This window comes from Panulirus ornatus, chromosome 53, assembly GCF_036320965.1.
Source record: "Panulirus ornatus isolate Po-2019 chromosome 53, ASM3632096v1, whole genome shotgun sequence".
Taxonomy (NCBI): domain Eukaryota; kingdom Metazoa; phylum Arthropoda; class Malacostraca; order Decapoda; family Palinuridae; genus Panulirus; species Panulirus ornatus.
In genome coordinates this window covers 8,125,089-8,177,655 of record NC_092276.1, presented here as the reverse complement: position 1 = coordinate 8,177,655, position 52,567 = coordinate 8,125,089, and the positions used below count along the sequence as shown (strand labels likewise).

At 44.7% G+C, this 52,567-nt stretch overlaps 1 protein-coding gene across 2 annotated transcripts; it reads left to right on the top strand.

The window, feature by feature from the left end:
* Positions 1-8,908: 8,908 nt before the first annotated feature.
* On the top strand, positions 8,909-49,554 carry LOC139765217 (tektin-3-like). Of its 2 annotated transcripts, none has more exons than XM_071692532.1 (11): positions 8,909-9,143; positions 10,165-10,278; positions 20,329-21,189; positions 24,513-24,652; positions 26,537-26,618; positions 26,990-27,222; positions 27,926-28,035; positions 40,030-40,178; positions 44,807-45,029; positions 45,874-46,028; positions 47,678-49,554. In XM_071692532.1, the coding sequence occupies exons 3-11, from the start codon at positions 21,095-21,097 to the stop codon at positions 47,901-47,903; spliced, it is 1,413 nt and encodes a 470-aa protein (XP_071548633.1). In that variant the 5' UTR covers positions 8,909-9,143; positions 10,165-10,278; positions 20,329-21,094; the 3' UTR covers positions 47,904-49,554. The 2 variants fall into 2 exon arrangements, with proteins under 2 accessions (XP_071548633.1, XP_071548632.1); XM_071692531.1 differs by having other exon boundaries at positions 8,909-9,151.
* The last annotated feature ends 3,013 nt before the right edge of the window (positions 49,555-52,567 follow it).

The following is a 52,567-nucleotide window of genomic DNA, read 5'->3' as shown; positions in this document are numbered from 1 at the left end:
AAGTATACGTATGTAAGTAGGAGAGATGGCCAGGGAGCGTTATTGGATTACGTGTTAATTGACAGGCGCGCGAAAGAGAGACTTTTGGATGTTAATGTGCCGAGAGGTGCAACTGGAGGGTTGTCTGATCATTATCTTGTGGAGGCTAAGGTGAAGATTTGTATGGGTTTTCAGAAAAGAAGAGTGAATGTTGGGGTGAAGAGGGTGGTGATAGTAAGTGAGCTTGGGAAGGAGACTTGTGTGAGGAAGTACCAGGAAAGACTGAGTACAGAATTGAAAAAGGTGAGAACAATGGAAGTAAGGGGAGTGGGGGAGGAATGGGATGTATTTAGGGAATCAGTGATGGATTGCGCAAAAGATGCTTGTGGCATGAGAAGAGTGGGAGGTGGGTTGATTAGAAAGGGTAGTGAGTGGTGGGATGAAGAAGTAAGATTATTAGTGAAAGAGAAGAAAGAGGCATCTGGACGATTTTTGCAGGGAAAAAATGAAATTGAGAGGGAGATATATAAAAGAAAGAGACAGGAGGTCAAGAGAAAGGTGCAAGATATATATATATATATATATATATATATATATATATATATATATATATATATATATATATATATATATATATATATTTTTTTTTTTTTTTTTTTTTTTTGTCGCTGTCTCCCGCGTTTGCGAGGTAGCGCAAGGAAACAGACGAAAGAAATGGCCTAACCCACCCCCATACACATGTATATACATACTTCCACACACGCAAATATACATACCTACACAGCTTTCCATGGTTTACCCCAGACGCTTCACATGCCTTGATTCAATCCACTGACAGCACGTCAACCCCGGTATACCACATCGCTCCAATTCACTCTATTCCTTGCCCTCCTTTCACCCTCCTGCATGTTCAGGCCCCGATCACACAAAATCTTTTTCACTCCATCTTTCCACCTCCAATTTGGTCTCCCTCTTCTCCTCGTTCCCTCCACCTCCGACACATATATTCTCTTGGTCAATCTTTCCTCGCTCATTCTCTCCATGTGCCCGAACCACTTCAAAACACCCTCCTCTGCTCTCTCAACCACGCTCTTTTTATTTCCACACATCTCTCTTACCCTTACGTTACTTACTCAATCAAACCACCTCACACCACATATTGTCCTCAAACATCTCATTTCCAGCACATCCATCCTCCTGCGCACAACTCTATCCATAGCCCACGTCTCGCAACCATACAACATTGTTGGAACCACTATTCCTTCAAACATACCCATTTTTGCTCTCCGAGATAATGTTCTCGACTTCCACACATTCTTCAAGGCTCCCAGAATTTTCGCCCCCTCCCCCACCCTATGATCCACTTCCGCTTCCATGGTTCCATCCGCTGCCAGATCCACTCCCAGATATCTAAAACACTTCACTTCCTCCAGTTTTTCTCCATTCAAACTCACCTCCCAATTGACTTGACCCTCAACCCTACTGTACCTAATAACTTTGCTCTTATTCACATTTACTCTTAACTTTCTTCTTTCACACACTTTACCAAACTCAGTCACCAGCTTCTGCAGTTTCTCACATGAATCAGCCACCAGCGCTGTATCATCAGCGAACAACAACTGACTCACTTCCCAAGCTCTCTCATCCCCAACAGACTTCATACTTGCCCCTCTCTCCAAAACTCTTGCATTCACCTCCCTAACAACCCCATCCATAAACAAATTAAACAACCATGGAGACATCACACACCCCTGCCGCAAACCTACATTCACTGAGAACCAATCACTTTCCTCTCTTCCTACACGTACACATGCCTTACATCCTCGATAAAAACTTTTCACTGCTTCTAACAACTTGCCTCCCACACCATATATTCTTAATACCTTCCACAGAGCATCTCTATCAACTCTATCATATGCCTTCTCCAGATCCATAAATGCTACATACAAATCCATTTGCTTTTCTAAGTATTTCTCACATACATTCTTCAAAGCAAACACCTGATCCACACATCCTCTACCACTTCTGAAACCACACTGCTCTTCCCCAATCTATATATACATATATGGTTGAATGTGTGGGTCAGGCCGTGAAAGATTTTCAGGGATATATAATACAAACTGAAGGATAAGTATGTGGCACAATAAGGATATGGAGTAAGCGTAAAACAGGGTTGATGAGATACTTTAGTGGAAGGTGTTACAAATAATTGGTTTATGTTTGAAAAGCTACTTGGAGCAATTACGAGTTTTCATCAAGAGAGTTGGGTGTAAGCGAAGCAGGAAGAGTGGGTAAATGATTTTCAGGCGTCGAGTGCTCCACTATCGAACAAGTACATGAAATCTTCACTGCCAAATATCGGAAACATATTCAGACCAGTTTAAATACCCAGCTTCGATCGGCCTGAAATCACTTATATTTTTCTTGTGCCTATCTGGTACATTTTCTCTATCTATAGCAAACAAACATATACATACACAATCTATTTCATTAGCGTGGATGATGACAAGTTATTACGGGCCAATAGATTCCAACGAAGAAAAACCTCAGTGCCCATGTTGTCTTACCATAGCAACTCTCACGCTCCTTCCAACTTTTGTCTCGAAGTGTGCACGCAATGCGGTCCACAACATCTATGCAGCGCACATCTATAAATCATCATAATTATACTTACAAACGCCCAAATACGCCCTCGTAACCAGAATTATTTTAATAAACTTGACACACCCTTTACACGCACTCATTTCCTACGAGCCTTATTATTCTGCCGACAATGAGTGAGATGGCAGCTGGAGGTACACCACACGCACTTACCATACATTCACTGAAATAAAAGAAAAAAAATGGGAACCACTGACAGGTCACGAGATCTGTCACCAACATTTCTGTACAGTCTGACATACCACATTCATTTTTCAGACATTAAATTAATGTCTAAAATGCGTCTCTGTACGCCAGGGAAGCAACATGGAGCGTGAAATTAACCGTTTTGATCTCAAGGAAAATAAATACTATCAGGCAAATAGCTCCGGGGTTATATACCCCATATATATATATATTGATATATATATTCTTTTCTTTTTCTTTCATACTATTCGACATTTCCCGCGTTAGCGAGGTAGCGTTAAGAACAGAGGACTAGGCCTTTGAGGAAAATCCTCACCTGGCGCCCTTCTCTGTTCCTTCTTTTGGAAAATTAAAAAAAAAAAAAGAGGGGAGGATTTCCAGCCCCCCGCTCCCTCCCCTTTTAGTCGCCTTCTACGACACGCAGGGAATACGTGGGAAGTATTCTTTCTCCCCTATCCCCATACATATCTTTTTCTTTCATACTATTCGCCATTTCTCGCGTTAGCGAGATAGCGTTGAAAACAGAGGGCTAGGCCCTTAAGGGAATATCCTCCACCCAGCCCCCCTCTCTGTTCCTTCTTTTGAAAAATCAAAGAAAAAAAACGAGAGGGGAGGATTTCCAGCCCCCCGCTCCCATATATAATATATATATATATATATATATATATATATATATATATATATATATATATATATATATTTTTTTTTTTTTCTTTTTTTTTTTTCAAACTATTCGCCATTTCCCGCGTTAGCGAGGTAGCGTTAAGAACAGAGAACTGGGCCACTGAGGTAATATCCTCACCTGGCCCCCTTCTCTGTTCCTTCTTTTGGAAAATTAAAAAAAATTGAGAGGGGAGGATTTCCAGCCCCCCGCTCCCTCCCCTTTTAGTCGCCTTCTACGACACGCAGGGAATACGTGGGAAGTATTCTTTCTCCCCTATCCCCAGGGATTATATATATATATATATATATATATATATATATATATATAAACGTACGTTGACTAGTTGACTATAAAGGTCATAGCTACAGTTCGACTGTGCATGCACTATTTATGGCCTGGTTCACTTATCAAGCCCTCACAGCGATGGCACCAGTGAAGGTCCTTGTCTGCTATCATGTTCTTTTCTTATACTATAATACACATGAGAGTACTACATACTTTTATATAATTCATGAATAGAAAATGTACGAAATCTTCGAATAAACAAAAAGTATCAAATACATACACATATAAACACGTTCAAGCGACGGGGCCACGCGAGTGCAAAACTCAATTCCCCTTACCGTAAAAATAGGTAATTACAAATGGGCAATTACACAGACAGACAGAGGTCACGTAATGTTCCATTTGAAATTCCTTTCAACCATGAGTGACGTCACGCACAGAGATGACGACAAGCGCTTCAAGGCGGCCATATTTGTTTACCCTCACGAACTCTGGTGAATTGCTGATACCGAATTCTATATCCTACTGGCAATATGTCTGAATACCCATATTTCTTTTTTTTTTGGGGGGGGGATAGGGAGGGGTTAGGAATTTAAGTTAAATCATATGAACGCAAAACAGCTAGGATTTGACTTTGCGGTGTAATAACCGATTCTTTTTGATAGTCCGTTAAATCATCCAATATTTTTCACACCGATAACACTTCCCCAATATTCTTTCCATGATGTAGATGAGGTATGGTACGATCTTTTACTCAGCTAATCTATAAACTAAAGCTCATATCTGCCGTGTTCCCTACGTAGGCAAAGGTCAGTTTCTCAACCCAAACTTTTCTCAGCATTTAAAATGTCTTGAAGTAAACAAATGTACACATGGTTAACATCTCACAGATGACATAACCTATCACCATGGGATACAGCTAACCTAATATCCACTGCGTAATTATTTCTGCTGTGTGAGAGCATTGCTGTTAGAAAACCTTAATGTGGCAATTGATCATATCGTTCAGTCATATCCATGCGTCTTTGGAGAACGATGAAGTCTTTCTATCTTATTCTAGAGCGTTCACATTATATATATATATATATATATATATATATATATATATATATATATATATATATATATATATATATATATATATATAATGTCCAACTGCCTCTTCACCTGTTTTTGCCAATCCATCCAACCATCAACCACTCCCTGTCGTAGCCTCGACCCATAATACCATGCATTTGCCTTTCCTCAAGTCTACCTTCGACTCGAAAGGAGTTAAATGGATGTAATAAAGAAAACGACTGATTTCTGCGAAGTTGATCGTTTCATACCAGTGACGCGGCACGTCTGGCAACATCTGCTAAAATAGTGAATTTCCCGAATTTACCAAAATCTCGTATATCTACGTGAGTCTTCAATGGGCATGTTTCAACCAGTGGAAAATATTGACAAAAAAGAAATCAGAAATCATGCCAGTAAACATACTTTTTCAGAGAAGGCACTTGTGTGTGTGTGTGTGTGTGGGGGGGGGGGGGGGGGAGGAGAAAGGTTAAATTACCACCAACCCTGGCGCTTGTTTCGCTACGTATATGGTTAAGGCGAACCAGTCATTATCACCTTCGATAATGACTGCCGCTGCAGTTCCCTTGACGATCTGTAAACTCCCAGAGTTTATTTGAAGGTCAGCTATATTTATAACGCCTGACGCACACCTAGGCTACACACACACACACACACACACACAGACACACGGTGTAGTGGTTCGCGTTACTGACCTCCAACGCACGCACGGGCCGCCTGGGACCAAACCCGCACAAGTTCGAATCCTGGACGTGGCAGTCGGTCCACAATCCACCCAGCTGTTCATCCTCACCTAGGGACTGGTCGATAGAATGATGAGTACGTGACATAAGCTGAGGTGCGTGTGTGTGTGCGTGTGTGTGTGTGTGTGTGTGTGTGTGTGTGTGTGTGTGTGTGTATGTACGTGTGTGTGTGCATACAAAGAACTAAAAACACGATACAAACATGCAAGGTTAAGAGACGGGGCAACGCGAGTGTAAAACTCCCTCCCCGTGACACACAAATGGCAGCAACTTTAGAATGTTTCAACGCAATGTTTAAACTCCCCAAACCCATATGCCTAAGCTACCTAAATCTAACCTCCTAAGAACCTATCTAACTTAACATTAACCAGATAAATTAACCTCCCTGAACTAACTATATTACAGAAGGGATCCTATTGAGAGGAGGAAAGAGGGTGTGTGGGTTATCAGCATCGACCAGAGCCAGGGGTGTACAGCATTGGCATCGGGCGAAGTGAGAAGGTAAAAAGGTGTTTCAACATCGGAGACAGACAGACGGCCTGTAGTGTTAACATCGGAGGGAAAGACAATGAGGAGTGTTAACATCGGATGAAAGAGAGAGGATGAGGGATGCTAATTTCAAACAGACTGCGGCGGAGTGTTAAAATCAAAGCGAGCCTTTTAACATCACCTAAGAAAGGTGTGGGGTGCTAACATCTGCTAAAAAAAGAATTCTTGGGGGCGTTAACAACGGTGTTAACATCAAGCAGACACAGAAGGCGTGGGGTGTTAACATCAAGCAGACACAGAGGGCGTGGGGTGTTAACATCAAGCAGACACAGAAGGCGTGGGGTGTTAACATCAAGCAGACACAGAAGACGTGGGGTGTTAACATAAAGCAGACACAGAAGACGTGGGGTGTTAACATCAAGCAGACACAGAGGGCGTGGGGTGTTAACATCAAGCAGACACAGAAGGCGTGGGGTGTTAACATCAAGCAGACACAGAAGACGTGGGGTGTTAACATAAAGCAGACACAGAAGACGTGGGGTGTTAACATCAAGCAGACAGAGGGCGTGGGGTGTTAACATCAAGCAGACACAGAAGGCGTGGGGTGTTAACATCAAGCAGACACAGAGGGCGTGGGGTGTTAACATAAAGCAGACACAGGGCGTGGGGTGTTAACATCAAGCAGACACAGAAGGCGTGGGGTGTTAACATAAAGCAGACACAGAGGGCGTGGGGTGTTAACATAAAGCAGACACAGGGCGTGGGGTGTTAACATCAAGCAGACACAGAAGGCGTGGGGTGTTAACATCAAGCAGACACAGAAGGCGTGGGGTGTTAACATCAAGCAGACACAGAAGGCGTGGGGTGTTAACATCAAGCAGACACAGAGGGCGTGGGGTGTTAACATCAAGCAGACACAGAAGGCGTGGGGTGTTAACATCAAGCAGACACAGAGGGCGTGGGGTGTTAACATCAAGCAGACACAGAAGGCGTGGGGTGTTAACATCAAGCAGACACAGAAGACGTGGGGTGTTAACATAAAGCAGACACAGAAGACGTGGGGTGTTAACATCAAGCAGACACAGGGCGTGGGGTGTTAACATCAAGCAGACACAGAAGGCGTGGGGTGTTAACATCAAGCAGACACAGAGGGCGTGGGGTGTTAACATAAAGCAGACACAGGGCGTGGGGTGTTAACATCAAGCAGACACAGAAGGCGTGGGGTGTTAACATCAAGCAGACACAGAAGGCGTGGGGTGTTAACATCAAGCAGACACAGAAGGCGTGGGGTGTTAACATCAAGCAGACACAGAGGGCGTGGGGTGTTAACATCAAGCAGACACAGAGGGCGTGGGGTGTTAACATCAAGCAGACACAGAGGGCGTGGGGTATTAATATCAAGCAGACACAGAAGGCGTGGGGTGTTAAACTCAGACAAAGACAAAGAGCACAGTTAACATCAAATGAACGTGTTAACGTCGGCCAGAGAAAGAAGCAAGGGGTGTTAACATGGCATGGGGTGTTAACATCGGATGGAGACTAAAAGTGTGTGTTAACATCACACTGACAGAGAAGGCGTGGAGTGTTAATATCGGAGGCGTAGAGTTAACATAGGTCGGTTTTCTGTGCTTAAATTTAACATCGGAAGACATAGGACTGGAATGTTAGGGGTGTCAATACATGCATGAAACACAGGAGTGGGGAGTTTAACATAAGACGGAGAGTGCGGATGTTAATATTGGTGGGAAAGGCCGTAGTGTTAAAATCGAAGCGTGCATCGAAGAGAGGGTGTTGATTGTTAACATCGGTGCTAACATCTGGTGGATACAGAGGGCGTGGGGTGTTAAGATGGATCGGAGACTAGAGAGAGTGGGGTGTTAATATCGGATGGAGAGATAATGGGCGTGGGGTGTTAACATCGGATGGAGAGGGCGCGGGGTGTTACCACACGATGGAGAAAGAGAGGGTGGAGGTGTTAACATCACGTTGGACATAGATGGAATGGGATGTTAGCAGATGGAGACAAGAGAGCGTGGATGTTAAAATCGACAGAAGTGACAGACACCATGGGGTGTTAACATCAGTGGTAGACAGAGGAGTGGGGTGTTAACATCGGCCGGAGACAAGAGGCATGGTATGTTAACATCGAGTGGAAAGTGCGTGGGATGCTAAACACTGGAGGAGAACAGGAGGCATGGGGTGTTAACATCAGAACATGGGGTGTTCATATCGGATGAAAAGAGGGCGTGGTGTGTTAACAACGCTGTGTTAACATCCGATATGGGAGTGGGGTGATATCGGACGGATAAGACGTGGGATGTTAACAATGGTTACGGACGGCGTGGGAAGTTAATATCCCACGGCGATAGAAAGCGTGAGGCGTTAACATCAGACGAGGGGAGAGGCTAGGGTGTTAACACTGGACTAAGATAGAGGGCGTGGGGTGTTAACAGGGGATGGAAACAGATGGCGTGGGGTGTTAACATGGGATGGAAACAGAGGGCGTGGGGTGTTAACATGGGATAGAGATAAAGGGCGTGGGGTGTCAAAAAGGCGGGAGGCAGAGAACGTGGAGTGTTAACACAGGTCGGAGAAAGAGGGCGTGGGGTGTTAACACGGATCGGAGACAGAGGGCGTGGAGTGGTAACACGGGCCAGAGACAGAGGGCGTGGGGTGTTGACATGGGACGGAGACATGGGGCGTGGGGTGTAAACAGGGAATGGGGACAGACATGGTGTTAACACGGGTCGGAGACAGAGGGCGAGGGGTGGTTACACGGGCCGGAGACAGAGGGCGTGGGGTGGTTACATGGGCCGGAGACAGAGGGCGTGGGGAAAGAGGAGGAGGAGGAGGAAGGCGCAGGTCGTGGCTCGGCAGGCAGGTGGAGGAGGGATACCACACGTCAGTCAACACCACCTGGCCAGGCCGGCCTCACACCCGCACCTCCGCCTCCAGTAACCTCAGCACCGCCACAACCCCCCCACCCGCGCGCCCTCCTGCTCCTCTCCCCACGCCTCCGCTAACTACCGGTAGTTACGTCTTCCGAGCGACTAGTTCCGGTAACCAGGTGATCAGGACGTACATATGTGGCTTCTCAGCTCCCACGAGAGCTGACTACACACACACACACACACACACACACACCCGTCTTTGAGGTGGTACACGGGGAGAGTGCGTCAGGCAGGGGTCGAACCTGCTACCACAGTGCTTTGGGTAGCCACTCAGCCAACGACGTTCACACCCACAGCGCATGTCCCTTGGTACCACTGCTTGGCGGTGGCTGAGGACGGGAAGGAAAGGGGGATGTCATTGCCCTCGGTCCTCCTCGTCTGAAAATGGGGGGGTGATGTGTGAGGGGAAATGGGATGTGGGGTGATGGGTGGGTGTGAAATGATGGGTCAGAGGTGATGGGTGTTGGGTACATGTGCAGTGATGGGTCAGAGGTGATGTGTGTTGGGTACGTGTGCAGTGATGGGTCACAGGTGATGAGTGTTGGGTACGTGTGCAGTGATGAGTCAGAAGTGATGGGTGTTGGGCAGGTGTGTAGTGATGGGTCAGGATATGGAGAACGCAGAGTCATGGGTATTAGGAGATCAGCGATGGGTAGATTGTGAGGCGCGGTATAGCCTGGATGGTGGCAATAGCTCAGTATCAGGTGTTTGGGGAGGTGGTCGTTAGGTATAAGGTATCAGCTGGTGGTGTGTCGTGGGTGTTGTTAAGGCGTGGGTACTGTCTAGGGGTTGGGCTTAGGGTAGTGGGTGATGGGGAGAGTACTACGCTATGGGCGACATGATGCGTGATGGGGAATGGGAGTCTACAAATGATTATCATAAAAGAGGTACCGGGTAGAGGATAAGGGTGATGGAAATCGGGTTTGGATATCTCATCACAGTGATGGGTCATCCCCATCACGCTGGGTGTAGGAGCGAGGTGTAGTGAGTGTGGATGCTTAAATCTGGGGATGTGGTGTAAGACGGAGTGCAATAATACCGCATCCGGGGATTGGACACACACATGGTCATATAAACCAGTCGACCTCCTGTCCAGCCCTTCCCAGAAGGTGAAACCTTCCTCCTACAGTTCACTGAAGTGACTAAGAACCACCTGAAGGAGGCAGCTACATTCTACAAGCCACTTCCTTGTTGATTTACTCCAGTGCACTTTACATATTCTACGCTACCTCAAAATCGGCCGGTAAGTGTTATCAAAGTTCCTGTTAGATCTAAAGGATGAAATTTGATAAAGTAAATACTGAAAGCTACGAAGGCATGGGTGATAAAGAAGGAAGAATAATGGTGGAGAGGGATGGAAGAAGACAGTGGGTGAAGATCAATATCAACATGCAGTGTAGTGTCGTCCAAGACTGGAGCCACACGCACGGCTGAACGCCCGCCATCACACACACACACACACACACACACTACCACCCCTCACTACACATACCCTCTTATTGCATGCGTATTCTCACCAGTTCGTCACACAGACGGAAAATAGTAATGCTAATAATGTAAAATAAACAATATTAAACGTGACAACTACTGCTTTTACACATACCATTTATACGAAAAATACCGACAATTTAGAACATCATGGTAGACATACTAAAATTAAATCAAAATCAAGAACCTTACACGAATTTCACCTTGAAAACATTGCTATCTAATTTCCACATGAAGGCAGTGAGCAAGAGTGGGAAATTGGCAAAAATTTTAGGCTGTGTGAGAAAACGCTGACAAGATTTATAACAATCATCTGGTACATCTTTATACACATAGTTTATCTTCCGGCACTAGAAACCCCCAATTCTATGGGACTTTCGCAGTGCTCAGGCAGTTAACCAAGTCCACTGGGCATGACCAGAAGTAAAGAAAGATAAGCTGAGTGTAGGGCAATTGAGGAATAATGTCCAGCTCCTCGAATTATAAAAAAAAAAAAAAAGCGTCTGGATATGATGGGTTCTGATATGCCTCCCCCCCCCCCTCATGTGCGCGAGTTAGCGCTAGGAAAAGACAACAAAGGCCACATTCGCTCACACTCAGTCTCTAGCTGTCATGTAATAATGCACCGAAACCACAGCTCCCTTTCCACATGGAGATAATTGATATCCACGACGAAAACAATACAATGTATCTCAGTGCACAAACAACTCCGGGGAGTGAGCAGCCGGTTCAGTGGAGTGTATGGACGGGCAAAATGGAATTTAAGACTTGAGTTGTAGAGAGTGAGAGCGGCGTGAAAGGGAGAAGCAGTAGTCACCTCATACTGTCAGTAGAGTCATCATAGTGCGAATATTTTCCACCAATGATGCGTTTGTCGGTAAAGGTTACTTACGAGAGACGGGATGGGCCATAACTCACAAACAGCAATCACATATGCACCATATAACGAATATTAAATGGACTTCTACCTATTTTCTCTATCACAACTAACTTAATTTCTCAATCAAAACTAACCCTTGAAACGAGAACGGTCTAAAGTCACACTCAAATATGGGATTTGCTGTTTCGACATCCGTTCCCTTTAAATGAGCCTGTAATCTTGCCAACTGATGTAACTTCCTGTTTAATAGTGTTAACTAAGTTTTGCAAAAGCCTTTCGATTCTTTAAGAAACCCTGATAAAACCAGATACAGACAAAAAATTAAGGTAAATCAACCATAGCAGAATAATACTATGGGTAGGCCTACCGTACCACACTGTTGACAAAAGAAATTCATTCACAATTAAACTTTGAAAAAGTGTTTCACCACTTGTCACCACATGAGACTACAGAAGTAAATCATTTAAATGTCAAATACTACTTTGAAAAATGAACATCTGGCTACATAAACTTGAAATCTAATATTTCTTACGTTCTGAGGCAGCGCCTGGAACAGATGTCACGTTTGTACACAATGTCAGCTTTCGGAAGACTAAGTGAAGGTAGCGTTGCGCTCGGGAACTATATTTAACATTTATTCTCTTATCTAAGTCATCATTCTATGCATTGCATATTATAAATCATAAATGATCCCATAACAAATAAGCGTTCTCGACTACTTGATTGAGAGCTACGTACAGCACAAAATAGCAAATGATTTTAAAAAATCCTGTCACAATTATACACATCATATCTGAGTTAGTAATTTTGCCGACATAATATTTTGGATAATAGTGTCTGTTACTTCCTTGCGGGTCTGCGGCATAGTATGAACGAAATACGGAGTAATTACAATCTTAATTTTGACATTAGTTGTGGGCAGGGATCTACGGTTTCGGTGTATTACACATGACTGAGGATGTGAGCGGATACGCCTTTGTGCGTCTGTTCTTGGCGCTACCTCGCTAACACAGGAAACGGACTTGAAGTATAATATATATCTTTCTTTTCTTTCATACTATTCGCCATTTCCCACGTTAGCGAGGTAGCGTTAAGAACAGAAGACTGGGCCTTTGAGGAAATATCCTCAAATGGCCCCCTTCTCTGTTCCTTCTTTTGGAAAAGAAAAAAGAAAAAAAAAAAAAACGAGAGGGGATGATTTCCAGCCCCCCGCTCCCTCCCCTTTTAGTCGCCTTCTACGACACGCAGGGAATACGTGGGAAGTATTCTTTCTCTCCTATTCCCAGGGATATATATATATATATATATATATATGGTTGAGAGAGCAGAAGAGGGTGTTTTGAAATGGTTTGGTCACATGGAGAGAATGAGTGAGGAAAGATTGACCAAGAGGATATATGTGTCGGAGGTGGAGGGAACAAGGAGAAGAGGGAGACCAAACTGGAGGTGGAAAGATGGAGTGAAAAAGATTTTGTGTGATCGGGGCCTGAACATGCAGGAGGGTGAGAGGAGGGCAAGGAATAGAGTGAATTGGAGCGATGTGGTATACCGGGGTTGACGTGCTGTCAGTGGATTGAAGCAAGGCATGTGAAGCGTCTGGGGTAAACCATGGAAAGCTGTGTAGGTATGTATATTTGCGTGTGTGGACGTATGTATATACATGTGTATGGCGGGGGGGGTTGGGCCATTTCTTTCGTCTGTTTCCTTGCGCTACCTCGCAAACGCGGGAGACAGCGACAAAGTATAATAAAAAATAAATATAATAATATATATATATATATATATATATATATAAATATATATATATATATATATATATATATATATATATATATATATATATATATATATATATATATATGGATTTGTATGTAGCATTTATGGATCTGGAGAAGGCATATGATAGAGTTGATAGAGATGCTCTGTGGAAGGTATTAAGAATATATGGTGTGGGAGGCAAGTTGTTAGAAGCAGTGAAAAGTTTTTATCGAGGATGTAAGGCATGTGTACGTGTAGGAAGAGAGGAAAGTGATTGGTTCTCAGTGAATGTAGGTTTGCGGCAGGGGTGTGTGATGTCTCCATGGTTATTTAATTTGTTTATGGATGGGGTTGTTAGGGAGGTAAATGCAAGAGTTTTGGAAAGAGGGGCAAGTGTGAAGTCTGTTGGGGATGAGAGAGCTTGGGAAGTGAGTCAGTTGTTGTTCGCTGATGATACAGCGCTGGTGGCGGATTCATGTGAGAAACTGCAGAAGCTGGTGACGGAGTTTGGTAAAGTGTGTGGAAGAAGAAAGTTAAGAGTAAATGTGAATAAGAGCAAGGTTATTAGGTACAGTAGGGTTGAGGGTCAAGTCAATTGGGAGGTGAGTTTGAATGGAGAAAAACTGGAGGAAGTGAAGTGTTTTAGATATCTGGGAGTGGATCTGTCAGCGGATGGAACCATGGAAGCGGAAGTGGATCATAGGGTGGGGGAGGGGGCGAAAATTTTGGGAGCTTTGAAAAATGTGTGGAAGTCGAGAACATTATCCCGGAAAGCAAAAATGGGTATGTTTGAAGGAATAGTGGTTCCAACAATGTTGTATGGTTGCGAGGCGTGGGCTATGGATAGAGTTGTGCGCAGGAGGATGGATGTGCTGGAAATGAGATGTTTGAGGACAATGTGTGGTGTGAGGTGGTTTGATCGAGTAAGTAACGTAAGGGTAAGAGAGATGTGTGGAAATAAAAAGAGCGTGGTTGAGAGAGCAGAAGAGGGTGTTTTGAAATGGTTTGGGCACATGGAGAGAATGAGTGAGGAAAGATTGACCAAGAGGATATATGTGTCGGAGGTGGAGGGAACGAGGAGAAGAGGGAGACCAAATTGGAGGTGGAAAGATGGAGTGAAAAGGATTTTGTGTGATCGGGGCCTGAACATGCAGGAGGGTGAAAGGAGGGCAAGAAATAGAGTGAATTGGAGCGATGTGGTATACAGGGGTTGACGTGCTGTCAGTGGATTGAATCAAGGCATGTGAAGCGTCCGGGGTAAACCATGGAAAGCTGTGTAGGTATGTATATTTGCGTGTGTGGACGTGTGTATGTACATGTGTATGGGGGGGGGGGGGTTGGGCCATTTCTTTCGTCTGTTTCCTTGCGCTACCCCGCAAACGCGGGAGACAGCGATAAAAAAAAAAAAAAAAAAAAAAAAATATATATACATATATATATATATTTATTTATTTATTTATTTATTTATCTTGCTTTGTCGCTGTCTCCCGCGTTTGCGAGGTAGCGCAAGGAAACAGACGAAAGAAATGGCCCAACCCACCCACATACACATGTATATACATACACGTCCACACACGCAAATATACATACCTATACATCTCAATGTGCACACATATATACACACACAGACATATACATATATACACGTACATAATTCATACTGTCTGCCTTTATTTATTCCCATCGCCACCTCGCCACACATGGAATAACATCCCCCTCCCCCCTCATGTGTGCGAGGTAGCGCTAGGAAAAGACAACAAAGGCCCCATTCGTTCACACTCAGTCTCAGCTGTCATGTAATAATGCCCGAAACCACAGCTCCCTTTCCACATCCAGACCCCACATAACTTTCCATGGTTTACCCCAGACGTTTCACATGCCCTGATTCAATTCATTGACAGCACGTCGACCCCGGTATATCACATCGATCCAATTCACTCTATTCCTTGCCCGCCTTTCACCCTCCTGCATGTTCAGGCATGTATACATATGTATATATATATATATATATATATATATATATATATATATATATATATATACATGTGTGGCGGGGTGCCGATGGGAATGAATAAAGGCAGACAGTATGAATTATGTACACGTGTATATATGTATATGTCTGTGTGTGTGAATATACATGTATACGTTGAGATGTATAGGTATGTATATTTGCGTGTGTGGACGTGTATGTATATACATGTGTATGTGGGTGGGTTGGGCCATTCTTTCGTGTTTCCTTGCGCTACCTCGCTAACGCGGGAGACAGCGACAAAACAAAATAAATATGAATATAAATATAAACATAAATATATATATATATATATATATATATATATATATATATATATATATATATATATATATATATATATATATATATAAAGGTGAGTGTTCAAAATGCAGAGGTATAAGTTTGTTGAGTATTCCTGGGAAATTATATGGGAGGATATTGATAGAGAGGGTGATGGCATGTACAGCGTATCAGACTGGGAATGAGCAGTGTGCTTTCAGAAGTGGTAGAGGATGTGTGGATCAGGTGTTTGCTTTGAAAAATGTATGTGAGAAATACTTGGAAAAACAAATGGATTTGTATGTAGCATTTATGGATCTGGAGAAGGCATATGCTAGAGTTGATAGAGATGCTCTGTGGAAGATATTAAGAGTATATGGTGTGGAAGGCAAGTTGCTAGAAGCAAAGTTTTTCTCGAGGATGTAAGGCATGTGTACGTGTAGGAAGAGAGGAAAGTGACTGGTTCTCAGTGAATGTCGGTTTGCGACAGGGGTGAGTGATGTCTCCATGGTTGTTTAATTTGTTTCTGGATGGGGTTGTTAGGGAGGTAAATGTGAGAGTTTTGGAAAGAGGGGCAAGTATGAAGTCTGTTGTGGATGAGAGAGCTTGGGAAGTGAGTCAGTTGTTGTTCGCTGATGATACAGCGCTGGTGGCTGATTCATGTGAGAAACTGCAGAAGCTGGTGACTGAGTTTGGTAAAGTGTGTGAAAGAAGAAAGTTAAGAGTAAATGTGAATAAGAGCAAGGTTTTTAGGTACAGAAGGGTTGAGGGACAAGTCAGCTAGGAGGAAATTTTGAATGGAGAAAAACTGGAGGAAGTAAAGTCTTTTAGATGACTGGGAGTGGATTTGGCAGCGGATGGAACCACGGAAGCGGAAGTGAGTCACAGGGTGGGGGAAGGAGCGAAAATTCTGGGTGTTGAAGAATGTGTGGAAGGCGAGAACATTAACTCGGAAAGCAAAAATGGGTATGTTTGAAGGAATAGTGGTTCCAACAATGTTGTATGGTTGTGAGGCGTGGGTTATAGATAGGGTTGTGCGGAGGAGGGTGGATGTGCTGGAAATGAGATGTTTGAGGACAATATGTGCTTGATCGAGTAAGTAATGAAAGGGTAGGAGAGATGTGTGGTAATAAAAAGAGTGTGGTTGAGAGAGCAGAAAAGGGTGTATTAAAATGGTTTGGTCACATGGAGAGAATGAATGAGGAAAGATTGACAAAGAGGATATATGTGTCAGAGGTAGAGGGAACGAGGAGAAGTGGAAGACCAAATTGGAGGTGGAAAGATGGAGTGAAAAAGATTTTGAGTGATCGGGGCCTGAACATGCAGGAAGGAGAAAGGCGTGCAAGGAATAGAGTGAATTGGAACGATGCGGTATACCGGGGTCGACGTGCTGTCAATGGATTGAACCAGGGCATGTGAAGCGTCTGGGAAAGTTCTGTGGGGCCTGGATGTGGAAAAGGAGCTGTGGTTTCGGTGCACTATTACATGACAGCTAGAGACTGAGTGTGAACGAATGGGGCCTTTGTTCTTTTCCTAGCTCTACCCTGCACACATGAGGGGGGAGGGGGTTGTTATTCCATGTGTGGCGAGGTGGCGATGGGAATAAATAAAGGCAGACAGTATGAATTATGTACATGTGTATATATGTATATGTCTGTGTGTGTATATATATGTGGACATTGAGATGTATAGGTATGTATATTTGCGTGTGTGGACGTGTATGTATATACATGTGTATGTGGGTGGGTTGGGCCATTTCTTTCGTCTGTTTCCTTGCGCTACCTCGCTAACGCGGGAGACAGCGACAAAGCAAAATAAATAAAATAAATAAAATGAAATATATATATATATATATATATATATATATATATATATATATATATATATATATATATATATATATATATATATATACATATATATATATATATATATATATATATATATATATATATATATATATATATATATATATATATATATATATATATATATGCCGGCTTTCATCTTCCGCAAAGCTTTTACTACCTCTTCTCTGTTTACCAAATCATTTTCCCTAACCCTCTCACTTTGCACACCACCTCGACCAAAACACCCTATATCTGCCACTCTGTCATCAGACACATTCAACAAACCTTCAAAATACTCATTCCATCTCCTTCTCACATCACCGCTACTTGTTATCACCTCCCCATTTACGCCCTTCACTGAAGTTCCCATTTGCTCCCTTGTCTTACGCACCCTATTTACCTCCTTCCAGAACATCTTTTTATTCTCCCTAAAATTTACTGATAGTCTCTCACCCCAACTCTCATTTGCCCTTTTTTTCACCTCTTGCACCTTTCTCTTGACCTCCTGTCTCTTTCTTTTATACTTCTCCCACTCAATTGCATTTTTTCCCTGCAAAAATCGTCCAAATGCCTCTCTCTTCTCTTTCACTAATACTCTTACTTCTTCATCCCACCACTCACTACCCTTTCTAAACAGCCCACCTCCCACTCTTCTCATGCCACAAGCATCTTTTGCGCAATCCATCACTGATTCCCTAAATACATCCCATTCCTCCCCCACTCCCCTTACTTCCATTGTTCTCACCTTTTTCCATTCTGTACACAGTCTCTCCTGGTACTTCCCCACACAGGTCTCCTTCCCAAGCTCACTTACTCTCACCACCTTCTTCACCCCAACATTCACTCCTCTTTTCTGAAAACCCATACTAATCTTCACCTTAGCCTCCACAAGATAATGATCAGACATCCCTCCAGTTGCACCTCTCAGCACATTAACATCCAAAAGTCTCTCTTTCGCACGCCTGTCAATTAACACGTAATCCAATAACGCTCTCTGGCCATCTCTCCTACTTACATAAGTATACTTATGTATATCTCGCTTTTTAAACCAGGTATTCCCAATCATCAGTCCTTTTTCAGCACATAAATCTACAAGCTCTTCACCATTTCCATTTACAACACTGAACACCCCATGCATACCAATTATTCCCTCAACTGCCACATTACTCACCTTTGCATTCAAATGGTATTGCAGTGGAATTTATTAAAAAAGGGGGTGACTGTATTGTTGACTGGTTGGTAAGGTTATTTAATGTATGTATGACTCATGGTGAGGTGCCTGAGGATTGGCGGAATGCGTGCACAGTGCCATTGTACAAAGGCAAAGGGGATAAGAGTGAGTGCTCAAATTACAGAGGTATAAGTTTGTTGAGTATTCCTGGTAAATTATATGGGAGGGTATTGATTGAGAGGGTGAAGGCATGTACAGAGCATCAGATTGGGGAAGAACAGTGCGGTTTCAGAAGTGGTAGAGGATGTGTGGATCAGGTGTTTGCTTTGAAGAATGTATGTGAGAAATACTTAGAAAAGCAAATGGATTTGTATGTAGCATTTATGGATCTGGAGAAGGCATATGATAGAGTTGATAGAGATGCTCTGTGGAAGGTATTAAGAATATATGGTGTGGGAGGCAAGTTGTTAGAAGCAGTGAAAAGTTTTTATCGAGGATGTAAGGCATGTGTACGTGTAGGAAGAGAGGAAAGTGATTGGTTCTCAGTGAATGTAGGTTTGCGGCAGGGGTGTGTGATGTCTCCATGGTTGTTTAATTTGTTTATGGATGGGGTTGTAAGGGAGGTAAATGCAAGAGTCCTGGAAAGAGGGGCAAGTATGAAGTCTGTTGGGGATGAGAGAGCTTGGGAAGTGAGTCAGTTGTTGTTCGCTGATGATACAGCGCTGGTGGCTGATTCATGTGAGAAACTGCAGAAGCTGGTGACTGAGTTTGGTAAAGTGTGTGGAAGAAGAAAGTTGAGAGTAAATGTGAATAAGAGCAAGGTTATTAGGTACAGTAGGGGTGAGGGTCAAGTCAATTGGGAGGTGAGTTTGAATGGAGAAAAACTGGAGGAAGTGAAGTGTTTTAGATATCTGGGAGTGGATCTGTCAGCGGATGGAACCATGGAAGCGGAAGTGGATCATAGGGTGGGGGAGGGGGCGAAAATTTTGGGAGCCTTGAAAAATGTGTGGAAGTCGAGAACATTATCTCGGAAAGCAAAAATGGGTATGTTTGAGGGAATAGTGGTTCCAACAATGTTGTATGGTTGCGAGGCGTGGGCTATGGATAGAGATGTGCGCAGGAGGATGGATGTGCTGGAAATGAGATGTTTGAGGACAATGTGTGGTGTGAGGTGGTTTGATCGAGTAAGTAACGTAAGGGTAAGAGAGATGTGTGGAAGTAAAAAGAGCGTGGTTGAGAGAGCAGAAGAGGGTGTTTTGAAATGGTTTGGGCACATGGAGAGAATGAGTGAGGAGAGATTGACCAAGAGGATATATGTGTCGGAGGTGGAGGGAACGAGGAGAAGAGGGAGACCAAATTGGAGGTGGAAAGATGGAGTGAAAAAGATTTTGTGTGATCGGGGCCTGAACATGCAGGAGGGTGAAAGGAGGGCAAGAAATAGAGTGAATTGGAGTCATGTGGTATACAGGGGTTGACGTGCTGTCAGTGGATTGAAGCAAGGCATGTGAAGCGTCTGGGGTAAACCATGGAAAGCTGTGTAGGTATGTATATTTGCGTGTGTGGACGTGTGTATGTACATGTGTATGGGGGGGGGGGGGGGTTGGGCCATTTCTTTCGTCTGTTTCCTTGCGCTACCTCGCAAACGCGGGAGACAGCGACAAAGTATAAAAAAAAAAAAAAAAAAAAAAAAAAAAAAAAAATATATATATATATATATATATATATATATATATATATATATATATATATATATATATATATATATGTGTGTGTGTGTGTGTGTGTGTGTGTGTGTGTGTGATTATTATCATATCTATTATCATCATTATTATCTAATACGATTTTCTCCATTGCAGGTCTGTGAAAACAATTTACGGTGGAGTTTCAAGGATCAGGTGTGTGGGCAGCGAGAAACGTGTGTGGAGTGACCATTGGCAGGTGTGTGAGTGTGTGGGTATCAAAGGACATGTGTGGGGCAGATGAGACAAGAAATGAGGGACAGGTGTGTGGGTGGTAAGGAACACGTGTGTGAGCAGCGAGGGGCAGGGGTTTAGGTGGAGTGAAACTGGTTTGTGGGTGGTGATACGCAGGTGTGGAGGCGTTAGTCAAGTATATAGGTGGTGAGGAACACGTTTGTGTGGGTGGTACGAAGAAGATCTTGTGGTAGGTGTGTTGGCGTGGTGTCTGGCAGGTGTGTGGGGCTGTGAAAAACAGGTACCTGAGTGATGGGGAATTGATTTGTGGGTTGTAAGAGCTGTGTGAGCCTGCCTCTTGCGCAGACACCGAGGAAGGGTTTATGAAAATGAGAGACAGGTGCGACTAGAAAGGGACTGGTGTGTCGGAGGTGAGGAACGGGTGTTTTTAGCTAGGAAAGAGTCAGGTGTTTGGGTAGCGACGGTCAGCGGTTGACCGAATGTGTTTCAAAGGGCGTCAATAGTGCAGATCCAGGTTTACGTGTGTGGTGATGGGAATTCGTGTGAGCTATATCACTTGTGTCAGATAAGCGCATCAAAGCAAGTACGAGGAACGTGTGTGTGTGTTTGTGCTGCGGCAGGTGTGTGTGTGTGTGTGTGTGTGTGTGTGTGAGGCAGGTGTGTGGAAGGTGTTAGTCCCAGTAGCAAGATGTCAGGCGTGCCAGCATTGTACCACCAGCCACCAGCGGCCCTGAACAAGACGGTGGCCTTGAAGACGGTCGACACCAGGCCCTTCGAACAGAGGTCAGTCAGCCATCCAGCATCTATTTTCTCTCATAAGAACACAGTCAGATATATTAGGGGTCATTTATGCATATGTTTTTTCTTTTTTTCCTTGTACGGGCAATTGCGGGTCATTTATGCATTATTTTTTTTCTAGTATAGGCTATTGCTCATGAAATATTAAAAATATTGAAAAAACACCAAAAAAGATATCCAAATTAACGTCGGAAACACATGAAAGTAAAGAACTCAGGAGAGCAACAACACCTTATTATTAACGTAACGTTATTAACGTAACCCATAAAAAGAGTAATTATGATAATAAGGGGGGGAAAGATGAAAGCAAGAGCGAATCTAAGGGTGTGGTGGATAAGCATAAAGGATGAAGGGGTACAGTGAAGATCGCCAGTGACCTTGCCTCATATATAAGTTGCAGTGAAGAGGTTCTAGTAAAGATACATTAGACTGTAGTGAAGAAGGTGGTATTAGACTGCAGTGAAGAAGGTGGTATACTGAAAAGTGAAGATGGAGTGTCACGGTTCTATGGATTAACAAAGTAGTTCCCAGAAGCGAATGTAATGGAATTTTTTTTTTCTTTTTTTTTTTTGTCAAGGTGGGCCGCTCTGGAAGGTTCAAGGCAAATCTCACAAGTCCATCCGAACAGTGACATTCCCATGGCGGTGACGCCTTCGCCCACACCGACAAGAGACGGTGATGTACATATGTGTCCGGTTATTGGAACTTCGGGAGAGAGAACAGAACAGAGCCAGGACGTACCGAAGGAAGGTGATCGTCGACAGATACTGTGTGTGTGTGTGTGTGTGTGCGTATGACGTGGCACTCAACAGCACACGCTTGTTCCAAGACGATCATTATAATGATGGTTCGTCCCGTGAGGCAAACTTGCTCCAGAGACTCCGCATGAGGCACTTATTCAAGAACTATACGACGGAGGGAGTCGACTTTGCGAAGGCGACGAAGTTCGTACCGTCGGATTCAAAATAGTGGTAAATACGACGCAGGTCGACGCTGATTGGCTGGCTGGTATGACTCTGCGATGAATTATTGGAACGTTGCAAAGGTGGCCTTCGCAAAAGGCGATGAGACTTTACGACGGAAATAATCGTTAACAATTACATACTTTATCTCTTAAATGATTATCTATGAATTAAACGCATTCGAAAATATCATTATCTTATGCTAAAGAGATCGGAATTCGAATAAAAGTTAGAGGAAAATATTTGTTATAGTCTTTGATGTTTTGCCAAAAACATTCTGAAGTAGCGGTAAAAACTCGCACCAGTCTCGAAAAAAACATTTTCCTGCAACTTCTAGTTGAATTCCCATCTCTTTAGCATCAAAAAATATTTTCAAATGCGATTAATGCATAAATAATCATTTACGAGATAAAATACATAATTGTTAACGATATTTTCCGTCGCAAAGTCTCATCGCAAGGGGGGGGGGGGCCGTTTGCGAAGGCCACCTTTGCAACGTTCCAATAATTCATCGCATAATCATACCAGCCAGCCAATCAGCGTCGACCTGCGTCGCATTAACCAAGTTCTCATTGAATCCGACGATGCGAAGCTTCGTCGCCTTCGCAAAGTCGACCCTCCCCGTCGTATATGGTTCTTGAATACGGGGCCAGAACCGAATATGACTAGCGAAAGATGGAGTCAGTCCGTTGTCGTAACCAAGAGAAAGATGATGATTGAAGACAATTATGAGCGATATTCTGCAGGAACAGTTAACCCTCTCTTTAACTGACATAGGGCCTGCCACACTGGGTCCTGAGCCTAACAGGCCTCGTTCGTCAACTGATTAGCGATTTGTGCTCATCCTGTGAGCAGGACCGCTAAAGGATTACTGAGGTCTTGAGATGTACATATAGTTCCTCTCAGCTATTCTCGTTTCGCTTAATAATTACATCTAATAAAAAAGAGATTCTGCCCTTTTTAAGGTTTGTTATGTAAAGCTATACTAACGCTATCACCTAACGTATCTTTATCCGTCCTCCTGAAATATGATTATAATTGGTATGTAGCAATAATAATTTTTTTTTCATTTATTATTTTGCTTTGTCGCTGTCTTCCGCGTTAGCGAGGCAGCGCAAGGAAACAGACGAAAGAATGGCCCAACCCACCCACATACACATGTATATACATACACGTCCACACACGCAAATATACATACCTATACATCTCAACGTATACATATATATACACACACAGACATATACGTATATACACATGTACATAATTCATACTGTCTGCCTTTATTCATTCCCATCGCCACCCCGCCACACATGTAATAACAACCCCCTCCCCCTCATGTGCGCGAGGTAGCGCTAGGAAAAGACAACAAAGGCCCCATTCGTTCACACTCAGTCTCTAGCTGTCATGTAATAACGCACCGAAACCACAGCTCCCTTTCCACATCCAGGCCCCACACAACTTTCCATGGTTTACCCCAAACGCTTCACATGCCCTGGTTCAATCCATCGACAGCACGTCGACCCCGGTACACCACATCGTTCCAATTCACTCTATTCCTTGCACGCCTTTCACCCTCCTGCATGTTCAGGCCCCGATCACTCAAAATCTTTTTCACTCCATCTTTCCACCTCCAATTAAGTCTCCCACTTCTCGTTCCCTCCACCTCAGACACATATATCCTCTTGGTCAATCTTTCCTCACTCATTCTCTCCATGTGACCAAACCATTTCAAAACACCCTCTTCTGCTCTCTCAACCACACTCTTTTTATTACCACACATCTCTCTTACCTTTACATTACTTACTCGATCAAACCACCTCAAACCACATATTGTCCTCAAACATCTCATTTCCAGCACATCCACTCTCCGCACAACTCTATCCATAGCCCACGCCTCGCAACCATACAACATTGTTGGAACCACTATTCCTTCAAACATACCCATTTTTGCTTTCCGAGATAATGTTCTCGACTTCCAAACATTCTTCAAGGCTACCAGAACTTTCGCCCCCTCCCCCACCCTATGATTCATTTCCGCTTCCATGTTTCCATCCGCTGCCAAATCCACTCCCAGATATCTAAAACACTTCACTTCCTCCAGTTTTCCTCCAATCAAACTTACTTCCCAACTGACTTGACCCTCAACCCTACTGTACCTAATAACCTTGCTCTTATTCCCATAAGAGAAATATTATTATTATTATTATTATTATTATTATTATTATTATTATTATTATTATTATTATTATTACATCACTTCATAGCACGATCATAATCATGATTATCATCACCATCAACATCCTCACATGATGCATAACATAATCAGGTAAATTGTATCCCATACAGTTTATCACTCGTGCCGCCCACGTTAAGTCGAGCCTACCCAACTGAAAGCCGGGTCCTGGACTCGGTGCGCTTCCCCAACATCTTCACCTCGGCCACCGCCACCATGAAGACCCGCTATACCCCAGCAGACTGGTCACAAAGTAAACCTCACCCTCTACTTCCAGTTGGGAAGAGTTAGCTTCCTATGTGTCCATTAGTGTAGCCTAATGCCCAACTTCAGTTCTGTTCCTATGTGTCACTAGTGTGGCATAATGGCCAACTTCAGTACATGGTAAAGATAGGTGACACGACCTGATGTTCTACCAAGTTTGATTGGTTGGAATCAGTGTTCGAAATGATGGGGGGATGGCATACTCCCTATGAACTCAAGGCCAAATTATTATTCTTCTTGTCCAAATAAGAGAAGGCATTTCTCGGTTAACTCACAATCAAATAGCCGCTATCTTTTTAACTAATATAGAACCTTTAACATCAACCTATCACAAAGCAAATGGTTTTGCTGCAATGTTTTCCTGAAACATCACCAGAATTAAGCATTTAAATAGTTTTCACAATTTTATACTTAACCTACAATCATTACCGTCCACTTTTTTTTTTTTATAACTTTTACATTTCGAGTACTGGTTTGAGTACATGGGAATACATAGGTAACAGAAGACCTGATGATCTATCAGTAGACCTTCTATATAGTCTATCAGACGACCAGGTGATCTAACATAAGACCTGATAGTCTATCAGAACCTGATGGTTTGAGTTGGATTGTTATTGTTATGATAACAAATATGATTGTGACTAGGCTATATAATGTAAAGCAAAGTTTGCAGCTAGGCTACATAATGTATAGCAAAGTTTGCAGCTAGGCTACATAATGTATAGCAAAGTTTGCAACTAGGCTAGATAATGTATAACAAAGTTGCATCTAGGCTAGATAATGTATAGCAAAGTTTGCAGCTAGGCTAAATAATGTATAGCAAAGTTTGCAGCTAGGCTACATAATGTATAGCAAAGTTTGCAGCTAGGCTACATAATGTATAGCAAAGTTTGCAGCTAGGCTACATAATGTATAGCAAAGTTTGCAGCTAGGCTACATAATGTATAGCAAGATGGTGTAACTAGTCTACATAATGTATATCAAGGTTAGCTAGGCTACATAATATATAATAGCAAGGTTGACCTAGGCTACATAATTTATATCAAGGTAAGCTAGGCTACATAATGGATAGCAAGGTGACCTAAGCTACATAATTTATATCAAGGTAAGCTAGGCTACATAATGGATAGCAAGGTGAGCTAGGCTACATAATGTATAGCAAGGTGAGCTAAGCTACATAATGTATAGCAAGGTTTGCAGCTAGGCTACATGATGTATAGCATGGTGTGATCCCCATTCTTGGTATGTTCCGTTGGTACATTTGCGTACATGGTTTATGAGCTCCAAAATTGAACGTAAGAGGATATATATAATCAGTAATTATACTTGTACGAAATATAGAACATCGTGTTCAAAAATGGTTAGGAGCTTCCACTATGGTTGCAGTGTACATCTAATCTAATTACACTTTACATATTCATCTGTCAGTTTAACACTTGTTAAAATAGTTGCACTTATTACACTGGTTCAGATGTGGGTCTATCCCTTGTTAAAATGATAAGGCTACTTCAGATGGTTTAGATGAATCCTTGTTAAAAGTGTTAGCGGTGTCCTTGTTAAATTCATTCGACAGGTTTACATATTCCCGTAGTCCTTGTTGAAAGTATAACTCTGCTTTAGATGTAGGTGTAGCCCTTGTTAAATTGGTTTGACTGGTTTACATTGTAACCGCATCTATGGTAAATTGGTTTGACCAAGATGAATTAGCGGACAAAATACTTCCACTGTCATAAGCAAAATGTCATCCCTACCACCTTCTTCTTCCTCTCATATTTACTCTTTGATTCCGTGGCTCTACCCCTTGGCCCAAGTTAACGTAATAACAGAAGACCCAGGTAGACGACGTGCCTGCTGAGTGGTGCTCCTCCCGCAGATAACCTCGACAATTACAGCAACGCCGACAGCACCCGAGGCATCTCTGAGCGGGTCAGGGACGACACAGTCAGATTGGTTGGGTATGTCCGACTCTTTTCTTAGTTCGCTGTTGACAGCCAACTTCTCATCTCTCTTTGATTCTTTCTAGTCCATTTTGCAAGTTTATTTTTCGACTTGTACATCAGCGTCTTCTAATAGTACGCCTTGTGTTACCTCTATCAAGTCAAAGTGCCTAGTTATGTTTTATATTTTACTTCCCTTACGCTACTAACACAAACCTCAAAAGTGTCTTCGTTACCCTACCACCATCCCTGTAAGTGTCTTCCATACCCTACACGATCCCTATAAGTGCTGTGACCTTACCCTACACACCCACCACTACTCAGTGGTTCATGTAAGGTCAACATGCACCCGCCAGTGTAGTGAGAGTGCGACCACCTCCCTCCTGCAGGTACACGTATGACCGCACCAACATTGCTCAGCGGGAGAGTTCGCAGCGGCTGGGGGAGCGGGTGAGCGATATCACCTTCTGGCGGCGTGAGCTGATGCAGGAGCTGGACCGCATGCTGGGCGAGACCAACCGACTGAACGACTCCCGCAGGGCGCTCGACCACGCCCTTAGGGACACCGCCAACCCCCTCCACATCACCAAGGAATGTCTCTACTTCAGGGAGAACCGTCAAGGTTAGGCTTAGTGAGTCTCGCAGTCGTGGGCTACATGCCAAATGGTATATGACTGTAGACAATTGCGCTCTATTGACAGTTGTGCTGATGTATATCAACGTCAACGTAACGTAAGAAATAAAAAAAAACTAATGTTTGCTGATAATCATAAAGTCTTAGAAAGCTATCTAATTCTAAATCAGTGCATATTTTAGCGGATAGATTTCAGAGAATTTTTATTAAGCTATAACCTTTTTTTATGTGCGTGTAAACAAGGGATGACTTTGGTGGGCTTGCACTATTCTTTTTATACGCAGATTTGGTAGAGAAGTACGTCTGATGAGCGTGAATGAGGCGAATTTGATGGATATAAACAAGACTACAGTATAGTTAGTGGGTGTAAACAAGAGCCACATGTGTGTGTGTGTGTGTGTGTGTGTGTGTGTGTGTGTGTAACCAAGAGTTGCGTACTTAATGGGTTTGAACAAGACCCATGCCATACCATCATGTTTAACGAATGTGAACAAGAACCATCCATATGTTGGCAATGGAACGCATATTTGGCGAAACTGAACAAGAGCCATGTCAGCACAACTTGTATAATAATACCCCCTTGGCGGATGCGAATTAGGGCTAAGTATAGGGTGGGTGTAGACTCAAAGTTGTATGTGTGAACAAAGGCCCATGTCCATGGCAAGTGGTTAACACTGTTGAAGTGTGTCAGGGATCGACCTGGTGCGAGATCCGCCGGAGGAGACGCTGCTCAGGGAAGTGGACACCATCAAGGACTGTCAGGCGCGCATGAAGAACTTGCTAGACCGGGTTAATCTTCAGGTAAGTCACCACCTTCTTCTGCCTCACATCCACACACCTCTCGTTCCTAGTTGATAATCTACGTGTCTTTCAGGTATTCTGGGGCAGATTTAGAATGTTGGACATTAATGCTTCTTCTTCTCTCTCAATTCTAAGCTGTAGAAGTAATTTGTCATGGCTACCTTACTGCGAAGCCAGTGTAATCTTATTTGATTAACGACGGACATGATCTCCATTTGACGATTTATATCGTAATATTCATGATCCATATCTATTCCTATTGATAATTAACAAAAGCATTTTTGAACACTGATCTAATGTTTGAAAGAACCATACAGACTATTATAGACTAAACGACAAGCTGTTATGTGATTGAACTTGCTGGCATTTCAATACGGTATGTGATTTGATAAGAAAGTTAACTTTAACGAGTACAGGCAGTAACGCATCATGATTTATAATTGACATTTTTTTTAATGAATAATGAAAAAAAATAGTAGAATAAGACCGATTGGCCACTTATAGGAAAACATTCTGGAAAGAACGCAGTAATGTTGAACCCATGGCCTACACATTTGCGAGTTCTTTGAGCAATAAATCTAATGTTAGTACATAAATATAATGAAACTAACAGATTTAATATGTTAAAAACTATAAACAGACTTTCAGCCTGACAAAGTTAATATACATAAACAGTGAAAGTGACATATTTGATATCTTTTAGAACTATACATAAACACTGAAATTGACAAATTGTCTTTAGAATTATACATTAACAATGAAACTAGACAAATTTAGCATCTTGACAACTATACAGAAACACTGAAACTGAAGCAGTTGGCTCCACGCATGCAGCACCCAGCACAATCTTGATTTTCGTACATATGATTCACTGGATTAACTTAGAGTGGGAGGTTTGCTCTAGATGTTGGAGTCTGCAATACCCACATGGTTTCCTAATGTTTTCTCATTCATTGTGTTCTCGAATGGCCACGTCCCTTACTATTTTTTCATCGTACAATATCCCATAATTTTTCTCCCCTTGCGTTGTTTGTATTTCCCATTTGCTGTCTCCCCCATTATGTTCCCTGTTTCCTCATTATCTTCCCATTATTTTCTCCCCAGTCATGCACTCCAATCACTCTATCCCCAGCGAGTTGCCCCATTCACTCTGCCCTCAGCCAGTTGCCGCATTCAGTGTCTCCAGCCAGTTGCCCCATTCACTCTGTCCACACCCAGATGCCCCACTCACTCTGTCCCCAGCTAGTAGTCCCATTCACTTTGTTCCCAGCGAGTTGCCCCATTCACTCTATCCCTAGACACTTGCCCAGTTCACTTAGTCCACAGCCAATTGCCGCATTCAGTCGGTCCCCAACCAGTTGCCTCATTCTCTGCCCGTAGCCAGTAGTCCCATTTACTGTACCCAGCCAGTTGCCCCATTCACTCTATCCTCAGCAAGGTGCCCCATTCACTCTGTCCCCAGCCACTGGACCCATTCACTTCCCAGGCAGTTGTCCCATTCACTCTATCCCCAGCCTGATGCGCCATTCACTCTGTCCCCAGACAGTTGCCCCTTTCACTCTGTACCCAGCCAGTTACCCATTCTATCCCCAGCCAGTTGCCCCATTCACTCTATCCCTAACCAGTTGCCCCATTCACTTTATTTCCAAGACGTTGCCCCACTCACTCTGTCCCCAGCCATTTGGCCCATTCACTCTGTCCCCAGCCACTTGGCCCATTCACTCAGTCCCCAGCCAAATGCCCCATTCACACTGTCCCCAAGCAGTTGCCTCATTCACTCTGTCCCCAGCCACTTGCCCAATTCACTCTATCCCCAGGCAGATGCTTTATTCACTCTATCCCCAGGCAGTTGCTTCATTCACTATCCCAAGCCATTTGCCCAATTCACTCTGTCCACAGCCAGTTGCCCCATTTGATCCTCAGGCAGTTGCCCCATTCACTCTATTCCCAGGCAGTTGCCCCTTTCACTCTATTCCCAGGCAGTCGCCCCATTCACTATCCCCAGCCGGTTGCCCCATTCATTCAATGCCAGCCAGTTGCCCCATTCACTCTGTCCCCAGCCAGTTGCCCCCATTCACTCTTTCCCAGGTAGCTGTCCTGTTCAATCTTTCCCCATGCACTTGTCCCATTTGCTCTATCCCCAGCCTGTTGCCCCATTCACTCTGTCCCATCCAGTTGCCACATTTACTGTCCCCACCCAGTTACCCAATTCATTGTCCCCAGCCAGTTGCTCCATTCACTCGTCCCAGCCAGTTGCCCCATTCAGTTTGTCTCCAGGCAAGTGCCCCATTCACACTCCCCATGAACTTGCCCCATTCACTGTCCTCATCGACTTAAACCATTCACTCTATCCCCAGGCAGTTACCCCATTCACTCTATCCCCAGGCAGTTGCCCCATTCACTCTATCCCAAGCCAGTTTCCCCATTCACTGTCCCCAGCCAATTGCCACGGTCACTGTCCTCAGCGAGTTTCCCATTCACACTCCCTAGCCAGTCGCCTCATTCACACTGTCCCTTGCCAGTTGCCTCCATTCACACTGTCCCAAGCCAGTTGCTCCATTCATTCTATCCCAAGGCAGTTGCCCCATTCACTCTATCCCCAGGCAGTAGCCCCTTCACTCTGCCCCCAACCGGTTGCCCCCTTAACTCTATCCCCAGCCAGTTGCTACATTCACTCTGTCCTAGGAAGTTGCTCCATATACTCTGTCCCTAGCCATTTGCCCCATTCACTCTGTCCACAGCAAGTTGCCCCATTCATTGTCCCTAGCATATTGCCCCATTCACTGTCCCAAGCCAGTTGCCCCATTCACTATCCCTAGGCAGTTGCCCCATTCACTGTCCCCAACTAGTTGCCCATTCACTCTATCCCAGGCAGTTGCCCATTCATTCTGTCCACAGCCAGTTTCCCCACTCACGCTGTCCCCAGCTTGTTGTCCCATTCACTTTGTTCCAAACGAGTTGCCCCATTCACTCTATCCCCAGACAGGTGCCCAATTCACTCTGTCCACAGACAATTGCCCCATTCATTGTACCCAACCAGTTGCCCAATTCACTGTCCCCAGGCAGATGCCTCATTTAATGTCTCCAGCCAGTTGCCCCATTAACTCTTCTCAGGCAGTTGCCCTATTCATTCTATCCCCAACCAGATGCCACATTTACTCTATCCTCATCCAGTTACCCCATTCACTTTATTCGTAGGAAGTTGCCCCATTCACTGTCCCTAGCCACTTGCCCCATCCATTCTGTCCCCAGCCACTTGCCCCATCCATTCTGTCCCCAGCCACTTGCCCCTTCACTCTATCCTCAGCCATTTGCTCCATTCACTCCCCAGACAGTTATCCCATTCACTGTCTCCAGACAGTTGCCCCATTCACTTTCCCCTGCCAACTGCCCCATTTACTCTATCCTAGTCCATTGCCCCATAAACTGTCCCAGCTAGTTGCCCCATTTACCCCATCCCCACCCAGTTGCCTCATTCACTCTATCCCAGGCAGTTCTTTCATCACTCTGTTCCCGGCCAGTTGCCCCGTTCAATTTGTCCACAACCAGATGCCCCATTCACACTCCCCAGCCACTTACCCCATTCACTCTGTCCTCAGCGACTTGATCCATTCATTCTATCACCAGGCAGTTACCCCATTCACTCTATCACTAACCTGTTTCCCCATTCACCGTCCGAGACAGTTGCCCCACTCACTGTCCCCAGCAAGTTACCCTATTCACACTATCCCTAGCCAGTTGTCCCATTCACGCTATCCCAAGGCAGTTGCACATTCACTCTATCTCTAGCCAGTTGCCCCATTCACTGTCCCCAGCCAGTTGCCCCATTCACTGTCCCCAGCCAGTTGCCCCATTCACTGTCCCCAGCCAGTCCCATTCACTCTTCTCAAGCTAGTTGCCCTATTCACTGTCCCAAACCAGTTGCCCCTATCACTTTCCCAGACAGTTGCCCCATTAAACGCCCCGCGAGTTGCCCCATTCACTTTCCTAGACAGTTGCCCCATTCACTCTGTCCCAAGGCAGTTGCCCATTCACTTTGTCCCAGCCACTCACTCTACACATGGTAGATGCCCTGTTCACTCTATCCCCATGCAGTTGTCCCATTTACTCTATTCCCAGCTAGTTGCCCCATTCAATGTCCCAACCAATTGCCCTATTTGCTGTCCCAAGCCAGATGCCCCAGTCATTCTTTCCCCAGCCAAATTTCCTATTTACTCTGTCCCAAGCCAGTTGCCCCATTCACTCTCGCCAGCCAGTGGCCCCATTCACTCTGTCCTCAGCCAGTTACCCCATTCATTGTCCCCAGCTAGTTTCCCTATTCACTCTGTCCCCAGCCAGTTGCCCCATTTACTCTGTCACCAGCCAGTTGCCCCATTCACTTTGTTGCCAGCCAGTTGCCCAGTTCACTGTCCCCAGCCAGTTACTCCATTCATTCTGTCCCCAGCCTGCTGCCCTATTCATTCTATCGTCGATAGTTGCCCCATTCACTCCATCCCCAGGCAGTTGTCCCATTCACTCTCCTCAAGCTAGTTGCCCCATTCACTGTCCCTCGCCAGTTGCCCAATCACTTTCCCTGGCAGTTGCCCTATTCACTCTCCATAGGCAGTTGCCCCATTAACTCTCCCCAGCCAGTTGCCCCATTCACGCTCCCAGCCAGTTGCCCTATTCACTTTCCCAGCCAGTTGCCCCATTCACTCTGTTTCCAGCCAGTTGCCCCATTCACTCTGTTCCCAGGCAGTTGCCCACTCACTCTGTCCCCGGCCAGTTGCCCCACTCACTCTGCCCAAGGATGTTTTCCTGTTCACTCTATCCCCATGCAGTTGTCCCATTTACTCTGTCCTAGCCAGTTGCCCCATTCAATGTCCCAACCAGTTGCCCCATTTACTCTGTCCTAAGCCAGTTGCCCAATCACTCTCTCCTCAGCCAAATGCCCTATTTACTCTGTCCCAAGCCAGCTGCCCTATTCACTCTGTCCCTAGCCAGTTACCCTATTCATTGTCCCGAGTAAGTTTCACTCTATCGCCAAGTAGTTGCCCCATTCACCCTATCCCCAGGCAGTTGTCCCATTCACTCTTCCCAAGCTAGTTGCCCCATTCATTCTGTCTCTAGCCAGGTGCCCCATCACTATCCCAGGCAGTTGCCCCATTCACTCTATCCCTAGCTAGTTCCCCGTTCACTCCCCAGGTAGTTGCCCCATTCACTCTGTCCCCAGACAGTTATCCCATTCACTCTATCCCAGATAATAGCTCTATTCACTCTATCTCCATGCAGCTGTCCCATTTACTCTATCCCACATTGCCCCATTCACTCTATCCCATCCAGTTGCCCCCTTCACTCTGCCCCAGCCAGTTGTCCCATGCACTCTTTCCGAAGCCAGTTGCTCCAATCACCCTGTCCCCAGGCAGGTGCCCCATTCACAGTCCCCAGCCAGTTGCCCTATTCACTCGCTAGCCAGTTGCCAAATTCACTGTCCCCAGCTAGTTACCCCATTCATTGTCCCCAGCCCTTTACCCCATTCACTCTGTCCTCAGCCTGTTGCCCCATTCATTCTATCGCCAGGTAGTTGACCCATTCACTCTAGCCCCGGGCAGTTGCTCCATTCACTGTCGATAGGCAGTTGTCCAATTCACTGAACCAAGCCAGTTGCCCCATTCACTCTGTCCCCAGCTAGTTGCCACATTCACTCTATCCCCAAGCAGTAGCCTCATTCACTGTCCCTAGGCAGGTGCCTCACTCTCTCTATCCCAGGTAGTTGCCCTATTCACTCTATCCCCATGCAGTTGTCCCATTTACTATATCTCCAACCAGTTGCCCGATTTACTCAGTCCCAAACCAGTTCCCCAAGTCATTCTCTCACCAGCCAAATGCGCTACTCTGTCGCCAGCTAGCTGACCCATTTAATCTGTCACCAGCCAGTTGCCCACTCACTATCCCAGGTAGTTGCCCTATTCATTCTATCCCCATGCAGTTGTCCCATTTATTCTCGCCAGCCAGTTGCCCCATTCATTCTGTCCCATCCATTTGCCCCATTTACTCGGTCAAAAGCCAGTTGCCCGTCATTCTCTCCCTAGGCAAATGCCCTTTTTATTCTCTCCCCAAGTTGCCCCATCCACTCTCGCTAGCCAATTGCCCCATTCACACTGTATCCTGCCAGTTACCTTATTCATTGTCCTCAGCCAGTTACCCCATTCACTCTGCCCCCAGCCCGTTGTCCCATTCACTCTATCGCCAGGTAGTTGTCCCGTTCACTCTATCCCCAGGCAGTTGTCCCATTCACTGTCCCCAGCCAGTTGCCCCATTTACTCTATCCACAGGCAGTTGTTCCATTCAATCTTCGCACTCTAGCTGCCCTATTCATTCTGTCCCTAGCCAGTTGCCCCAACCACTTTCCCAGGCAGTTGCCCCATTCCCTCTATCCCCAGCCAGTTGCCATATTCAATCTGCCTCCAGCCAGTTACCCCATTCACTCTATCACCAGTTAGTTGCCCCATTCATTGTCCCTAGGCTGTTCCCCCATTCACACCATCCCCAGGAGGTTCCCCATTTCACTCTGTCCCCAGCCACTCATTCTGTCCCTAGACAGCTGCCCCATTTATTCTCCCCCTCCAGTAGCGCTATTCACTCTGGCCCAAGGCCGTTGCCCCATTCATTCTATCCTCAGCTAGTTGCCCCATTCCCTCTATCGCAGGCAGTTCCCTAACTTACTCTATTCCCAGGCAATTGCCCAATTCACCCAGTCCCTAGTCAGTTACCCCATTCACTCTATCCCCAGCCAGTTACCCTACTCTGTACCCAGCCAGTGCCAGTTGCTCCATTCACTTTATCCCAATGCACTTGCCCCATTCACTTTATCCTAAGGCACTTACCCCATTCACTATCCCCCGCCAGTTGCCCTATTCACTCTATCCCCAGGCAGTTGTCCCATTCACTCATCCCAAGCTAGTTGCTCTATTCACTCTGTCCCTAGCCAGTTGCCCAAATCACTTTCCCAGGTAGGTGCCCCATTCACTCTACCCACAGCCAGTTGATTCATTCACTCTATCCCCAGCCAGCTGCCCCATTCTCTCTTTCCCCAGGCAGTTGCCCAATTCACTGTCCCAAGGCAGTTGCCCCATTCACTCTCTCCATAGGCAGTTGCCCCATTCACTCTGTCCCTAGCCAGTTGCCCCACTCACTCTATCTAAGGTAGTTGCCTATTTACTGTATCCCCATGCAGTTGTCCCGTTTATTCTATCCCCAGCCAGTTGCCCCATTCACTCTCCCATCCAGTTGCCCCATTCACTGTCCCCAGCCAGTTGCCCCACTCTATCTCAGGTAGTTGCCCTATTCACTGTATCCTCATGCAGTTGTCCCATTTACTCTTTCCCCTGCCAGTTGCCGCATTCACTCTCCAATCCAGTTGCCCCACTGACTCTGTCCCCAGCCAGTTACGCCACTCATTCTACTCCAGGTAGTTGCCCAATTCACTCTAATCCCATGCAGTTGTCCAATTTACTCTATCTCAGCCAGTTGTCCCATTCACTGTCCCATCCAGCTGCCCCATTCACTGTCCCCAGCCAGTTATCCCATTCACTGTCCCCAGCCAGTTACCCAATTCACTGTCCCTAGCAAGTTGCCACATTTACTCTACCTTTAGGTGCTTGCTCCATTCACTGTATCCTCGGGCAGTTCTCCCATTCACTGTCGCTAGCTAGTTCTACCATTCATTGTCCTAAGACAGTTGCCCCATTCACTCTATCCCTAGACAGTTGACCCATTCACTCCATCCCCATGCAGTTTTCCCCATTTACTCTATCCCCAGCCAGTTGCCCCGTTCACTTTTTTCCAGCCAGTCTCCCCATTCACTGTCCCCAGGCAGTTGAGGCAGTTGCCCCATTCACTCTTTCCCCAGCCAGTTGCCCCACTCATTCGATCCCAGGTAATTGTCCTATTCACTCTTATCCCTATGCAGTTGTCCCATTTACTCTATCCCCATCCAGTTGCCGCATTCACTGTCCCATCCAGTTGCCCCATTTACAGTCCGAAGCCAGCTGCCCCAGTCATTCTCTACTCAGCCAAATGCCCTATTTACTCTGTCCACAGACAGTTGCCCCATTCACTCTGTCTCTAGCCAGTTGCTCCATTCACTTTCCCCAGCCAGTTACCCCATTCATTGTCCCCAGCCAATTAACCCATTCACTCTGTCTCCAGCCAGTTGCCCCATTCACTATCATCAGGCAGTTGCCCCATTCACTTTGTCCCCAGCCAGTTTCCCCATTCACTATATCCCAGGCAGTTGCCCCATTCACTGCCCACAGCCACTTCCCCATTCACTCTATCCCAGGAAATTGCCCTTCACTCTGTTCCCAGGCAGTTGAGCAATTCACTCTGTCCCCAGCCAGTTGAGCCACTTACTGTATCCCAGGTAGTTGCCCTATTCACTCTTTCCCCATGCAGTTGTCCCATTTCCTCTATCCCCAGTCAATTGCCCCATTCGCTATTTCCCCATCCAATTGCCCCATTTACTCCGTCACAAGCCAGTTGCTCCAGTCATTCTCTCCCCAGCCAAATGCCCCACTCACTCTGTCGCCAGCCAGTTCCCTCATTTACAATGACACCAGCTAGTTGCCCCATTCACTTTTGTCACCAGCCAGTTGCCCCATTCACTCTCTCCTCAGGCAGTTACCCCATTCCTTGTCCCCAGCCAGTTACCTCATTCACTCTGTACCCAGCCTGTTGCCCTATTAACTATCGCCAGGTAGTTGCCCCATTCGCTCTATCGCTAGGCAGTTGCCCCATTCACTCTATCTCCAGGCAGTTGCCCCATCCACTTTATCCCCGGCTAGTAGCCCCATTCGCTCTATCCCCAGACAGTTGCCCCCTTCACTCTGTCCCCAGCCAGTTGCCCCATTCATTCTCCCCATCCAATTGCCCCATTTACTCTGTTCTAAGCCAGTTGCCCCAGTCATTCTCTCCCTAGCCAAATGCCCTATTTACTCTGTCCCTAGCCAGTTGCCCCATTCACTCTGTCTAGCCGGCTGCCCCGTTCACCGTGTCATCAACCAGTTGCCCCATTCATTGTCCCCAGTCAGTTACCCCATTCACTGTCCCCAGCCAGTAACCCCATTCACTCTGTCCCCAGCTAGTTGCCCCATTCCCCCTATCCCCAGGCAGTTGTCCCATCCACTTCCCAAGCTAGTTGCCCCATTCACTCTGTCCCTAGTCAGTTGAACCCATCACCTTCCCAAGCAGTTGCCCAGTTCACTCTGTCTTTTGCCAGTTGCCCTATTCACTCTGTCCCCAGCTAATTGCCCCATTCCCTGTCCCCAGCCAGTTACCCCATTCACTCTGTCCCCAGCCAGTCACCCCATTTACTGTGTCCCCTAATTGACCCATTCCCCCTATCCCCAGGCAATTTTGTCCACACTTCCTAACTTGCTGCCCTTCACCTTCCCTAGCCAGTTCTCCTTTCCCCCTTCCCAAGCATTGCCCAAATTCCCTGTCCCAAGCCCAACGCCTTATTCATTCTGCCCCCAGCTTTTTTCCCAAATTCACTTTCCCAGTTATTGCCCCATTCACTCTGCCCCGGGCATTCCCCAATTCCTCTTCCCCAGCCAGTTCCCCCACTAACTCTACCCCCAGATAGTTGTATTCATCTAGCCCATGTATTGTCCCATTTACTTATTCCCCACCTTGCCCATTCAGTCCCACCCAGTTGCCCCTTTACTCTTCCTAGCCGTTCCTCATCATTTTCCTCCCCCAAAACCAAATCCCTATAAACTCGGTCCCCTGGAAGTGGCCCCAAATCACGGGGGCTTTGGCCATTTAACCCTATATACCCCTGTCCCCCCATTTGCCCCATTCCCCTTGTCCTTTAGCCATCCCCAAAATAACTCTGTCCCCTGGCAGTTGCCCCATTCACTCGCCCTTTAGCCATGGACCAATTACTCTTCCAACCATACCCCATTCACTGCCCCACCGGTACCCCCATCCCTTTGTCCCCACAAGTTGCCCCATTTACCCCCCGAAAAAAGGGGCCCCATTCACGGTCCCCCCAGAGGCCCAAATCGGGGGCCCGGGCCAGTACCCATTCCCAATTGGGGTCCCCACCTGTGCCCATTCACCGGCCCCAAGCCTGTTTTTCCATTCACTGTGTCCCCACAAGGGGGCCCCCTAAATTTTTTTCCCAAGCAGTAGCCCCATCGGGTTACGCAGGCACTCCCATTCACTCCCCACCCAAAATTTTGCCCATTCATTGCCCCCTAGCTTTTTTCCCCCTCACTCATTCTCCACCCCCGTTGCCCCATTTACCCCTGGCCCAACCCTGCGGTTCATTCCCCCTTGTCCCACCTTTTGCCCCTTACACCAAACAGTCGCATTCCCCTTTCACTCGGGGCCCCCAAAACATTTTCCCCCCCTTTTCCTTTTTCGCCAGCTTTTTGGCCCATGCCCCCTCTTTTTTCCAGCCATTGCCTCTTTAACTCTTCCCAAGCATTTTTTTTCCTATTCACTGTCCCAACCATTGCCCTTTCACCCAAACCAGGGCCCTATTCCATGTCCTAAACCATTTTATCCCTACCCGCTTTTTTCCCCAACTAACCCCTTCACTCCGACCCCCAGTCATTTTTTCCCCTTCATCTGTCCCAAGCCATTTGTCCCAATCACTCTGTCCCTACCCAGCTGCCTCATTCACTCTGTCCCTACCCAGTTGCCCATCCACTATCCCCAGCCAATTGCCCCATTCACTGTCCCCAGCCAGTTGCCCCATTCGCTCAGTCCCCAGCTAGTTGCCCATTCACTCTCTCCCCAGCCAGTTGCTCCATTTACTGTCCCCAGCCGGCTGCCTTATTCACTCCGTCCCCAGCCAATTCTTCCATTCACTCTGTCCCCAGCTAGTTGCCCCATTACTGTCCACAGCCAGTTGTCCCATTCCCTCTGCCCCCAACCATCTGCTCCTTTCAACGTCCCCAGCCAGTTGCCCCATTCACTATGTCCCAGGCCAATTTCCCCATTCACTCTGTCCCTAGGTAGTTGCCCCTTTCACTGTCCCCAGTTAGTTGCCCCATTCATTGCCCCATTCACTGTCCCTAGGTAGTTGCCCCTTTCACTGTCCCATTAGTTGCACCATTCATTGCCCCATTCACTCTGTCCCCTGCTAGGTGCTCCATTCACTCTGTTCCCAGACAGTTGGCCCAGTTGTCTCCAGCAAATTTTCCCATTCATTCTGTCCTCAGCTAGTTGCCCCATTCACTCTCCCCAGCCAGCTGTCCCATTCACTCTGTCCGAAGCCAGTTGCCCCATTCATTCTGTCCTCAGCCAGTTTTCCCATTCACTCTGTCCTCAGCTAGTTGCTCCATTCACTATGTCCCCAGCCAGATGTCCCATTCACTATCCCCAGCTAGTCATCCCATTCACTCTATCCCCAGCCAGTTGTCGCATTCACTCTGTCCCCAGATAGTTGCCCCGTTCACTCTCCCCAGGCAGTTGCCCCATTCTCTCTGTCCCCAGCTAGTTGTCCCATCCACTCTATCCCCAGCCATTTGTCCCATTCATTCCGTCCCAAGCCAGTTGCCCCATTCACTCTGTCTTCAGGCAGTTGCCTCATTCACTCTATCCCCCAGCTAATTTCCCCCATTCACGCTGTCCCGAGCCAGTTGCCCCATTCACTCTACCTCCAGGCAGATGCCACCTTCACTCTATCCCCAGCCAGTTGCCCCATTTACTCTATCCTCATGTCCACTATTGTGTTCCCAACCATGTTCCTCGTTCATCCTCTCCCTAACCATGTTCCTTACTCACTCTGTACCCCAGCCATGTCCCTGACTCACCATGTCCTTCTAGTGACATCAACCACGTCCCTCACTCCATCTCCAACCATGTCCCCCCACAACAGTGTAACTCACAGTCCCCCACTCATTCAGTCCCCAACCAACCATGTCACCTCCTGTCTCCTACCATGTCTCCTACCACGCCCCCCCACAAACTGACCACACTCTACGTCTGTGTTTGCCACAGCTGAGTCGTAACCGAGGGGCGCGCCAAGACCTGGAGCACGACACCATGAACAAGAACCACGCCCTAACCATCGACCACACCCAGCACTCCCTCCACAACCACTCAGCCGCCATCACCTACCACCCTGGCATCGAGAGGGTCGACAACACGTGAGATAACTTTACGAATATCCGTTGTCTAGCCTCATGTGACCAATGATAACATATATCTGGCCTCATGTGACCAATGATAACATATATCTGGCCTCATGTGACCAATGATAACATATATCTGGCCTCATGTGACCAGTGATAATATATATATCTGGCCTCATGTGACCAATGATAACATATATGGCCTCATGTGACCAATGATAACATATATCTGGCCTCATGTGACCAATGATAACATATATGGCCTCATGTGACCAATGATAACATATATGGCCTCATGTGACCAATGATAACATATCTGGCCTCATGTGACCAATGATAACATATCTGGCCTCATGTGACCAATGATAACATATATCTGGCCTCATGTGACCAATGATAACATATATCTGGCCTCATGTGACCAATGATAACATATATCTGGCCTCATGTGACCAATGATAACATATATGGCCTCATGTGACCAATGATAACATATATCTGGCCTCATGTGACCAATGATAACATATATCTGGCCTCATGTGACCAATGATAACATATATCTGGCCTCATGTGACCAATGATAACATATATCTGGCCTCATGTGACCAGTGATAATATATATATCTGGCCTCATGTGACCAATGATAACATATATGGCCTCATGTGACCAATGATAACATATATCTGGCCTCATGTGACCAATGATAACATATATGGCCTCATGTGACCGATGATAACATATATCTGGCCTCATATAACCAATGGTAACATATATATCTGGCCTCATATAACCAATGGTAACATATATATCTGGCCTCATGTGACCAATGATAACATATATCTGGCCTCATGTGACCAATGATAACATATATGGCCTCATGTGACCGATGATAACATATATCTGGCCTCATATAACCAATGGTAACATATATATCTGGCCTCATATAACAAATGGTAACATATATATCTGGCCTCATGTGACCAATAACATATATCTGGCCTCATGTGACCAATGATAACATATATGGCCTCATGTGACCAATGATAACATATATCTGGCCTCATGTGACCAATGATAACATATATGGCCTCATGTGACCGATGATAACATATATCTGGCCTCATATAACCAATGGTAACATATATATCTGGCCTCATGTGACCAATGATAACATATATCTGGCCTCATGTGACCAATGATAACATATATGGCCTCATGTGACCGATGATAACATATATCTGGCCTCATATAACCAATGGTAACATATATATCTGGCCTCATATAACCAATGGTAACATATATATCTGGCCTCATGTGAACAATGATAACATATATCTGGCCTCATGTGACCAATGATAACATATATGGCCTCATGTGACCAATGATAACATATATCTGGCCTCATGTGACCAATGATAACATATATGGCCTCATGTGACCGATGATAACATATATCTGGCCTCATATAACCAATGGTAACATATATATCTGGCCTCATATAACCAATGGTAACATATATATCTGGCCTCATGTGACCAATGATAACATATATCTGGCCTCATGTGACCAATGATAACATATATGGCCTCATGTGACCGATGATAACATATATCTGGCCTCATATAACCAATGGTAACATATATATCTGGCCTCATATAACCAATGGTAACATGTATATCTGGCCTCATGTGACCAATGATAACATATATCTGGCCTCATGTGACCAATGATAACATATATGGCCTCATGTGACCAATGATAACATATATCTGGCCTCATGTGACCAATGATAACATATATGGCCTCATGTGACCGATGATAACATATATCTGGCCTCATATAACCAATGGTAACATATATATCTGGCCTCATAACCAATGGTAACATATATATCTGGCCTCATGTGACCAATGATAACATATATCTGGCCTCATGTGACCAATGATAACATATATGGCCTCATGTGACCGATGATAACATATATCTGGCCTCATATAACCAATGGTAACATATATCTGGCCTCATATGAACCGATGGTAACATATATCTGGCCTCATGTGACCAATGATAACATATATCTGGCCTCATGTGACCAGTGATAACATATCTGGCCTCATGTGACCAATGATAACATATATCTGGCCTCATGTGACCAATGATAACATATATGGCCTCATGTGACCGATGATAACATATATCTGGCCTCATATAACCAATGGTAACATATATATCTGGCCTCATATAACCAATGGTAACATATATATCTGGCCTCATGTGACCAATGATAACATATATCTGGCCTCATGTGACCAGTGATAACATATATCTGGCCTCATGTGACCAAAGATAACGTATATCTGGCCTCATGTGACCAAAGATAACGTATATCTGGCCTACTCTGACCAATGATAACATATATATGGCCTCATATGACCAAGGATAACATATATCTGGCCTCACATGACTGAGGATAACGTATATCTGGCCTCACATGATCAAGAATAACGTATATCTGGCCTAACATGATCAAGGATAACGTATATCTGGCCACATGTGACCAAGGATAACGTATATCTGGCTCATACGACCAAGGATTATGTATATCTGGCCTCACATGACCAAGGATAACGTATATCTGTCCTCACATGACCAAGGATAAAGTATATCTGGCCTCACATGACCATGAATAACGTATATCTGGCTTCACATGATCGAGGATAACGTATATCTGGCCTCACATGACTAAGGATAACGTATATCTGGTCTCACATGACCAAGGATAACGTATATCTGGCCTCACATGACCATGGATAACGTATATCTGGCTTCACAGGATCGAGGATAACGTATATCTGGCCTCACATGATCGAGGATAACGTATATCTGGCTCATACGACTAAGGATAATGTATATCTGGCCTCACACGACCAAGATTAACGTATATCTGGCCTCACACGACCAAGGATAACGTATATCTGGTCTCACTTGATCAAGGATAACGTATATCTGGTCTCAAATGACCAAGGATAACGTATATCTGGTCTCACACGACCAAGGATAACGTATATCTGGTCTCACACGACCAAGGATAACGTATATCTGGTCTCACACGACCAAGGATAACGTATATCTGGTCTCACATGACCAAGGATAACGTATATCTGGCCTCACATGACCATGGATAAACGTATATCTGGCCTCACATGAACATGGATAAACGTATATCTGGCCTCACACGACCAAGGATAACGTATATCTGGTCTCATATGAACAAGGATAACGTATATCTGGCCTCACACGACCAAGGATAACGTATATCTGGTCTCACATGACCAAGGATAACGTATATCTGGTCTCATATGACCAAGGATAACGTATATCTGGCCTCACACGACCAAGGATAACGTATATCTGGTCTCACATGACCAAGGATAACGTATATCTGGTCTCACACGACCAAGGATAACGCATATCTGGTCTCACACGACCAAGGATAACGTATATCTGGTCTCATATGACCAAGGATAACGTATATCTGGCCTCACATGACCATGGATAACGTATATCTGGCTTCACACGACCATGGATAAACGTATATCTGGCCTCACACGACCAAGGATAACGTATATCTGGTCTCATATGACCAAGGATAACGTATATCTGGCCTCACATGACCATGGATAAACGTATATCTGGCCTCACATGACCTAGGATAACATATCTGGCCTCACATGACCATGGATAACGTATATCTGGCTTCACATGACCAAGGATAACGTATATCTGGCCTCACATGACCAAGGATAACGTATATCTGGCCTCACATGATCGAGGATAACGTATATCTGGCCTCATATGATCGAGGATAATGTATATCTGAACGCACTTTTGTAAAGAAAAAAAAAAAGATACAACTCTCCTCATTTAACTCAACATACTTATGGCTTCATTTGACCTACGACAACATATCTCTAGCATCATGTGTCTCAACCCAAGACAAGATATCCACGACCTCGCATGTCTAAACTTAACACAGCTGTCACAATGCAGCGCCCTGATCGAAGACAGTCTTCGCCTGACCACCAGTTAACCCAAGTGACGCAACATATTTACCTCAGGTGACTCAAGTCAACATGCATTGCCTTTGGCCCAAGACATCATATTCCTAAGACAGATGCCAATGTGCACCACTTTGACTGAGAACAATCCTCACTTTCCACCACCTAACTTGACACAACACTACGTTTTACCTCACCCAAAGTCAACATGCACATCCTGTGATTTGACAGCCCGGACCTAAAATCATTCGACAGCGTTTACTTCACCATATTTGATGCACGTAAACCTTCCTTACAACAAAAATGCACTAAAATCAATTATTCTTAATATGCATTTATACATAAATGCACTAAAATCAATTATTCTTAATATGCATTTATACATAAATGCACTAAAATCAATTATCCTTAATATGCATTTATAGTCTTCCTTGATGATCGGTGACAATGGTCTTTCACAATAGTTCTTGTACGGTCGTTTTCGGCAAATCAATTTCACCTTTAAAAGATCTGTTGACAGACAACGTACATATTGCGTTCTAACCCCACGGTGCAAACCGACAGCCATGACCCACACCCCACAGAGTCAGCGTGCCAGAAACGTGGGCTGAGTTCAGCAACCGAAACATCCAGCAGAGTCAGAGTGAGAGGACCAGCTCACAGCGGGTGCGACAGGAGGTGGACGCCCTCATCGCCGCCACCTACCAAGACATGTGGAGCTCGTGGTCCTCCTCCAACACCTCCCTCACTCACAGGGCCGGCGAGACCAACGACACCAGGAACAAGCTCCTCGCACACAGGGACAGGGTAAGGCCCCCAGGGGGAATGGGGAAGGTCTATGGGGAGAACAGGGAGAGGACTGTACGTGAGGGAAGGAGATGGTCGTAGAAAAGGGCCACGGGCAATGGAAGAAGGCTAAGGCCCCGGACTAGGAAGGGATAACGAAGTGAGAGAAATATGGATGGGAAGGTTTGAGGTTCAGGAAGTACTAAAACTAGACAGGAAGGGGTGAAGGGATAGGGGAGGATAAGGAGAAAGATAATGATAAGGGGGACAGAGGGGCAAAGGGAGATAAAGGGAGAATGAAAATTAATAAAGAATGAAACTCGACGAAGAAGGCTGTAGTCAAAATCATAATATTTACTTGACGTACTTTGCAGTTAGTTCCATAAACACGTATTATATGTTCCTACGATTGCAAACATGTTACTTGACAGTTAGTAGCCCAGATAAATTTACCTTGTAGCCCCGATTGGTAGTCTGTTGGTAGCCCTGGCTGGTAACCCTCTGAAAATTAACTTTGGTAACTGGTTGGTAACCCGATTAGTAACTTAATGGTAGTCCCGACAGGTGACTGTTGGTATCTCTGGTTGGTAATATAAGCCTAGTTAAGCTGCTGCTAGCTGGGAATGGTAATCTGAAATGGCGTTGGCTTGAATTGTTCCATTATTGGGTGGTAGCTGTCCTAAATTTCCTAACTTGATAGTTAACTGGTAAGTGCTTATTAGCTCTAAACGATACATGGTAGTCCCTTGGCTAGTAACCATTTAATGACCCTAATTGTAGCTTCGCTATACGTATGTCGGCTTGTGCCTAATTTTGTTTACTGAAGGAACATGTTGGATACCTCCATAGCTCAACTCACCAACAGGTACAGCGGGAGATGAACGACCTTGAGCGGCATATCGACCTCCTGAAGAAGGCCATCCTGGACAAGTCGGCGCCCCTGAAGGTGGTACAGACGAGGCTGGAAGGACGCACACACCGTCCAGAGATTGAGCTCTGCAGGGACCCGCCCCAGCACAGGTTGCACCACTTTGCTAAGTCGTTATTTAAAAGAATTTACACTCTCTTTCCTATCACGTTGGTTTTCCATGGTGGCACTGGCTAAACAACAGTATACTAAGTCTGTGGCACTGGCTAAATGATAGTATACTAAGTCTGTGGAGAAGATATAGAAGAGCTAGCACTGTAAACAACATTTTACCTGATATAAGTGACTTTTTTTCCGGGGTTGAACAGAAATCCCATCATGCACTCCACGAGCAAAATCTATTAACTTTCGGATAAAAAAGGGTGTAGCACGACTTTGGTCCGCCACAAAGAAAAAAGAAAGAAAAAAAAGCATAATTTCCTCATTATCCGTGTATCAAGTAAATCTCACAATTTGAAGGCGAAATATTAACCTTAATCTTTGGCGTTCGTCTACTAAATTTTTGGTTGAGAAGCATAACACGCGAAATGCGTGTTTTCCTCTTCATCATTTCATCATAAGAGGATGTCATAATCTCAACACGCGAAATGCGTGTTTTCCTCTTCATCATTTTATCATAAGAGGATATCATAATTTCAACAGAGTCTAAGAATTAGCCCATGGAAAATGAACATAGACTGTTCATGATATTGTTCGTTTGGCTGCCATGCCTTTGCTATCAAGTATGCAACGAAGCGTCTGTGTTTTTCAAACTTTTGTTTACGTAAATGGCTTTTTAGTGCTCGCTGAGCACTGAAATCTTTACAGACAGTGCCAGCGTTCCTTGTTGCTCAGTTGTCGTAATTAGATTACAGTCAACGGTGGAAATGCACGTGAGTGTAAATATATGATGGGGGTGAAAATTATTTTGAATAAAGGCATAAACATGCAGGAGGGTGAAAGGTGCACGGGATAGAGTACATTGGAACGATGTGGTATACAGAGGTCGATGTGCCATCAGTGGACTGAACTAAATATGTGAAGCATACACCATGGAAAAGTTTGTGGGCCTGGTTCTATATAGGGAGCTGTGGTTTAGGTGCATTATACATGACAGTTAGAGAATGGATATGAGAGTATATATATATATATATATATATATATATATATATATATATATATATATATATATATATATTATATATATACATATATATATATATATATATATATATATATATATATATATATATATATATATATATATATATATATATAAGGGAGCGGGGGGCTGGAAATCCCCCGCTCTCATTCTTAGTTTAAAAAAAGAAGGAACAGAGGAGGGGGCCAAGTGAGGATATTCCCTTAAAGGCTCATTCCTCTGTTCTTAACACTACCTCGCTAATGCGGGAAATGGCGAATGGTATGAATATATATATATATATATATATATATATATATATATATATATATATATATATATATATATATATATATGTTACCCCGACTAATTTTTTGAAAGAGCTACACGGGACCTCTTCCTCAAGGCTCCTGTGCAGTCCAAGACTGTGCTACTTCAAGTACCTGGGCAATGTAGACCCCTTTGGGATGAGAAGCTATACAGCAACACGAAATGTAACGTTTCAATTCGATGTATGTGTATATATACATATATAAAACTGGGTTGGGTATGGGGAGACTTCCATGCCTAGGATTCGAACCCATGTGATTGGTGATGTTGGCGACGGGTTTTGTGTTGCAGGATGGTGCGGGAGGTGCAGGAGCTGAGTGAGAGCGTGGAGTCGCTGCGCCACAAGCTGTCGGAGGCGGAGAGTTCTTTGCACCGCCTAGCCCAGACTCGGGCCCGCCTCGACCACGACCTGGGCGTCAAGACTAACTCCCTCTACATCGACCGGGACAAGTGTTTGGCCATTAGAAAGAGCTTCCCTCTTTCCCAGCCTCACCTAATAGACTTCACCCTCTACTAAGCAGACAATCCTCTCTCTCTTTCACATTTCATTTCATCTCACGTTTTATTTTATAGAATGGAATGCACATTGATTCTCGCACCAATGTACGGAACGTACAAAAGGATATCTATTTAAAATTTCTGTTAGTACATAGTTTCCTGAAACACAGCCACTAAGCTACAGTCACTGCCATGAACTACTTAGTGTACTGTGCTATGAAAATATGCTCTCTTCGTTCACTCTAAACATAGTTGATTAGGCAAAAGAAGCTAGGCTTTAATCAGGACACCCTTTAACAATCGGTAGTCCCTTCAGCTTGTGTGCATTATCATTCAAAGACAGTTTCTATAGTCTCACTCGTATGCTTTAATCTACCAAATTATTCTCTGTACTGGGAAGAAAATACTGCTGTATTAAGTACTCCTAATTGCTATCTTTACTACAAGTAGATGCTGTCCTCTCATGGATGTGCTTCACGAACGAGCTATTCCATAAATAATGCTCAGAGGAGACAGATGGGTATTAATACACTTAAATGCACTCTAAACTAAATTCTAGCATTTAGGAAGGACCAGTTAAGACTTGCAGAGAATCCTGGTCTGGTGGGAAGACCAAGTTATGAGGTCTACATCATAACCTACCTAATATGTCCAGACTCCTTATCAGTTAAACCATATCTAGCCATCGCGTAAAGATAGAATTATATAATAATTGTTTAAATGTAAAACATGGATTCTGCAGTCGTAACGCTGCTAGTCCTACCTAAAATAACCGCTTGCTCACATAAAATCCAAACGTCCTACTTATTTTGCTTATTGCCTATGGCCATGCATTCATGAGGTTAATGCTTGTTTGCATATGCCTTACTTGTTGAGATGAAGATAATGTCTCTTTACTAAATGAAAAAAAGAAATTGATGTAATTTGGCTTGCATGCTTAGAGAGAAGCGACATCTTCCCATGAATGACGTAAGGTTTTATCAATATATTTACAGATACGTATCTATGTCGATACATATCAACACTATAAATTAATTTTGGCCTTATCCTGATGTATATTTCATCTAGATATTTATCTAGCTATACCTGTTATCTATGAATGTGCCTAATACCGACTTAGTGCCATAATCTCTAAATGCCTTGATAAAGGTACTGATATGTGATAGATGCTCTGCACACATCCACTGGTTGCTCTACACACTCCACTGGTTAGTTGACACGCACAACACGAGCAAATGTATCATCAATCCTTTGATCCTAAAATGTAGTATATCGCAGTATATGATTTCAGTCTAAGACCAAAGACCACATTTGTGCTGGGAGGATTTAGTTTTATGGAAAAATTCAAACCTACACTAGATAATAAGACTTTTATAAGTCTCTACGTCTCTTCCCAATGGGGAAGACGCGAAGACGACGAGAGAAAGTGAGGAACAGGACACCAGTCCTGAGAATAACACAGGCTCAGACAACACTGCTTACTCTCACACAGAGAAAACAGCTGTGTATCGTCTGTCATCACTTGACATGAAGGTTTACGAAGCTCGACCTTAGCTCCAAGGAATATTAGTGTGAAATTCAAATTGATGCGTATTACGTACTTACTGACTTCACAAGACACAGCTACGTAGGTATATTTGCTATGGAATTTATTTGCTTAATAAAGCTTGTAACACTACAATGTGTTTATCATCCTCAAGCATTGGTCAAGTCATAAAAGTTCACGAGCCCTAAAATAGGATGTCCATGGGTTCTTATAATTGCATTACAGGATTCTTAGATCATTATGTCAGGGTTGCTGGACTGTATTGTTGCTGTTGTCACTATGAACAAACGATTCTTTTTTTTCTATACGGATTATTAGCGATTAACTATATACTATATTGTACTGAAGGGGAATCCACCATCTAGACTGAGTGCTTGGTCTTTGCAAGGTGGCTCCAAGGGAGACTCTAATTGGCTGAGGTTGAACTCCAGGGAGGTACACTGTATTTCCTGGGGAAAAAAACAAACAAAAAAAAAAAGTCCTACATCTCTGGGAGAAGGAAATAGTGAAATCTGCCATTTCCATAATGATGATACACAAATCAACAAGCTGACCTTCTTCAATGATCTTAATTTGATCAAGATGCTGTGGTCGTAATCCAAATAAGCTTTATATATACATATATTCACAGTTACATTATCTGCTGGCCCCGTAGGCTTATACTATCTTTTATTGTTGATTACTCTTTTCTTGATCTCTTCGTACTGGCTAGTTTGCTAATACATTTATTAACACACTTCTGTTATACCAATACTTATCAATCATGTCCCAAGTCATTCTGCAAACCCTCCGCTTATACTATTTATGATTTATATTTTAATTTCATAATCTATACTAAAACGCCCAGGATGGGATGTCTCAATGTGTGTGGATGTAACCAAGATGAGAATGAATGAGAAATAGGTAGTATGTTTGAGGGGGAACCTAGTTATTTTGGCGCTGAGTGAAAGAAGGCTCAAGGGTAAATGGGAAGAATGGTTTGGAGATGTCTTAGGAATAAAGTCAGGGGTAGGTGAAAGGACAAAAGCTAAGGAAAGAGTAGCACTACTAATGAAGGAGTTGTGGGATTGTGTGAAAGAATGTATGGAAGTAAGCTCTAAATTGATGAGAGTGAAAAGCAAGAATGTGCAGAGAGACTGTTGTCTGGCAGGGAAAAAATGGGTATATCTGAAGGTAGAGTAATCCTAACAATGTTATATGGATGCAAGGGCATGGGCTACAGATGAGGATGTGCAGAGGAGGGTGGATGTGTTGGAAACGAAATGTTTGAGGACAATATGTGGTGTGAGGTGGTTTGATCGAGTAAGTAATAAAATGATATGAGAGATGTGTGGTAGTAAAAACAGTGTGGTTGAGAGAGCTGAAGAGGGTGTGCTGAAGTGGCTTGGACGAATGGATAGAATGAGTGTAGAAAGGTCAACAAAGAGGATATGTATGTCAGATGTGGAAGGAACAAGAAGGGAGAAACCAAACTGGAAATGGAAGGATGGAGTGAAAAAGATTTTGAGGGATCGGAGCCTGAACATGCAGGAGGGTGAGAGGCGTGGACGGGGTAGAGTGAAATGGAGTGATGTGTTATGCAGGAGTCGACTTGCTATCAATGGACTGACCCAGGGTATGTGAAACGGCCGGGGTAAACTGTGGAAAGGTTTGTAGGGCCTATTTGTGGATAGGAAGCTTTTCATTCGGTAGATTACACATGAAAGCTCGAGGATGGATGTGAGCGAATGAAGCCTTTCTTCATCTGTCCCTGATGCTACCTGGCTAACGCGGGAAACAACACTCAAGTATAAAAAGTAAACAGATATGAGGATGAGCGATGGTCCAGAGTCAGCATGGGTAACATACACAGTGAGAATGTATGTGGTCTTACAAGTATCCTCGACACCTAAGGATGATAAAGGTTATTTCGTTTGGTATAGCTTAAAGTTGATGACTTCGATGATCGTGGAAACTGATAGACTTAAAAGCCCAAACAACCAACCAATCAACCAGAATAAGTTTACATGGTCTTAGAATTACCCTGAGAATCGGACGGTGTTCAAGATTTTCAGACTGGTGATATTATAGTCTGAAGTTGACGGCCTTAATAACCGTGTCAGTCAAATCCCAAATAACCAGCCAGAATTGGCTGAAGGAGTTGCTGAGAACAACACCTTCTCTGCTGGGATGAACGACGCTGAATGCTCTGGTCTGGTGTAAACCAACATCAACATATCAAGTAGCCATCAGACATACACACCAGGTTAGCAACTGATCAAGCAGCCACTAGACATCTAACACTAGGTTAGCAACAGATCAAGCAGCCATCAGACATCCACACCAGGTTAGCAACAGATCAAGCAGCCACCAGACATCTACACCAGGTTAGCAACTGATTAAGCAGCCACCAGGCATCCACACCAGGTTAGCGAGTGATCAAGCAGCCATCAGACATCCACACCAGGTTAGAAACTCATCAAGCAGCCACCAGACATCCACACCAAGTTAGCAACTGATCAAGCAGCCACCAGACATCCACACCAGGTTAGAAAATGATCAAGCAGCCACCAGACAGGATGGGGCCGACATAGTGCAAGGAGATGGAGGACATTATGTAGGTGTCGTTAAAAACCTAGCATCCCAACGTCACTGGCAGTAGTCCTTGTCTGGAGGAATTGCTTTACAAGATGATCGTTTAACTATACTGGCCTAAGAAATAAAATTACCACCTAAGACTCGTACTCGCTTGCTAGGATGGACGACACGTTTAACACTGGCCCCTTACGCTTGCCAGGATGGACGACATGTTTAACGCTGGCCCCTTCTCGCTTGCTAGGATAGACGACACGTTTAACACTAGCCCCTTCTCGCTTGCTACGATGGACGATGTGTTTAACACTGGCCCCTTCTCGCTTGCTAGTCGTCTGCTAGTTTGGACGACATGCTTAACGCTGGCCCCTTCTCGCTTGCTAGGATGGACAATGTTTACCACAGGCCCCTTCTCGCTTGCTAGGATGGACAATGTTTACCACAGGCCCCTTCTCGCTTGCTAGGATGGACGACACGTTTAACGCTGACCCCTTTTCGCTGCTAGGATGGACACGTTTAACACTGGCCCCTTCTAGCTAGCAAGGGTGGACGACACGTTTAACGCT

Bases quoted from the DNA above. Each gene is read 5' to 3' on its own strand.
- LOC139765217 (XM_071692532.1), top strand. From the start codon at position 21,095: ATGTCAGGCGTGCCAGCATTGTACCACCAGCCACCAGCGGCCCTGAAC. The intron at 21,190-24,512 runs GTCAGTCAGCCA...TATCCCATACAG, and splicing joins ACCAGGCCCTTCGAACAGAG to TTTATCACTCGTGCCGCCCA. The intron at 27,223-27,925 runs GTTAGGCTTAGT...GAAGTGTGTCAG, and splicing joins CTTCAGGGAGAACCGTCAAG to GGATCGACCTGGTGCGAGAT.